This window comes from Tachypleus tridentatus, chromosome 8 (assembly GCF_004210375.1).
Source record: "Tachypleus tridentatus isolate NWPU-2018 chromosome 8, ASM421037v1, whole genome shotgun sequence".
Classification (NCBI taxonomy): Eukaryota; Metazoa; Arthropoda; class Merostomata; order Xiphosura; family Limulidae; genus Tachypleus; species Tachypleus tridentatus.
The window spans coordinates 105244720-105316808 of NC_134832.1; the positions used below are offsets into that span (position 1 = coordinate 105244720).

General features: G+C 33.4%; 1 protein-coding gene across 2 annotated transcripts; it reads right to left on the reverse strand.

Annotated features, from left to right (window-relative positions):
- Positions 1-7756: 7756 nt before the first annotated feature.
- Positions 7757-41959, reverse strand: LOC143223128 (doublesex- and mab-3-related transcription factor A2-like). 2 transcript variants are annotated; one of them, XM_076450634.1, is made up of 3 exons: positions 41825-41959; positions 28979-29429; positions 7757-17463 (listed from the first exon to the last, which is right to left on the reverse strand). In XM_076450634.1, exons 2-3 carry the CDS (start codon positions 29358-29360, stop codon positions 16511-16513), a joined length of 1335 nt encoding a protein of 444 aa, XP_076306749.1. In that variant the 5' UTR covers positions 29361-29429; positions 41825-41959; the 3' UTR covers positions 7757-16510. The 2 variants fall into 2 exon arrangements, with proteins under 2 accessions (XP_076306749.1, XP_076306750.1); XM_076450635.1 differs by lacking the exon at positions 41825-41959 and adding an exon at positions 36011-36119.
- Between the last annotated feature and the right edge of the window lie 30130 nt (positions 41960-72089).

Below are 72089 nucleotides of genomic sequence, written 5' to 3' on the forward strand. Positions count from 1 at the left end.
TTATAGATGCTCATCTGTTTATGATAAATATCTGATAAGTTTGTGTGTTTATACGTAAAAAGATGAAGAATGAGGTAAAAAACAAAGTTACCACGCATGCTCATTTGTGTTCAAGAACAACCGCTCAATTTTATTCGTAATAGCACCATCGAAAACATGAACAAGTATAATAAAACCTTAAACTGATTATGAGAAACCAAAGATTACAAAAGTATAAACAGGAGGTGTCACTAAAATAAAAGCGTCAAACAGATAAAAGTTTATGATAAATTTATTACAAAAGTTTTTTACATAAACAGAAATAACTAATTCACGAGCACAGGACTACTACTCTAATCTTTTATAACGCTTTTGAACAATACGTATAAATATTTATACGTGTTTACAAATACTTGTATGTCTTAAGAAACAGTTTGCATAAAATGTGCCAATAATCGTGTTAATGATAAATAGACTAAAGACAGTTTGAAAATTCTTACATTACCGATTTATAATACAGATAATTTAAGCAGTAACATTCGGATTTCTGCAGCTTAATATATAAGCAATGAAATAAAGATAATGCTAGAATTGTTGGCATTGTGTTTGTATTGTATATAATGTATTATGGATTGTTAACGATATGGAAATATCTAGCTTACTGACAACGTGGAAATATGCAAAGTTTTGGTAACGAAACTGGATCGATAAAACGTACAAGTACTGGAATTACTGACATTATCTGTTTTATCAATAACACATATATCAACATCTGTATTATTAACAATACAGCAGTATTTGGCGTCCTTACATTGTAGCATTAATTGAAGCTCTGGTACTGTATCATTTTGAACATCGTTATGAAAGCACGCCAACGTGACCATCATATCGGTAACTAAAGCACCATTACTAACAAGTTACTGATATAACTATTGTCTAATTACATAATCTAAGGATAGATTATATAGTTAACCCAACCGGTATAATAAGAAGAGAAAAGAGAGACAGAGTGTAATAGATACTGTTGAGCTTCTTGAAGTGTTGCTGATAGGTAGATACCACTGTTTTTGTTTTGGGTTATACAAAACTGGTTCTATCTTCTCACGGGTGTATTTCGCCCTCGTGATCCTCCACTTACAGCTAACAGGTCCTTGTTAGTTCTCGTTTGTACCATTCTGATAACTTCAGAATTTGGGTTTTGACTTCAAATGAAATCTGTGTGGCCTTAATTACGTCACTAAACGAGACATACAACTGTAATAGTACATGTCTCTTTTATTTCACATATTTTTATGTATCAGAATGCTAGGTTTTATTTTGAATAAATCCGTATAAATATAGCATACTATATTTGTGTTACAATGTTGGTGTGAAAGCGATGTGCTACACAACCGTTATAGATATGTTATGGACTTGTAAACCCTGGACATCTGTCAGATATCTGTACTTTTATTTGTGTTGTTGTGGGTGACATAAATTACTTGTTTTACAAACTGTTTAGGCGGAGTTTGTTTAGGTTTATTGCTAGCAAGTTATTGAGGCGTAAACTAAGGCGTGACAGAAATGTTCTGCTCAATTACTTTCAAGGCCGCCCACAACGTAGTGAGTTAAAGGGCGGCAAGGTGCCTGCAGAGAAAGCCACTACCGCCAACCGAGTTCCCGGGCCGTTCGTGTCAGTTGTCACCCCGGTAGCCGTCGCTAAGTAGAGTTCCGTGTAGGCTGCGTAACGTGATAGCTCATACTCTATAAGCGAAGAGGGAATGGAACACATGGGCTGAGTGACCAACCCAGTGTTTGCTTTTATTTTACCACAAGCCATATTAGAGCAACGTACACACGAACAATCCCTGGTTTAGGCCCACAGCGAGATAGCCCCATATATATATATATATATGTATGTATGGTTCCTGTATTGTCTCCTAGTTGTTTGCGTGCGTTGTTTGTTTGGTTGTGCGGTAGCCGGTTCCATATTGGTTTATGCGCGACTCTAGCACAGGCATTGTCAGTTCTTACATTCTATGAAATAGCATAACTTACAGCAAACACTACATGGAAATATCATTGTTTACCAGTTTTGGTTCTTATGACAACCGTTGTTGATTTTTTGTATCCGTAAGATTTCTATGTACTGTATTATAGACATAATTATCATTACCGGTCCAGATCTTGAAAAGATTGGCAACAGAAACAAATAATCTATTATAACAAGTGTGTATTACATAAAGAATGTACATATATATATATGTGTGTGTGTGTGTGTGATTCACAATATTTTTATATCTATTAGCTTCAAACATTTCGGTATCAGAAAAAAATGATACACCAATAATAGTGTTTATATCAATTTATCTTCTACTTCTCGTTTCGTTAAATCCATATATTGAAAATATGTGATTGTTATCTAGTTACTGCAACAGATGGTTGGTGTATATGTAAAAACGGTTGATTTGGGTTGAGAAAATTTTTATGCAGAGGAGCGAACAACGTTTCGAACTTCTTCGGTCATCGTCAGGTTCACAAAACCGATTTTACATATATATTTTTCTCTACAAGTGGGTTTTGTCGTCATCACAGATGGTTGATGTAATACCACTGTATTAATTATCTAAAACTTTCCTGTCAGTTATTATTTTTGTTGGTATAAAGTCTCTGTAACAGATAGTTGTTATAAGCCAACTATATCTTATTGGATAGTACAATGTTCCACCATTCCTTGATTTGACTGGTTTCATTATCACAGTTAGGTTAGTGTAGAACCCATCGTGTAACTTAGCTAGTAATAAGACATAGTTACTGCTACAGTTTAATTAGTAGGGGTCGTTTTTACAATTTATTTAGCACAGAACAATAAACTTTGTCCGCATGAGGTCACTTTTACAGCTTAATAGGAAATTACGATTTGATTAATGCCATAAAGTCATTTTAAACTTTTGTTTGTCGAACAGTTGTTACAGATTGATAGGTAAGTATCATTGTTACAGTTTGGTTGTCATGTCGTTGCTACACCTCGGTAAGAATAATGCCATTGTTACAACTTGGTTGTCATGTCGTTACTACAGCTCGGTAGAAATAATGACATTGTTACAACGTGGTTGTCATTTCGTTAACACGGCTCTATTTGTACAGATTAATACAGGAGAATTAAACAGAGGTGATATATAAAGATGCAATTTAAAACAACTAAATATTAGACGAAAATCAACGTTTAGTGAGTTACAACAATTAACATAAAAACGGAAAATAAATGACATAGTTGCTTTCAAAGTCACTCAAAAAATCATATTTTTAACAAACAACATTTGGTCTCAGGGCTACACGAGATGTCACAAATAGAGATGCTAATACTCAGATTATAGTAAAATAATACAGATATGCTCTTCTAGTCTGGTTGGTACAAAGTAATTATCCCGAGTACTGGTAACACAGTAAAGAAAGTTAAATATGTAGTAATCGAAAGTTTGATGATCTGTGCGACAAGTGAAATTCGTGAAAATAGTATAAAACAAAAAAAAATCTTTAAGTGACCAAAAACGGAATTTTATCGAACTACAGAAAAGACATGAGGTATTGAAACATTAGAAAAATCGAGTACGTTATGGAAAGACACTCGAGTTTCGTTAAACGTAAAAAGAAATGCAACATTTAATTATGGACTAAAAACACCTATAACTGTGTCAATACTCAAGTCAAATTGAGCTGATTACAGAAAGACACTAGATGAACAAATCATATTATTTAGCTGCACCAATCAGAATCCAGTCAAAGGACTGCCCAATAAGGTGTCACCTTTACGATTCAATGCTCCTTGCAAACGAGAAATATCTACACTATATAACTACTAGAAATATGTGATAAAGTAAGGGAATTTGCAGATAGACAGCTAATGATGGACTTGTGAAATTAAAACTCAATTTCGATACATTTTGTAAACACATTTATAAGAAGATAAAAAACAATTGAGTTACTGTGTTGATACAATGAACTCAATGCTACAGTTTGATAAGGATGAAATAACATTTAGATTACAGTGCGTGACACCTTGAACTTACTTCGGTTACTCTTCACTCTGGTCTAAGTTACGTTATTTTAAAAGTTCAAACTAGTATGATACGCTGTTAGAACATGATAATGATATGCAAAATGATTAAAACCAAATTGTCTTTGCGCGTTGATTGACGTAAAATTATTGCCACAGGTTTGTTAGATGATAGCAAAACACTGTTACAACTATATATAATGTCGGAAAGTCACTTTCATACTGTTTTCTTACTGTTAAAGTACACTGCGGATTGGTTGCCTGAGACAACTATTTGGTTAGCATCAAGTTACTCGTACTGGTATGTAAAACAAAACTATAGTATTTGAAATATATCACTCCGCTGTTAGTTCAAAATCAGTGGTTCGATTATTTGGCGTAAGGTTACTGTTTGAGCTTATTTGAAATAAAATCAATATCACGGTTTTGTTGATAGCAAAATAACATTACAGCTTGGTTAATATTAAATTAATCATCAATAACATAGTTTTGTTGATAAGGAATTGGTATTACAGTTCTCTGTCCCCCACTGGTACAGCGGTTAGCCTACGGATTTACAATGCTAAAATCAGGGGTTCGATTCAATTGGGTGGATTCAGCAGACAGCCCGATGTGGCTTTGCTATAAGAAAACACACACACGTTACAGTTCTGCTTATGTAAAGCTTATATTACTTCTAAGCTAGCATTAACATAATAAATCAGCATAGTTGAGAGCTTATAAACAGACTGAACTTGATTGAGAAGTCGCTATTACAGGTTTCTATTATAAAGTTAGTATTGCAGTTTCTTACGTATAGAAAAAATATTGCAAATTGGTTACTATAAAGGCAATACTAAAAGTTGGTTATTATAGAGTTAATATTGCAGGTTGGTTACAATAGAGTCGGTATCGTAGCTTGATTACTATGTATTCAATATTGCACGTTCGTTACTGTACAATCAGTTGGCTACTATGGAGTCAATACTGCAAGTTGGTTATTGTATAGCCAGTATTACAGATTCGTTGTCATAAAATCACAGTAGCAAGTTCCTTACTGTATAGCCAATATTGCAGGTATATTATTATAGAGTTGAAATTGCAGGTTGGTTGTCATATATAGTCAATGTTGCAAGTTGGTTATTGTATAGCCAATATTGCAGAATAGTTACTATATAATCAGTTTTGGAGACTTGTTACTATAAAGTCGGTATTGTACCTTGCTTACTATATAACCAACATTGCAGGTTCGTTACTATATAGTCAGTATTGTAAGTTGGTTATTGTATAGCCAATATTGCAGGTTGGTTATTATAAAGTCAATATTGTAGGTTGATTATTATGCCTGTAGTATTTCATCTTCGTTATTATAATGTTATTTTTAAAAATTGATTATTATGGTGTCAGTACTGTAGTTAGATTATTATAAAATCAATATTTTGTTTGTTTATTTAGAATTAAGCACAAAGCTACACAATGGACTATCTGTGCTATGCCCATTACGGGTATCGAAACCCAGATTTTAGCGGTGTGAATCCGCAGACATGCCGCTGTGCCACTGGAAGGAAAAATCAATATTAGAACCTAAATTGTATAAAATTAATATTGCAGCTTAATTATAATACATTAATTTTGGGTATATATACATATAGCAGCGTTGTTAATATAAAGTCATTATTACACACTTTTCCTGGTTTGGAAGATGTATAGCAACACATGAGTTGTATATATGGAATGTTACTTATACCTCAATTATCAATAACTGTTGCAGTTTAGTCTAAAGCACAGATATTGTTAATTTGAACCATGGCTATACGGAATGGTCCATAAATGAATTTGCCCAAAATAATGTGCAAATTGTTTTAACTTCCACATGTTCCAAATTATTCTACGAGAATATGAATAATATGTACAAATGATACATAGATTGATAAGAAGTTTGAATGTTGTAAGTCAAACGTTACTCAGACAGAAAATACTTAATTATGTGATAATTAACTTTTAGATCACCCTGTATATCGACGTAATGGATCTTTCGTCTTGACATAAATATCTTTTCAGTTTTATTTCATAAATTAGCGCATAGAGCATCAAGAATGAAGAACAATTAGTACCACACCCACCCCATAGTATATCCTAACCTTACATACAGGTGGCCCGTAAGTCCCTACCCATCCATATGTTATTATGTTATATTCAATTACGCATGTACTATAAAGTTGTTTCTTTTTTTCAGAGAAATATGGCCGATGTAAACCCATTTACACTTAAAGAGCGTATTGTGACAAGTACGTGGGTACATGAGCGCAAGAATACTGGTGACACCACACAGATACACTGGATACATAAGATATATGGATGGGTATAGGGACTTACGGGCCACCCTGCAAGTTAATTTGTATTGCATTGTCCCCATTAGTTACGTTGTATTACACTCAACAATAATGTATAGTGACAGTACACCAGTTACGCTGGTATTTTACTATTCGATGTGAACTAATATTTTTTAATAATACTATTACCAATGACAGAAAATTAAAAGCATTGTATACAAGACAAATATTGAAAAATATATAAAACACCCTTGTATGTCTTTGAAAATCGAAAAAGGGAATTTCTGTAAACAATAAACATGTGTATATGATTTTTAATAGTTTCTAAAGTTACAATGGTGACATCATTGTATGAACTTAAAAGTGCTGATTGGCATTTTGTGTCGTCCTTCTGTAACGAGATTAAAATTATTTTATTGTTTTGCAAAATACTGGAAAATTATCTCTTATATTAATAATTCTTTGTTATTATTCAGATATTCTGGTCTTAATCGTTTCTGACAATGTCGTTTCGTTTTAGTGTCATAACGCATTTTTATCCAGAAATTCGTATGATAATATAACACCAGGTTTTTTGTATTTGTTAACTGCTTCATTGTCCAGCTTTAGTTATTTTTGTATGGTACAAAATTATTCTGGTGCCATAATGTCACAATTTCAAATTCTGAATTCTTTATATGTATATATATATGTATTATAATCATATATTTGTTTTCGTTTTCTAGCTGTTAATTTGATCTAGGGACATAATGCCACATTTTCTATCTCTGATTACTTCATGTCATTAACTAATAATATTTTTTAACCAATTATGCAATAGTTTTACACGTGACACTGTTTTTCTTATTTACACGTAAAATCACTTTGACTATGAAATGGCCGAACGATGTTTGGTTTAGAACTATTTATAAAACAAAAACACAGGATAATAAACATATTAAAAAAAAGGCTATTTAATAGAAAAACGGCGATTACGAAAAATCTTTAAAAGTTAAAGATTTTGAGCTAAATCTGTAGTTTCAGCGTATGCACCAAAGTGATTTAGGGCAACATAAGAATATTATTTACATTATACATGTAAGTTAAATCTTGAAACCTGCTCTATGAACTGATATAATTAGAAACGTGAATATAAATTGTATTTTAAACTCATACAATTTTGTCTAAGCCTAATAATTCTTCGTATTCAGCGACTGTTTAATTCAGTCCTTAAGTTATATTTTATTTAAAAACATCAGAAATTAACATAAATGAGACGTTAGCATTTGCAACAGGAAAAACGTGTTAGTATTACAGTTTTTTTATGACGTTGACCTATCAGTGACCAGAAGTAATGGTAAAGGCAGCGACTTTTAGGAAGGTGTTCACGTTCACACAAGTCATTTACACATGTGTATAAAGTCAAACCACTTCAAGCATTGCATGTAAATAACAGGAGACACGAAGTTTTATTATTCAAACGCTACATAGATTAAAGTACATTTCTTTTGAGGTTCCTAGACGAACAACCTTATCTCAACCGCTATCATCTATACGACATGTATTAAAACCTCAGAGAGAAAATATAAATGTTTTAAAAAACTAAAAAATCGATTTTCGATGCCATAACAACAATTCTTGGATTTTCATTGATTTTATATGTCGATGATGGAACACTTGAAAGAATACCATATTCCGAAGGAGAACCAAAATACGTTTATTTTATATGAACAGAAATGAAATTGAAATATGACATTGTTTTTGGCAGGCGAACATGAAGTGCTAATATTCACATCAACAAATACGTTTCCAAAACCTATATCTTAATCTTTTGCTTTTCTACCTTCAAAAGCGTTTCGGTTTCTGCAGATATCGTTTATGGAGAACGTGACAGATTCGCCTTGGTAGCAAGCATACTTCCAAAGTATGCTGATATATTCAAAGTACAAACTGGAGAGTTTCTTGAGAATGTTGTTTTGTGAAATAGTGCACTGCCATTTCACTTTTTAGATACTATAATTAAACTTAAGAACTACAAGATAGCTGAGTACATGTGTCAGTTGACATATAAGAATTATTTGAAAACAAACTCTCACTTTCCTCTCTGTGTTTTAGGTACTTAGTTTAGATATCACAAGAAATTAAGATGAACTTTCACCCCCAAGAGGGCTAGGCATGGCTCGACTCATAATCTGAGGGTCGCGGGTTCGAATCCCCATCACATCAAACATGTTTGTCCTTTCAGCCGTGGAGATGTATAATGTGACGGTTAACTCCACTATTTGTTGGTAAAAGAGTAGCCCAAGAGTTGACGATGAGTGGTGATGACTAGCTGTCTGCCTTCCCTCTAGTCTTGCACTGCTAAATTACGAACAGCTGACGCAGATACCCCTCTTGTAGCTTTGCGCAAAATTCAAAACAAACCAAACTTTTTTACCAATGAATAGTGGGATTAACCATCACATTATAACGTCCTTACAGCCGAAAGGGCGAATATGTTTGATATGGTGGGGATTCGAACCCGCGACCCTCAGATTATGAGTCGAGTGCCTTAACCACCTGGCCATGATGGGCCTGGTGAAAGAGTAGCCGAAGAGTTAGCGGTAGGTGGTGATGGCTAGCTGCCTCCCTCTAGTTTTATACTGCTAAATTAGGTTCAGGTAGCGCAGATAGCTCTCGTGTAACTTTGCACGAACTTAAAAAAGAAAAGATCATACAAACCCCTACGTTAACTATAGTAAATTCTATCAGGTTGCATCGGCATTGTAACGAATACAATCAGTAATGCTTCTCTTGTGACCAACGGATCCAGTTGATCTATATATCCTAAAATATGCTTGGTTGATTAATATTAATTGTTTTCGATTTATGTAACAAAACGTAGTAAACTCGAACAAATGAGTGACTTTGGAAGAAAAGCAGTCTACATAAATCAACAAAAAAAACCAACGAAAATCGCGACTACGCCACCTACAAAAAACAATCAAGCGATCAATCAAGGCGAATTAGGTTTGACGATATTGGATTAACGTACTACACAAACAGCTAAATGGTTAACGATATACTGACATAGAAAAAAAAATCTTTTGTTCTTTCATCCCGCTCAGCGAGACAGAAGAATTAATTTCTCAAAAGAAAAAGACATACAAAGAGAATAACCTATCAAAAACAAAAGTTTCTTAATATTAAGCCTAAGAGTATTGTATTAAATATCAGGTTAAGAAAATATGTAGAATCCTAGTGTTAGAATACAAAGAACTGCGCTTAGGTTTTCTATTAAGAAGCTATCAGGTTTTACTTGTGATATAATTGAAAGGACTATGTTAAGACGCACAATTAAGTTTTGTGGTCTAGTGACGTAATACAGAAGAATGAGATGGAATGCAAAGGACCGTGTTACAACTTGTTGTTAAGTCTTAGTATATTAACAGGATTGATTAGAATGTTGAATATGTCTATTTGTACTATATTTACTTTTTAATTATATTTTATTATAAAGATATAATTGCGTTAGTAGTTTAGTATATATATATATGAATTTAGGGCTAACCTAAGTTTGCTGAACTTCTTGAGATTTTATTGATATTATTGTCCAAAATATTGCTAACTGATGAAACAGCGCATTTTAATCTGAGTAAGAACGTAGTAACAATTTATTTAATTAGATATGGGCTGATCACTAGTTGAGATAGCTTACTTTGATGAGAGTCTGAGTGTTAGAATAAGCTGCTAAGATAACAATTAGAATTTTAATGGTTGAGTACAAAGGACTGTGGTAAGTGACTAAGAGGACTGTATTAAGACTTGTTCTTATGAAGGTAATTATTAACCTTGATCTTCAAATGTTGGTACATCGTCTAACCGAAGTCGCAGAATCCCGTTCTTAATTACCAATTAACAGCGAAATATTAGAAATGAAATAGAAACCCTATAACCCGAGCACTTTCAAAAGGTGGATCTTTCTCCTTCAGGCATAAACTGGGAGTCTGCAATTAATAATAAGCGAAATATTAGAATTACTCCATTCGAGATGTGTTCGTTTATTTAAATAAGCATTTGCAAGAACAGTGGGGTCGTGAGTTCAAATTCTGTTCTACTGTTGAGTTTTTGTTGTTCTTTTGTTTTGCTTTTTCAGAAACATTCCGGACAATTCTGAAAGGTGTAGAAACCTTAAAGTCTCTTCGCTTAAACCACTTAAAATATTTTTAGCAACAAATATAGGTAGCATTCTGAGTTTTATTAGTCGATTAGATTAGCTCAAACATTCTGCTAGATTCCATCCTTAATAACCAATAAAATGAGAGGCGTGGAAATTACGTAAACATTTAGTTACGTCAGTTATCAGCCCAGATACCAATGTTGCGGATTTGAGTCCTATTCACTTGTACATCTTCAGAAAAGTTCTAGCTTTTCTAAATACTTCAGAGGAGTTAAAATCTTACTGCATGACATCCTATTGACTCTATTAAACACGAGAACAGCTGATCATCTCACTAACAGTATTTAGACTACTTCATTTCATAAAGCGTCAGTATTTATTTCACAAACACTAACTGCATAATTATACAATTTCTAATTTCGCTGATGGTATTCAACTGGTTTTGTAAATAGTATTCGATGAAACAGTATAAAAATATGTTGCCTGATTGATAGTATTAAATTGAATCTAAAGGAAATATTAAAACGGTGTTCTGTCTTATTGATAAATTAAGGTTTATTTTACTAAATATTACGACTGCTTAATATATGATCTTTGACAGCATTAACTTGTGATTACATTAATGACAGAAGCTATCTTCTATTTTAATAACAAAAACCAATATACTGTAGGTTAACCTATTGTTTCATTCATACCATTAAGTTAGAGGTAAAAGATGTAAATGCACTTATTCTCTAGTGATCAAACGTGAAGCTAGCTTTATTATAACAATGATACAATGTGATTTTATTTAAAGAAATTCAGTTAGATTTATACAATGCATTGGTGCAACACATATCTCCTTAATGTCATACACTTGGGTTCATATGCTAAATACTCGTAATTACTTACACTTGAATTTACTAAACAGCGCTTAACGTTAATGATAATACGTTGATGAATCTTTAAAGCAGAGGAAATCGTACGCTTAGTTAAATGCATTAAACTGTGGAATAACTTGTTTATCTTTAATAACATTCAATTCGATACAATGATACAACGTACACCTAAAAATATCCAACTGAATTTAGTGAACAGTGGTACAATTGCTTATCCTCGATTATTTTTATTAAACAGCATGTAGTTTTTTTTCATTTTCAATCATATTCGGTTGAATTTACTACAAACACAAGAGTATCTTACTGTTACAATGGTAATATGACATTATTTTACAAGCACATGAGTATAACCTATCGGCTTGTTTACAACGCTCTATCTTCTTTTCCAAACAAATGGCTACTGACCATATGTTTCAGGTTTAGATATAATTCTGCTGTCATGTAATCAGTGATGTCGAGAAAAACCCACTTGTAGAGAATTATATATGTAAAAAACAGCTCGTTTGGGTTGAGAAAATTTTTTACGTAGAGGAGTGAACAACGTTTCGACCTTCTTCGGTCATTGTCAGGTTCACAAAGAAAGAGAGAGGTAACTGACCGGAAGCTGACCACATGTTTGAAAGGGGTTATGTAATGAGTGTCGGAATGTAGAGGGCGGGCTTAGATTTTGAATATACAATATTATTTATTTATTTTTTATTATTATTTATTATATTATATTTTAATATAGATATAAAGGTGTCCCTTTGTATTGGTTTATTTTGGGCTTAAGTTGTTGTATAAGTAAGGCTTCTTTAATTTGCGTTTGATTATGTTTGTTTCTTTATTTATATTTTAGTGTTTTCTATGATTATGTTGTGTTTATTTGACTCACAGTGTTCGAAAACGTGTGAAGGTGACATTTTATGTTCTTTAAATCTGGTTTCGATTTTTCTACTTGCTTCTCCAATATAGAAGTCGTCCTTACGTAAAAAAATTTCTCAACCCAAACGAGCCGTTTTTTACATATATAATTCTGCTGTCATGTATTTACACATATATTTGAGAATTAAATTAGTTTTGTGGAACTGTAGGGATTAGCACCTTTCATGGTCAATCAAAATAAAATAGCACCATTTTTTTCCAATCAAAAAATGTAGATTGTTAAAGTTAGATAGATGAAGTTAGAGTACTGTAGTTATTTAGAATGTGTGAAATACTGATTTTACAGTCGGTCGTTAAAGAAACGTGCATTTCTTTACAATTCTCAAGACTATGTGTACAGAACGAAGAATCTAATTAACCAAATAAAATCTAATGACTTTAAGTTTAGTCTAATTAAATTAGCAAAAGTTAAAAACAAGTTAAAAGTAAATGCAAGTAAATATGGATGGACTTAATTACGATAATTAAAATATTTTATACAAAGGATTAGAAAAAAGGTATTTGTTTGTTTTATTCAGAATTTTGCGCAACTGTCTGAGAGAGTTGTTTAACAGTATGGGCACGCAAAATTCCTGTTAACGCCCGGTCCCGGATAAAAAAATATAACAATGTTCGAACAAGATTGTCAACAGTGAAAACAAATAACCATTAAAGAAGAACAGTTCGGTATTTCTTAATAACATACGTTTTATTTCATGGATTCCCCACCCTCATAACTGATAGTTTGACGAATATTTTACTTCTTATTTTCTTCTCTAAATACAATATGATTACCAGCTCTTTCAATTGTTTGTTTTTTCGTTTTTGCCTGAAAAACTCAAGTGAATCATTATTTGCATAACAATGGTCTTCTGTTCCCATCAGAGAATTCTCTAATCAAGTAACGCCGCTGATTTGTGCACGATTGTTAAATAACTACTTTTTGTTCCGCGTTGCTCTTGTCGTTTGTGAGTAGGCAGAAAGAACTGAGATTCGAAAAAAGAAGTTTGGGAAAATGATTTGAAAAAGAAAAGTGTATCCATATCTAAGCGTGTAAACTGATAGAGTATTACTTTAAGTAAGGGACATAAGTTTAGTTACGACGTATTGATGTTCTTTATGAACAACGATGACTTTGTTGATAATGGTTCTACGTAATGAATCCTTTACACTAGCGTACATGAACCAGCTGTAGGATTTAAGTAGATATCATTATTATTAACATTATGGGATTTCGCAACTAAATCCTATGACGGACCGCTTCTCTCTGTTATTTTATTTTTTAGGTTGCATTTCCTTCTCCAATAAAGATTTTTTTTTCAAAGTTCTATAGTCTCGATCAACTTTCGAGTACATGTTGCTTAATTAAATAATTTTAAAAGTTCTTTGCGTGAGAAATGTTTAATTTTTTATTGACACCGATCTCAGCTTAAAATAAAAAAGTATATTATACAGTTAGACTGGCACAGGTCACGAATAGCAACACAGCATAAAACATGTTATACGGTTAGGTTTAGAAAGATCACGAGTAATAATATAAAAAATATGTATGCAGTTAGGTTTAGTGAGGTCACAAAGATTAAAATAAAGGAAAATTGTTATGCAGTTAGGCTTAAAGATGCAACGAATAATTGCACAATACTTGTGTCAAAAAATATAAAACTAAAAATGATTGAAACATATTTGACTATCAGTTCATGACAAAGATCTCGATTTAAAAACAAGCTGTGTTAAGTTGTTTTTACTGTAATACGATGATAGATAAAGGATATTTTTCTCTATACATTTACTTGATAATGCAAAAAATGACAGGGTCGAAGCATGGCGTTAATATTTTGGTTTGTTAAAGGACGTTAAAGTCTGAAGTCACAAGCAAGTTAAACTTTATATACTAGTTTTATTCGTGTCGGTAATTCTACTAAGGAAAGTTTAAACACCGTTGATTTCAAGCTAAATTATTCTTAATACAATAGTTACGTCACATATTTAAAAAAAAAAGAGACTAGGACTTAAAACCACGTTTATTTATTTATAAGTTCAGAGTTCGACTGTGTACAGAGTTGGTTGTCACATCTCACATCAGAAGTTCGTGTTTGATAGTCCTAAACAAATAGTGCCAGCAATAATGACTTTTAAAATTGAAGCGTCAGCCCTGATTTTAACGACTTTCGTATGTTTATGCTTGTATTTGACTATAATGTTTTTCCATGAAAAACGTCTTGCCATATCTTGAAGATGAAAATTAAAACTTATGTCAAGGTAACTTGTCAAAGTGGTGTTAATCTTAGTACGTGTGCTCAAGCCACACACCGAGCTTATTGTTCAATCTATTTACAATCATGTTCATGATTACATATAATTTTATTGGTTCTACACTATTAGTCAGTTTGCAGGTTTGGTTTAAAAGGCCAAAAAGATATGATGCTCTAGTTTAATAAATACTGTCCAGCAAGAGTTTCGATAATTGATAGAAAGATCATACGAACCTGAACGATTTTATATACAGTAGCGCGTGTTTGTCAGAATGGTAAGCAGGACATGCTGACCGTAAACGTAAATATTGACCAATCACTTGGAAAATATATAACCACAACATCACCACGTTATGGACATGTTACTTCAAAGTACGTTGAAAGATATACAAATACACAAAGTGTATGTTCCTGATATATGGATATTTTTGTACAATTTATCAACTAGCAAATACCTGAAGACGTAACAATAAGTCAACCATACATACAACTAAACTATACTAACTACAAATTCTTAACGCTGGTTTAATAGGAGTTCTCCAGTTCACTATAGTTTGAACAACGGGGCATAATGTCACTTTGTCTACTAAAAGCTCCAAACTTTATCCACACAAGAAATAATAACTGTACTCTAGGTGAGAAGTTCTATTTATCCACTGCGACAATATTAAAGATCATTTTAAAGAGTTTCATAATATGATGTAGCGTCTTTCAGGCTGTAATATGTCCAGATCGCATGAACTTCTAACGATATTTTTGTTGGAGTTGCCACATAGAATATACTGATAACTGTGTGAAAGTTCACACCAAGAAAAGATTATGCGATTGTACTAAGGTTTTCACTGAAATTTCTTCAACAATATAAATGACAACTTTCACTTCTATTTAAAGTCTTTAGCACTATGTCGTTTAGTTTTCAGTACCATTAAAGATCTTCAAAGACATAACGATTAACCTTCACTAATAATTAACGTTCTTACTGATGTAACTGTTAAACTTCATTTGTATTAAACGTTCTGTCAAGGTAATTTTTAGCCACTTTCAAAAAAACCTTTTTCATCGGTGTAACTGTTAAACTTAACTTTTAAAAAACATTTTCAGCGGCGTAACTGTCACCATCCGCTTCCATTAAGCATTCTCAGCAAGATGTTACTGATAACTTTCACTTCCATTAAACATCCTCAGCGAGATGTTACTGATAACTTTCATTTCCATTAAACATCCTCAGCGAGATGTTACTGTTAACTTTCACTTCCATTAAACATCCTCAACGAGATGTTACTGATAACTTTCATTTTCATTAAACATCCTCAGCGAGATGTTACTGTTAACTTTCATTTCCATTAAACATCCTCAGCGAGATGTTACTGTTAACTTTCACTTCCATTAAACATCCTCAACGAGATGTTACTGATAACTTTCATTTTCATTAAACATCCTCAGCGAGATGTTACTGTTAACTTTCACTTCCATTAAACATTTTCAGCAATGTAACTGTTAACCTTCAATTAACCTTCACTTTTATTAAACCATGTAATTTTTAATCTTCACTTCAATTAAATGTCTTTAGTGAGTTCACTGTTGTTTTTTTTAATAATAACGATATATTCAGCATTACATTTCTTAATTGTAAGGGTTACTCGGTAGTGGCTGAAATCCTACCATTTTAACAACTCTTCGTGCTTTTCCTATATGATAAAGTACTGGTATTTATCTCGCATAAATATATTTTCTGTCTGTTAGCTGGGTACTTTGATTTATGGTGAGTCGAACTTTGTATTATTTCACTTCGTATAGAATCTAATTAATCTTGAAAAATCAAACATAATTTGACTTCTCAACGAATATAATAGAGAAAACACGCCAAGAAAATTATGGTAATATTACATGTTTGGCGCATGTAGACTCACGAACGTTAAGTGTGTCATCTGTATAGTGCGATTCCTGGATTCTTTATGGAATTTCAAAATGATTTACAGATGTTACAAGTTATTTCCTCTAACGTGTTCTAACTATTTATCTTGCTTCCCCGTTGGACTTCCTTGCCATGATCCACTGTCCGACAGGTCAACAGCTTCTTGAAGTCTGCTATCCCTCTGAACTGCGTGACCCTCAGGACTAGCAGGATCAGAATATTCGTCGGGAGGGGTACTCATTGCACGAGGAGGGCATTGTGGGCATCCGGGGGGACACGGCTGGTAGGGATGAAATAGAAGTGGATAAGTAGAAGGTAACGGATAAGTGGTGAGGGGCGGAAAGGGACAAGTTGTGTTCGGAAATCGTTGCAATGACGACATTAACATCGAGGGCCGAGACATAGTTGCCGCAACACCATCCGTTAACACCGGAGCAGAAATCACTGGTGTACGCTGAGGTAGAGTGGAAGCAAAAGGCGTATTTTGGTGGGCTGCAGGAGGAGAAAGCGGTGTGAAAGCCGATTTGATGGAACCCAGCGAGACTCGCAGAGGCGGCTCAGGTGGGGATTTTAAAATCTGATCAGGCATAGCCATCGTCATTGTTGCCAAGGTTCGAGGCGTATACGGTGTACACGTGGGGAAGGACATAGCAGCGCTACTGACCCGCTGATGCAGAAGCAAAGCGTCATTTGCTGACAGAAAATGTTCTATGGCTTTAACCAAATCTCCGTTACATCCTTCCAACACCAACTCCAAAACAGCCTTCTTCTGGGTGGGGAAAATCCGGGTGAGCATCTCCAACGGACTCAGTCGACCTGGTCGGAAATCAGCCGGTAGTGATTCCCTACTCGTCACCAGGTGACTCTCGTGTTTGTCTTGTCGCGGACCAGAACAAAGGGAAAGCGAGCGTGGTTTGGACTTTTGACTACTGGACGTGCCGCAGGACACTGTTGGACTTGTGAGGGCATCAGGTGTAGAAATCTCACCCTGAGAATGAGGAGGGGCCGTCTCGGGACTACTGGAGATGCTTGGAGATGATTTGTTGCAATCTAAATCAAATAAACGTGTACAAGTAAATAGTCAAATCTATAAAAATCGAGGAAAAAATGAATTAGCATACGATTTAAATAACTGATATTCCAGTGCTTAACATTCATTCACTCCTTATTGTACATATGACGGATTAATTATTGTGTCAAACGTGATAATATCTATTTGAAAGTTTTTAAATCATTACTAAGCGTTTGAGTAAAAAATGACAACATGCGTAAGCGTCAATAATCCTGAACGCTGAGCTACCTTCACTGCAGATGTCTGAAAGTACAGCATATGATGACTATTTAATGTAACATTCATGTTTAAAAATATTGTTTAAGTTCATTAAAACGTTTGTCATATAGATTGATGTTTAGAAAATTGTGATAATGATATTTGCCATCATGAAAGGATTTGAAATGTTCTGAACAAAGCTGTTCTGTTGATCACAAACGAAAACATCAATTATATGGAAATAGCTTCTCAAAACGTAAAGCCACCTTCAAAGAGTAGAATGAGATAGTTTATTTGTAGTGGAATTAATGCAATAAAACTTTAAATCTTTTTAATGCGGTTAAAAATATTGTCTTGTAAACCGATCATAGAAGAGTTTTTAAAAGACACCTTACGCTTTTTTTTGAAATCTTGTTTGACAAGAACATTTCTTGTTGTTACTATACATTGTTTGAAGTTCTGATGAACAGAAAGTACTATTAAAATTTAAAAGGCTAGCACTGGCTAGAGAATGCACTGTCTCCACTCATCCACTCATCCACCTTGTTTGATAATATACTTAAAATACAATAGATTTTAAAAAGAAAGATGCGATACGACTCCCCTCAGCCACCTTGTATGATAAGATCTTCAAAATACAATAGATTTCAAGAAATGTTTTTTTAAGGTAGAGGAAGAGGTATACTATACAATATGTATATACTTCAGAAAGTAAGAAAGACACTAAATACAATTATAACTTGATGCTTCTTTGTGATGCGTTGAAACGTAATAAGTTTTGACCTTACAACACATAGAGCACCAGTTTCTGCGTGAATACGTTTATGAACCGTAACAGAAACTTTGCAGGTAGTTTTTGACAAATAAGATAAATTATTCGACGATGTACATGAATTTTATGCATTGTGATAATTGAGAAACTATTAATAATAATAACCTTTTGTAATGTTTACATATGTAGACAATATCTCAAGGTTGAGACTTATTTAGTTTATGCGTATTACTTTCTCCTTTTTTACCTTTAAGTCTTATAAAGACAGGTCAAAAGGAACACATCTCAACTGTGTTTTCTTTGATCTGTTAAGTTCGTTCTAAGACATATATCTTTGTACATTTTCCTGTAGATTAGTTAACACATAGAGGAACAGCAAGATAAAAAACCTAATATGTACAAAAGTTTTTACCCCTGTCCTCCTGTAAGTCAAAAGAAAAACATAAATCACAGATATATCTTTTTTCAATCTGTGAGGACTGTCGCGAGGTGTCGTTGAGTAGTATCATCCAGTGTGACCGAAATATAGAGCAATTCTAGGCCTAAATCCCTAACGTTATAATGCTTTCTTGAAACTTTAACCCCTGTAAAATTCAAAGAAAGGAACTTGTTTGTTTTTTTGAATTTCGCACAAAGCTACACGAGGGCTATCTGTGCTAGCTGTCCCTAATTTAGCAGTGCAAGACTAGAGGGAAGGCAGCTAGTCATTACCACCCACCGCCAACTCTTGGGCTACTCTTTTACCAACGAATAGTGGGATTGACCGTAACATTATAACGCCCCCACGGTTGAAAGGGCGAGCATGTTTGGCGCGACGGGGATGCGAACCCGCGACCCTCGGATTACGAGTCGCACGTCTTAACACGCTTGGCCATGCCGGGCTCTAAGAAAGGAACATATTTCACAACTGTTTGCTTCAATCGAAATATAGGGGAATGCAGTTTAAAAAAAAACAATCTTAATTTTTCAAAATTGCTTAATATTTGACCTCCGTAAAATCAAGAAAAAGGCACAAGTTTCAAATGTGGCTGTTTCAATCTGTATAAGCTATGCAAAGTCCCATTTAGAGTGGTTGACATAGAACAAACTATCAAATCCTATTTTTTGATTTTTAAAAAAAATCTTTGATCTTACTTTTGGAGTTGTTGCAAGACGTTTTTGTTCCAAGTCTTATTTGCATTGATGAAAGTATAAAGGTACTGCAGGTCAAAATATGTATTTTCATAATGTTTGACCTTTGACCCTCTAAAATTGGAGAAGCTACCTAAATTAAAAAGAAAAGAAAAAGTGATCATGGCGTACTGGCCAAGATACATATACACTCCAGTTTTTAAGTCGATTAACTTGGAAATAAAGGAGTGTCGCTCTATTGTTGAAAAGAATAAGAAAGAAACAATTTCGTCCAGAGTTACAAAATGATTAACTGCGCTAACCGTACCTAATTTCGAAGTGATAAGACTAAAGAGCAGACAGCCAGTCATATCACCCAGCCCCAATTCCTGGGCTACTCTCGTCAAAGCGAATAGTGGGATTTAACTGTCATTCACATAAGCAATCACGGCCCCAAAAGGCTGAGTACGATTTATTTTTTTGGCAGTAACGGAACGCAAACTATGGAACTTTAAATTCACAGTCGGCAAGTTAACCACTAAGGATGCGCTACGAAAGAAGAAAGAAATTTAAGAAATACAATGAAGAAAGCATGAATAAAACGCTGGAATAGAAGGAAACTCTTATATATGCACACATACATTCACATTATTCAAACAAAAAATTAAAAACACGAAGTGTAGAAAAACATTTAAAGATAGAATAACATTTGTACGTATGAAACGTCCGTTCCAGTCTAATAAATAACAAAAAATATTTACACCCCGATTGTTTGTTTAATTGTGAATACTGATTACACGTGCTGAAGTTCCGGTTGCTTCAGATCCACAGTAAATTATAGTTTAGGAGAAATTTCAAGCCATATGAAGCGTTTAGTACATTTAAATATAAAGAATCCCAGTCTCATCTGAGCCTGGATGTACTACGACATAATACACCACTGACGTGCAATATCATAACTTTGAAATTTGGTATATTATAGCATTATGCGTAAATCGTTTTATTAGTGTTTAAATGCTGTTGTAATAGGAATTTGAAAGATAGCTTTGACGCTGTAATTTGTACCATAAAGTAAAAGCTTGATTGGATAACTCAGAAGCATTCTTATGTTGTTCTTTTTTTAAGTATTTATTTAATGGTAGAAACAATGTTTTCTATCAAGATTAGATATAAAATTGATGTTCTGTTCTTTTTAAATAGGCCAGGTGGTTAAGGTGCTTGACTCGCAGTCTGAGGGTCACGGATTCGAATTCCTGTCCCAGCATACATTCTCCCCCTTTCAGCCGTGAAGGGTGTTAAATGTGACGGACAATCCCGTTGTTCGTTGGTAAAAGAGTAGCTCAACAGTTGGCGGTGAGTGGTGATGACCAGTTGTCTTCCCTCTAGTCTTACACTGCTGAATAAGAGACGGCTAGCGCAGATAATCCTCGTGAAGCTTTGCGCGAAATTCAAACTTATATTTTATAAATTAATAATTTTGAAAGAAATATTTTTGTTTCTTCAGGTTTGTTTGAAATTAAGAACCAAGCTATATAATGGACTGTCTGTCCTCTGCTCACCAAGACTACCGAAACTCAGTTTCTAGGTGGTAAGTCCGCAAACATAACGCTGTAAAATTATTGGGGGGGGGACTTGTTTATTTAGACTGAAACTTGGTTGGTTCTATGGTAAAGCTGGCGATTTTAGAGCTGCTGCTTTGGTTCGAATTCGTGCGATACCCCTGTGGGTACGTTATAAGAGTAACAGTTAATTCCTTAGCTTGGATGGTTGGGAGTAAGATGTTGCTCTACGAGTAGATGTCTTTTCTCTGATTATATATTTAGTAGTTAAAGTTTGAGAATGGAAGCAAATACCCTCATTAGTTTTAAAATAAATACAATATTAAAATGCTTTCTTAAGCGTAAACTGTATAATGAGCTATCTGAGCTGTTTCTACCAAACAATAGCATTCTCTGGTTATATGTGTGTTATATTCATCATGGCACTTCTGGTTACGAATGTATCAATTCACTGACACTGTTTTATCATGGTTTTGTTGTTTGTGTCGTATTTCGACCAACTGGTTAATTACGTAGGGGAAGAGTGAGTAATTTTACCAGAAATGTCCACACGATTAGAAGGTCTCCTCATATCCTTCAAGGCTCAACGAAAAATATGTATATCAAAATCTATCTGGCATCATGCTATTCCACACAAACACATATCACCCATGAGGATATACACACTTTTGATGAAGAAACATTAGATGTGGTATCTTACATACAAATATGATTAGAGAAGTTACACGAATCATAAGGTTACACTTCTGATAAAAGGAACGTTAGATGTGCGGTAGAATATAGAGAAAGTACACTAGTCATAAGTATTAACTTCTGATGGAAAGAACGTTAAGTGTGTATTACTACATATAAATATACTTGGAGAAATATAACAACCATGCGGACAGAGTTTTAATGAAGGAAGACTAGATATGAGGTGTTACATAAAAACACATTTTAAAAACATTAATCCTAAGAATACACTTTTTTATGACAAAACCTTAGATTTATCTTACTACATACATATGAGGAACATTAGATAAGTTATTACATACAAATACGCCTATAGAAACACATCAGGTGTAAGCGCAGTCTTAAGTTACTATAAATTCTAGTAAAGTAACTTAAAAAACAACTAAGTTTTAACACGAAGTACAATTAACACAATATGAAATTTAACAAATCAAAAACATCATTTGATATTATATGAAAATATAATTTATTTTGTGTTGGTTTAGGATCTGCTCTATATGAGATTAAAGGTTACTACATAAAGTACATTAGGAATATACGCGGTGTGATTCTGTTACTATAGCAACACTTAGTTAAGTGACGTGTTAAAAGCGTGAACGAACGTGTTAATCCAATAAGGAAACTGGTCTACCTAATCCCGAATCCATTGTGGCCCAAGTTCAATGGAGAAACCAGTAATCTAATACCAATGTAGCATTAACGAGGGCTATAAACACGTTTATAGATTTCTTGAGTCACATGAATGAACATGTGAAGAAGATTGACAGGACAACTCAATCAACACTTTAAACGAGCTTTAACTCCATTGAATATATACATATATCAGCAGCGAAAGACATTAACGCAAAACAGACATTCTCAACAAACATGCATTATAATAAAAACCAATGTATCTGCTAGAGAGATGCCTACCGGAAAAGTGTATTTGTATTTCGTGTTAATAGTAAAGCCGACCATTCCTAACCTTGAATTACTGCACAGATGTGGAAAGCAGCCGCATAACATTTATCGTCCATACTAAGAAATTGGCTGTCACTTTTATAACGCATCTATACTTATAACTTAAAGTGCTGTTAATATTTTGTAGTATCGCAGAAATTCGAATCCGCTCGCCAGTATAGAAATCCAGAGATTTACTTCAGGGCCAACCCACGCCCCACCTACCAGGAAAAACTTAAAAGTGATATGGCAACTCAAGAGGTATAATTGTATCATTTAACAAACAAAATCAGCTTTCAAAGAAAAACTATTAGAGTGTGGGGCACACTATAGTGTCTGTGGTTCGTAAAGTGGTCATTAGGATCAGCTTCAATAAAAAGCTTTATCCGAATATGGGGCCCACGAGATAGTTTGTGGTTTGTGAAAGGGTCATTAGATTAGCTTTCACAAATATCCCTATCTGAATGCGAATCCCACAAAATTTTCTGTGGCTCTTGAAGGTGATCATAAGAACAAATAAGACTGGGAACCATGATATGATTATATGATAACTGTTACTAGAAGTAAGAAATCTACTCTCAAAACCGGTGTTACAGAAAAGCTTTCTATTAGTGTTTCATGCGTTTGATGTAAGGTTTTACGCTTTTTTCTACTTTCAGCTGTTTGTTAAGAGACATAAGCAAAACTAAGATACGAAGCATTTCAGTACAAAATAAGGTAATAATACAAAAAAATTCTCCTAAGTGGTTTGTTATTGTATATAAATAACCAATTTCACTTTTTCTCTATTCACCTTATAAAATAAAATAATAAATATTTTACTTTATCAGAAATCATTTGACTTTATTTAGAGGATTAAAAATAAGAACAATAGAGAATAAAATCATAAGCTAAGTCAATTGAATAGAAAATAAAATGCAAATAAATGGCAAACATTAACAATATAAACTTTGATACTAACTAGCAGATAAGTCATACGAATTCGAATCCAAAAGAAAGAAAGATGTTTTTGAATTTCGCGCAAAGCTACTCGAGGACTATCTGCGGTAGCCGTCCCTAATTTAGCAGTGTAAGACTAGAGGGAAGGCAGCTAGTCATCACCACCTACCGCCAACTTTTGGGCTACTCTTTAACCAATGAATAGTGGGATTGACCGTCACATTATAACGCCTCCACTGCTGAAAGGGCTAGCATGTTTCGTTCGACGGGATTCGAACCCGCGACCCTCAGAGTACGAATCGAATGCCTTAACCCACCTGGCCATGCCAGGCCTAGAAAAAAAAAGTACAAGCCCCTGTATATGTTGTTATTTTAATTATATGATGATTCTATTATACATTATTCATTTTAAATGGGCTTTACATGGCCAGGTGTTTAATGCACTGGAGTCGCAGGTTTGAATCCCCGTCACACTAAACATGGTCGCCCTTTCAGCAGTGGAGGTGTTATAATGTGACGGTCAATCACACTATTCGTTGGTAAAAGAGTAGCCCAAAAGTTGGCAGTGAGTGATGATGATTAGCTGTCTTCCCTCTAGTCTTACATTGCTAAATTAGGGACGGCTAGCGCTGATAGCCCTCGAGTAGCTTTGCGCAAATTCAAAAGAAACAAACAATCTGTATCTATTGCCGGGTTTCGAACATCATAAAGAAAAAAAAATCAAAATAAGATAAACCCTTGTCGTGTTACAAAGTTGACTTTCACTAAAACCTTTACTTTTTCTGGCAAACACCTAAATTTGGTCGGTTGATTCTTAGGGGCCGCTCAACCTTTGTATCAAATTTTATCAAATAAAATAAAACTATTTCTGTCATGTGGTTGATATTTGACTTGCATAAATGTAAGATCAATAGGTATTTGAGGTCCACCAAACCTTTGAACCAAATTTAAGCAAATTACGATGAAAACCTTTCGAGTATATATATATATGTAAAAACGACTGGTTTGGTTGAGAAAAGTTTTATGTTGAGGAGCGAACAATGTTTCGACCTTCTACATTAAAATTTTCTCAACCGAAATCAGTCGTTTTTACATATATATTTTTCACTACAAGTGGGTTTTCTCGTCATCACTGACTTTCGAGTTATACTGTTTGCATACAGATAGAGAATAAAAATAATACTTAGATGTCAGTGGGGATAATAACCTATAACCTTGGTAACTCTTGTTAAATACAATGGTGTCACAACGTTTCTATAACCCCATTGGTTATAATGTTGTTAAAATTTCTGTGACCCTTGCAAAATAGAACGGTGTTAGGACTTTTCAGTTCATTCAAACACATATATAAAATACGACGTTACAACCTATTCTCAGTGAAAAAAGTATTTGTTTTTCAACGTTTCACTTTCATACCGAAGCCTTATAAAAAGCTGCAAACTTGAAACCTTACACACTAAATATATTACTTGAAAATACTGATCGTTTACGGTGTAAATGTGACGTTAATTCTTGTCATTTGCAATATAACTGTCAGCAGTGGTAAACCAACAAGTTATATTTAAACTATTTTAAAAGTATATTGATTAAAAGAAAAGCTAGTTAACATGTGTATACTTGCTACATGACGACCTCAAACATAGTTATTATTGAAAATAGTTCCGTCATGAGGCTATTGTGTTCAAAGCAACCTACCCCTCTCAGCTTGTTTTCCATAATACATCTGGTATACAAAAACAAGGGCTTCCCAGCGTCTGTTTAAACTGTGCAATCACCCAATAGATGCTGCGTCTAGTTAGTTGACGGGTATGTTTTTGTACGGAATAATAGGATCACCGTATTCACTTAACAACTTCTTGAGGTATGTGAAGATTGAATGGATATGTCGTGAAAGTAAATTTTGTATACGTTTTGTATCGCTTTTTCAGATAGAATTCTTTTTTTATGTTGTTACTATTTCCTGAGACGCTTTACGGTTTCTGCCAATGATATTTGTATTTGAGAAATTCTACCTATTGCAAGATGTCGCACTTTGCTTACCGATAGTGATACGACTTTTTGCAGGTCTCTTTCTGGATGGTCCTGTTATCCAAGGTTGACTAATATTCCTTTATTTTCCAATACCGTTAAGTAAAATGAATTTTCATGTTTTATAAATTCTAAATTCCTTAAACTAAGAACATCTCTACGACCAGAGTGTACGAATATTTTGTGTCGAAAATGGTTGTTGCATATCCTTTTCAAACGCGATCAATGTTCGGTTTCATCACCAACTCCAACGTCAAAATGAGGTTCTTATATATTCTGTTCTACCGCAAATTAGATTGACTGTGCTTGCCACTTGACCTCTGATTTGCATATATGAAAGCGTTACAATATAGTATAATCAACCGTCTGTGAACTGGAAAATGGAAAAGAAATGCCACCTTGTTGTGTACTTTTATTTTCTGGAAATCTACGCATCTCTTGCCTTTAAAAACCTGATACACAATAACTTGAATTAAGTAATTAATAATCCACGTACCGTTAGTTAGGAGCGTTATAGTGAAAATGTTCATTACGGTACTATTCTAGGTAGTTTTAATTAGTGATAATGTAGTAAAATCTGATTTAATTATTGAATTAAGATACGTATATCCACCTAGTAGCATTACAGTGAAAATAAAACTTTTGAAACATGTAAAACAAGAAGATTCATGTCTTATTTTTTTCTAATAGTTGTGTTATTTGTGAAACATAGTACTTTATTTTTTAGGACTAGCACAGGCGTTATGTACGATCACTGGTACTGATATCTTAAGAATATTTTCAGTTTTCACATGGTAGTAAAGTATTAACAGAATTGAAATATTGATATCTTAACAACACTTTCAGTTTTCACATGCTGTTAAAGTACCAGCAATTGTTTTCCATCCATAAAAAAACCCTTTTATTTTTCATTTAATGATATTTGTCACTTTCATACTTTTAGTATTCAGTATTTTCAAATGAAAAGATATTTTCTCAAAACTTATACACTAAAAAAAAATTAAATCGTCCCTGTTCATTGTAGCAAAAAAGCACCTCCTTAGCTCAGAGATTTGTCTCTTTAGTGTACAAGTGTTCACATTAAAGAAAGACCCTATAGATATTATCAGGGATTATACGCTACTTCAAGGTTATCAGGCTTCTGAAAATAGACTTACAGAATACCTGTACGTTAATTTCAAATCATTTTAATTTGTTATAACTACACATTGTATCTGTAAAGGTGTACTATATCCGCTTTTACAGTTATGATGTTTTACTTCGACGAATAGTATCAAAATATCTATTTTGTAATAATAATAGAATAAAAAACATTTCTGACGGTAAATGTTCTACAAAATGAAGTCTGTATTAACCTGAGAACCTAATTTGGAAGACCTTAATTCTATGCAACCTTTAATTCAACTTTTCTTTTAAATATTTCATTAAATATGCCTTCACGTAGTTATATTTAGTCAAACTTGTAACACACACTTCCAGTCTTAAAGTATTCAAAAATAGCCTCTTGGTTTTTGGAAAGTTTTAAATCACAAATTAAGGCTTTTCGAACGGAACTAACAATTACAAAAGTTTTGTTTTTGTTTATCTATTTGTTTCAACAAAATTCCTTCTGCTGTCATAACTGAAGCTACCACTTTAATAGACGTGTCTCATCTGCGAGGAATTTGTGTTAAATACACAATTACAATTTCAAATCGGATAATGAGTTGTGTCAGAACACGAGTTTTTTTTTTTTTCTACACATCACATTCGCGTAGCAACGACATTTTCTTCTGGTTGATTTGGCAGGTTTTAAGTAAACGAAGCAAGAAACTGACACCGACAAGAAAGAAGCGCGTGAACAGCGTAGTTTCGTGTTACTAAAAGTGCTGCAAGTTGACTAAAAATCCGAGTTGGAATGATAGTAAGTTTTGTATGCACGTGAATTATCTGTTTTGGAAACATTCTTAAGATTTCCATCACTTAGACTGTAAACGATGAAAGAACAATTTCATTCAGAAATATACTTTATACTCCAGCTTTGTTTGAAATATACTCTATACTACAGCTTTGTTTGAAATATACTCTATACTCCAGCTTTATTTGAAATATACTTTATACTCCAGCTTTGCTTGAAATATACTCTATACTCCAGCTTTGTTTGAAATATACTCTATACTCCAGCTTTATTTGAAATATACTCTATACTCCAGCTTTATTTGAAATATACTCTATACTTCAGCTTTGTTTGAAATATACTCTATACTCCAGCTTTGTTTGAAATATACTCTATACTCCAGCTTTATTTGAAATATACTCTATACTTCAGCTTTGTTTGAAATATACTCTATCCTCCAGCTTTGTTTGAAATATACTCTATGCCCCAGCTTTGTTTGAAATATACTCTATACTCCAGCTTTATTTGAAATATACTCTATACTCCAGCTTTATTTGAAATATACTCTATACTCTAGCTTTGTTTGAAATATACTCTATTCTCCAGCTTTGTTTGAAATATACTCTATCCTCCAGGTTTGTTTGAAATATACTCTATACTCCAGCTTTATTTGAAATATACTCTATACTTCAGCTTTGTTTGAAATATACACTATTCTCCAGCTTTGTTTGAAATATACTCTATGCCCCAGCTTTGTTTGAAATATACTCTATACTCCAGCTTTATTTGAAATATACTCTATACTCCAGCTTTATTTGAAATATACTCTATACTTCAGCTTTGTTTGAAATATACTCTATGCCCCAGCTTTGTTTGAAATATACTCTATACTCCAGCTTTATTTGAAATATACTCTATACTCCAGCTTTATTTGAAATATACTCTATCCTCCAGCTTTGTTTGAAATATACTCTATCCTCCAGTTTTGTTTGAAATATACTCTATACTCTAGCTTTGTTTGAAATATACTCTATTCTCCAGCTTTGTTTGAAATATACTCTATACTCTAGCTTTGTTTGAAATATACTCTATTCTCCAGCTTTGTTTGAAATATACTCTATCCTGTTTCTGTACGTGTTTTTAAGCCAAGCTTTGTAACTTAATTTTTACAACTAGATACAATACTTTATAGTTTGGAACTAGGTAAGAGACGTCTCAACGTGTGCTCTTTCAACACCTATATACTCGTGAGCCTCATTTGGTAAACAAGTGTTTATTAACGGACTATAAAGGAAGGGAGTTTTTTTTTAAGTAATAGCAAATAAGCAGTAATAACTCACCCGTTCCACTGTTGCCGCTGTCTCCGTCTGGGTCTTTGCTGTCACCTTTAGGTTCGGTTACCGATATTCCGAAGATGGGGCCGGGGGGAAGATAATGCATAGAGTTTCCTGTAGCTACGGCTCGCAGCCCTAGAGCGATGGCGTCCTCAGCAGCTTGCTGACGTTTTAGAGCCACCTGGGCCGCCATGATCCGCTGGCGTTCAGCAATCAGGTTGCACTTGGCACACACGCAATCCCGGAATCGGCAGTGTCGCTTGTGGCCTTTCAGCCAGGAAATCATACCGTGGTTACGGCAGCGGGCGCACTTGGGCCGACGGTTTCCCCCCTCGCTGGAAGAATGCGCCGTGGAGGTTGGAAGGAGCATGGACGATGTCGGGTTCATCAGGTTCAACGTCCTGATGTGATTGGTCGATAAAAATAGCTTTCTGTTGGATTAAACTGTCCGCTTAACCTGTAAGAATTATGAATTTTACACTATTTATCATGCACGAGTAAGAATCACAAAATTAAAAAATGGGTTCATATAATACACTGATTTTTCGCTTATTTCTTTATAAATATTTTCTTTGTTGCAATTGTTCAGTTACAAGTGTATTCATTATCTTATCAAATATGTGCGTCACATCAAACCAAAAACCAATTATCAAAAAGGTTAAAAAACTCAAGGGATTTTATATTATAGTATATGCATTAAAAACATGTATAACGCTTGACCACGTTTACCAGACTATATTTATATATATATATAAAAGCAAATGTATTACTGGGATGTTTGGAATACATGTGGGTCACGTTATGTAATACGTACCATTAAGAATTGGAAATTTCGGATGAGATGTCCTTATTTGAATAATCTTCACTTGTTTTGCACATGTTTTGTTCATTAATTAGGTTTATATTTTAGGCAACTGATAATAGAATAACTATATAGAATTTAGTCAGAGTTTAGACAGAACTTTCTGAATAACTGAGATTATCATTCTGGATCTCTCCTAATTTCCATGACCCATGGCATTAAATTGTTTTGTGACACATCAGAATCTGAAATCTAATATTGACCAATTACGGTTTACAATCACACGACTCATCTTTCAAATCTTCATGTGTAGTACGGTATGGATGAAACTCATACAGTTAAAAAAATATTCGTATTATTATATTCACTTACTATTGGATTGAATTGTTTATTTGAATCTGTAGCAACTGGAAAAAGTAAATACGAAGAACACGATTTCCAACACAGCTCAGTAGCAACAGGAAAATCGCTGTAAACTTTGTTTATTATTTTGAGTGTGAATAAACATAAAAGTCGTACCACCAAGGAAGTCTGTTGTGAATGCTCGCGACTTTCAACTCAGCTTGATTATGGCAGAAAAAAAAAAAAAACTGTATATATATCCTGCACATGAAGAAACACTAAAGTCGTAGCAACAGGAAAGCTTGTTGTCGCAGAACCTGAGACTTTCAATACAGTTTGATTGTGACAGAAATAACTGTAAATCTTGTATGCTACCCTGAAGAAATAATTTAAAAAAAACAACAGCTCAATAATAGTGAAAAGTCACGAACTTTGCATATCGTCTGAACTATAAGTGAACCATAATTAATGGAAGCCCTTACAACTAGAATTAGATTTTTTTAAATCTGAACGGCATCTTACCTATGCATGGACTAAATGATTAGAATAGAAACCCCTATGGTTCAGGCATATCCATCCCTAATTTTTAACTAGCGACCAGAGATAAAGCAGCCAGCTTGTCGTCACAAGGGCTATTTCCGGCTTTCGGAATAAAATAGCAGGACTGATTCCTTCTTTTATAACACATTTACAGTTGAAACTGCAGAACGCGGTCAGTGGCAACACTTCTCATAACCGTAGGCCTCTCGCTACCCAGCCTAAAACACTAACCACTAGGCCACGCAAAGCCCTCTTGCAACTGCAATTCAGTACAATAATACCAGAGCTTCCAACGAGCGTGACATTAGAGATATCACTGCAAACTTTGTAGATTGTTTGGTATTGGAAGAAATTCCACCAGTTGGAAGCTTGTTGTATCATCATCTGAAGTTTCTAACACAGTTTGATATTTAGAGAGAGTACAGCAGCCCTTGAATGTACCTGACTGTGAAGAAAATACTAGAAAAATCTGGAACTACTAACGCTTTGCAGTAAGAAATAAAATCTTGCTGAAGTAATGTTTAACATTTCGGTTATTAAGAAAAACTTTAAATATATATATATATACCACCTGTTAATTCTTATATCTTAAACTTTTATACAATCAATCATCTTAAAATTTCAATTTTTGCTATTATAATTTAAAGTCACATTTATATTAATTAAATCTGTGTGCTCTTGATCTAAACTTTTTTTATGAATTTAAATCTGTGAGCTCTTGATTTGAACTTTTATATTCATTTTAATCTTTGGGTTGTTGGTCTAAACTTTTATATTAATTTAAATATGTGTGATCTTGATCTAAACTTTTACATTAATTTAAATTTGTGAGCTTTTGATCTAAACTTTTATATTAATTTTAATCTTTGGGTTGTTGATCTAAACTTTTATATTAATTTAAATATGTAAGATCTTGATCTAAACTTTTATATTAATTTAGATTTCTGGTCTCTTGATCTAAACTTCTATACTAATTTAAATTTGTGGGCTCTTGATCTAAACTTTTTGACTAAAATGTACCTGACTGTGAAGAAAAAAGTAGAAAAATCTGGAACTACTAACTTTGCAGTAAGAAATAAAATCTTGCTGAAGTAATGTTTAACATTTCGGTTATTAAGAAAAACTGTTAAAAAAATTAAAAACAAAAACACTGTTTTAATATAAAATGTACGAATTCTAGAAAAGAAAAAGTTTATGAGTTAATTTATATTAATGAGGTATATAGAAACTGTATTTATACAAATGTGTCAGATATCAAATATTAATATAATGTCACGAAGATATATTAGCAGACTACTCGTAAGTGTACACACAAATATATAATCATCCCTCCGTTAAATCTTGAAACGTTTCAGCAATTAAAACAAATTGGTGATGCTTGTTTGTTTTGAATTTCGCACACAGCTACTCGAGGGCTATCTGTGCTAGCCATCCCGAATTTAGTAGTGTAAGACCTGAGGGAAGACAGCTAGTCATCACCACCCACCGCCAACTCTTGGGCTACTCTTTTACTAACGAATAGTGGGATTGACTGTCACATTATAACGCCCCCACGGCATGTTTGATGCGACCGGGATTCGAACCCACGATGCTCGAATTACGAATCGAACGCCTTAACACACTTGGCCATGCCGGGCCAAGTGATGATGCAAATATTTTGATGTTCAGATTTTTTAATGTCTCCAGATACATAAACGACTAAATGAGTCGTATTTCGTTGTTTTGAAATGTTAAAACCTGAGATGCAAATAAAGTTAGTGGTAACAATGGAGTGTACTTCCGCAGTTTAATTAACTGCCTTCAATATTTTTGCAGATTGCAATCAAGCAAGGTCTGAGTAATGAACTACCCATAGCTTGTCCCTCTATAGAACCATCAAAAACTTTTCCAGTAGGCAATGATTGTGATTACTATCCATAATTTCCATTATCTGATTTTTTCATGAACAGATTAGTTTCAAGTTATTATTTAGAAATAAACAAATCAAATTGTTCTTTTAAATACGCACTTTAAATTTTAAAGTTTATAAAGACTTTAGTTGCAGAATATAGGCATATATTTAAAAAAAATAAAATTGCATGCTGTTCTAGAATGTATCCATATGGAGAAACAAGATATAAAAACATAATGTTAAGAATATATGCATATAGAAAAATGAGATATTAAATACAACATACAACGCACTATACAGGTGTAATGATTTCGTTCAATAAGATATGAGTTTATTAAAACTTGTTGTTGGAGATAACTTGCAAGTGTAGGTGATAATTATCAGAATCCCATAAACGTTCGGAAGTATAATACCTATACAAGTGCTGACCTTTGTAAGCATACAGGTTGGCAACTGTTTATATAAATGACCTACAAATGAACAGGTATAACCTACTCCTGTACACAATTTCAAGTATTATAATATGTTCTTAAAACTGGAAATGATTATTTTCATTTTTGTGAACACATGGGCTACATTGTGTTAAAAGTAGTTCCAATAACAAAGGTATCTTATTTTTCTGTTTGCTTAAAGTAAAATTTTAAACCCTGCATTTCTATATGAAAGTTATATGGAAAGAAAAGTAAATAATCGTAACCGTGCTGTGTTATTGAACATAAGTATCTATTGTTAGTTTGTAATTTATCAAAACCCACCAAAACAATCCAAAACAGATTACAGAAATCGTGTAAAAAGGGAATAGGAACATGTAATATTACTATTGTGAGAAGGCAAAAAATATGTAAATCACTTATCTGATGATGGAGTCACGTGATCTGAAGTGCATATGATTGGTCATTAAGCCTTTACAATGTATAGCAATCTTCAAAGTCTTGTCTCATTTGTTACTTTGAAAACTGATCCTGAAACACGGATAAACCTCAGAGATGAAACTTGGATGTTTCAGTCGTGTGAAAAGTAATTAGATGAATACGATCCAGCCAATCATAACTGGTCGTTGCAAGTCGGCTGCATGTGTGTTTAACATGTGGAACCACTTCTAAACCAATGGTACAGTTGCTTGAGAAAACAGGCCACGATTCATTACACAAGTTAATAACCATTATTTGAAAATTATGAGTCACTAAAATCGCAAAGTACCCTCTCTTTGACTAAATCAGATGCTCACATCTGCCGTATCAGATAGAAACACACTTTACAGGGTCTACTCACAGCGAGGCGCAAAATAATATGTTTGGTGTGACTGGGATTCGAATTCGCTACCCTCAGACTACAAGTCAAGCGCCCTAACCACCTGGCCATGCCGGGTCCTGAACTTGTGAAAAAGGCGTTAGGTTACGTTTGACGTATTTGGTGAACATAATATTGAAAAAAATACCAGAAAGTATAACGATTTTAAAGTTATCAAAAGTTCATTTGTGAACGAAGGCTAGATGACTGTTTGGATAATGCAGTGGGCGATTTACATAAAAAGTAATTATGAGGGCGTAAGTGTATAATTTTATTTATTTTTTGTCTTTTTATGCCTAAATATTATACAGTTTACAGTTTAACTGTCTTGTGCAAATGTAACCTACAACAATACACAGTGCATACACACACACAAATATATATATATATATACAGTAAGAATTTTGTTTTTTAAATAAAAGTTTCGTTATCAATCTAATGTTTATAACTAATGAGCGGCTGTAAAGATTTAACTTGAAGTGTGCTTTTATAAATGTTTACAATTTATACTACTAAGACTACTCATGGTATTTAACTGACACATGCTTGATTGTTTAACAGTTACTCATTTAACTCAGCCCCCTCTTTAACAACACGCAGAAGTACAACTCTACACATATGCTGTTAAAAGAATTATGTCATAAACTACTAATGATATTGTCATTACTCATCCGTTAGCGCCGCGCTATAGAGATTGCTCGTGCCATACTATACCATACTCCTAGTGACTACGTGATATTGTGAAATTGATTCTCGGGTGACACACTAACGTTTACAATGTGATATAAAACGAAATAAAAAACACAAAATTAAAATAAGAATATTTGTGTATTCATTGTAGAAAAAGAAGAATAATATGCAAGTAATTTCAATAAAAAACATAAACGATAGTTTACACTTTACTTGTACGAACTTATAATTTAAGAAAACTTCGACATAAAGTTGTTAAACAAAGATATCATTTTCAATACTGTTTTTTGTGAACTTATTCTAAACCAGAAATTTCTATTTGGTAGGTTACAAGTTTTATTCTTTATAACAAATTAGCGTTCCTACGCAAGTGGTCTAAACACTAGTCACCTAAAATTATAAATCCGTTAAACATGTGAAACGTCACTGGTTTTATAACGTAAATGCAAGAGCGAAAATGTCGTAAACAGTGAGAGTTTCAAAATGATGAAACAATGCATTCGTAATAGTCGATACGGTACAGGTGTACATACAGAAGTTTCACCAACGTTTTGTTATAAAGTTTGACAGTCTTGTCTGTAATTTGTTATCTCTATCACTAACATTGTCTTATCTAAGTACTTCACACTTCATAATGATTTTTAGGTTCTCATGTTTGATCAACTAAATGGCAGCTGGCGAGAGAACTAAAATAACTTGTTAATAACTGTCTATTATGTTATTGTTAATTTATTATGTTACTGTGCTTGTAATAACTTGTTAATAACTGTCTATTATGTTATTGTTAATTTATTATGTTACTGTCCTTGTAATAACTTGTTAATAACTGTCTATTATGTTATTGTTAATTTGTTATGTTACTGTGCTTGTAATAACTTGTTAATAACTGTCTATTATGTTATTGTCCTTGTAATAACTTGTTAATAACTGTCTCATATGTTATTGTTAAATTATTATGTTACTGTCCTTGTAATAACTTGTTAATAACTGTCTATTATGTTATTGTTAATTTTTTATGTCACTGTTCTTGTAAAAACGTGTTAATAACTGTCTATTATGTTATTGTTAATTTATTATGTCACTGTCCTTGTAATAACTTGTTAATAACTGTCTATTTTGTTATTGTTAATTTGTTATGTTACTGTGCTTGTAATGTTTTTAATAAAAGAAATTGTTTGTTTGCTTTTTAATTTCGCGCAAAGCTACACGAGAGCTGTCTGTGCCAGCCATCCCTAATTTAGCAGTGTAAGACTAGAGAGGAGGCAGCTAGTCATCACCATCCACATCCAACTATTGGGCTACTCTTTTACCAACGAATAGTGGGATTGACCGTCACATATAACTCCTCCACGGCTGAAAGGGCGAGCATGTTTTGGTATGACGGGGACTAGAACCCGCTACCCTCAGAGTACGAGTCGAGTGCCTTAACCACCTGGCCATGCCAGGCCTGACTAGAAGGAGAGTAGTAGTCATCACTACTCACAGCCAACTGTTGGGATACACTTTTACCAACCAATAGTGACAAGGCGAGCATGTTTTGGTGTGACGGCGATTGAAATCTGCGACCCTCAGATTACGATTCCAGCGACCTAACCATCTGGCCGATAACAGAAATAAAGAAAACATGTAGTACTCAGTCCTCATCTTCCTTTATCAAATCATTAATTTTTAGCAAAAATAATTAATTAGAATTTTTTCTTTAAAAAAAAGACATAATGTTTACTGAAAGTTTGCCAAAAGTTGTAAAGATACGTGAATCGTATCGTAGCTTAAAGATATTCATATCACTGTTTCTCCACATCTTTAGTAAAAACAGTGTAATAAATTAACTACATGATAATTAAACAGCCTGAGTGTAATAAGAACCTCGTAATTTATCATTCTATATTGTATTTTAAGACACCGTATCTTCAAGTACCAGACGTGACATAGTGATTATTTGGTAGACTGTGTTATCTTAGGGTTCCTAGTTCATGCTATGTTCCCACAAAAATCAAGCACTTTACTTAGGGGCTGTGGATACGTTATAATTCCACTATCCAATTAGAGAAGTCCAAGAGCTGGCGATGGGTGCTGTTGACAAGATGTAACTTCTCTAGTCTAATATCTTAAAATTTAGAGACGTCTAGCTCAGGTAGTTTCTGTGTGGCTTTCACGAATATCAAACTACCCATTAAAGTTACTAAATCATCCGTTTGTTTGCTTACTTCTAAACGGAATATTTATAGAACACAATAATCTTCAGTGAACGGTATATATAAAATTAACTTATATATTCCATAGACTTAATGTTGAAAATCAGCATTACTATATAGATCACATTACTTGCGTAACGTATTAGAAAAATTAAGTGTCGTTATTACTTTATAAAATGATAAAGAACTGTAATTCTTTTATACAACTGAGAATACGACAAGAGGAAATCCGCAATAGCTGCGGTTGTAATTAGATCTCAAATAGGTCTAAAGATGGAGCTATGAGCTAAAAACCTGTACTTGAAAAAAAAAAAAAAAGGTCAGAGCCATTCTATGAGCCGCTTTGCCGCAGCAAAAAAAAAAAGAAGATTAATGGTTATTTGGTTATTTACTTTTTGTTCTCTATTCGTATCGAATGTATCCAGAGCTCTGACAGAAAAAATGGGAAACCTTGTATATGTTTTTACGAGCAAGTATTCTTTGCAAATACTACATTACACTTTTGCTAACCAAGTCTAACAGCATTGTTAAACAAGGTTTTAAAAGAAAAGAAGTGCATTGGCTGTTAAAATCGAAATAAAATCAATCAAACTCGTAGGTGTTAATAAACTTAGGGAGGGAAGCTGAATTGTATATTTATTTTTGTACTGAGTAGAAAATATATTTATTGTACAGGTGTCTTCGTATTTGACGTGTATTTTTAATGAATAAAACATTTGTATATGAATAAAATGCAGTTTCATGTGTACCGAACGTCAAAATTTGTAAACACACTGTCGTACTGCGTGACCTGGATGAACTTTTACAGAAAGAAAAAAGAAAAGAAAAAATTATCAAAGCTAACTCCTACTATAGAAGCTTAGTGACCTGTTACACCTAGAATATAACAATATGCATTTTTTACTTCTGTTATATACTAATATTATCCGTTGAACAACATTCTCGCCAAGTTGTAAAGTCCTTTTGGTCTCTCAGAATGATTCCGATATCTTAGTTGCTGTCTGAAGGATGTATGTTAAATGTGGTTAATGATAAGACATTATACTGAAAACAACAACAGCTTAAAGTTGAAAATGTCAAGATATTAAATGTTCTATAGAGAATTAGTAATTATATATTTTTTATTTTTACACTTATCATCATCTTAACTACACAATAGGCTATCAGTGCTCTGCCCACCACGGGTATCGAAACCCGATTTCTTACTCGGGTGGTAGCTATTAAGTAGTATAGTCTGCTTGTATGGAAGAAGTTTATAATTTCTAATAAAAACTAGTATTGTATGTATTTTATCAAATGGTCAGGTAAGGAAAGTCATATAACACAAAGATCGGGAAGTATGAAACCAGATCTATAAAACTATTGTCTTCTATAACGGAACTTTTTGACACGTCCTTCAAATATGAAAAATAGTGACCATGCTCGTAATGTTTGAAAATCCGTAAGGGAAATTATTAATATCAGGCCTTTAACACCCGAATAACAATAAAGAAACTAATGGCCACACCCTAGGCAATCGGATGTCCAATAAGAAAAATAGTGACCCCACCCTTGATAATTCGATATCAAAAAAGGAAACAGTGACTCTGCCCTTAACACTTGGAAATCAATATGGTGAGTAATGATACACACTTTAAGCAGTCAGATGTTGAATAAGGAAAATAGTGGCTACATCATTTACACTGGGATATCGAATGAATGAGATATTCATGCATGAGAGACATGTACATTCTATTTCATACCCACCATTGTACTTTCATATTTTGCCACGACTGTATCGAATTGAACAAGCTACGTAATGCTAATCGGACAACTAGAAATAGTTTATATACAGCTAAATTCCAGTCAGAGTTCAATCATTGAAACACATATAAAAACAACATTATTACAACTTACACGTTTCAGAATTACTTTACTGTCGTCGCCACTAATGATAGTAGTGAAATACAGCCGAAACATGTGGAGCTGTAATTTAACTTTAATTGTGCGCGAAAGAATCGTTGTTTTATGTACTTATGTTTAATATCTATTTACATTTCTGCTACAAGATAATTTCATATTTTCAAAAACAAACTACTTGACTAACTTGAAATGATGTAGAAAAATATAATTAATTATAAATAAAATCTGATCACTTCCCTAACTAGAAAAGGCACACACACACATATATATATATAGATGACAAAATTCTAAAGAAAGTCTAATTACACGATCAACTTTAAATGTTTTATATATATATATATACAACTTCTAAACAAAATCTAATAATTTGATCAATGTGATATATCTTAGATTCATGTACATCTATATAAATATAAACATGTGTAGCTTCTATACAATATTTAATTATTTGACCAATTTGAAATATCTTAGATTTATGTACATATATATATATATCTTTTAAACTAAATCTACTCGCTTGACCTAAAATAAATAAATAAAATGACTTGGACAGTTTGGGAAAATTATATATTCTACTTGACTCATAGGCAGACGCAGATATAGTAAATGCGAAGAGAAACATATGTTTAGACCTGTATCTCTTATTTCTTTTAACTATCGGCTCCGAGTTCATTACATGTTCACAGAGAGAAACACATCACTTTTACAGAGGTGTTTTATTTGCTCATGTATAATATTAACAGACGTGTCATGAAGAGTTATTCTCCATAAAATCATACTTTGATATAAATTGTTTATACAGTGGACTAGCTGTCTCGATCCACTTTGATAATTGTTTGTTAACACCAAAGGTTGAAATGTCTTGATCATCAGGTACTCTCAGTATAAACATAGTGAACAAAATTATTGTTAATACCGTGCTGAACCATGTGTGAGGTTCGCATAGATATATGAAAAAATTACAAATAAAAAAGTGGTAAACTGGGAGGAAACAGAAATTTAACATTCTCATTACACTTTAATTGTTTGTTTTTGAATTTCGCACAAAGCTACTCGAGGGCTATATGCACTAGCCGTCCTTAATTTAGCAACTCTTGGGCTATTCTTTTACCAATGAATCGTGGGATTGATCATAACATTATAACGCCCCCCGTACTGAAATGGAGAGCATGTTTGGTGCGAAGGGAATACGAACCCGCGATCCTCAGATTACGAGTCGAACGCCTTAACCCATCTGGCCGTGCAAGGCTTGTAATAACACTAATATTTAAAAAGAAATTATACTAAGTATTGACTTGAAAATCCTACAAAACAGCCACACTGCGATGCAATAATAGTCAATGCTACAATGTATATATATATATATATATATATATAATGTTCGAAGTGTTTGAAAGGAAGACATTACAGTTTAGAGGCTAGCTGAAGGTTTCTAATCAACATACACGTGAACATCAAACACGGTATGAGATGAAAGTTTAACCATTTATGCTCCTAGCAACATACATTAAATAAAATAACATGGAATATTCCTATGTCCTAAACACGTATATTTCTGAGCATTCTATAAAATTGGTTTCTGTACACATACCTCGTTAAGAGTTCGTATTCACATAAATTCACATAAATTTATAGCTTTAATTGTACACGTTGTCTTTCTAGTTATGTTACAGTTGACCGCTATTAAATAGATATTGGAATAACACAAACGTAGGATTGCGTTACAGTTGTTTTTGTAAAACTGTATACCATTTTAATTATTTTAAATTATGGACCGGCACAGCCAGATGATTAGGACGCTTGACTTGCAGATTTTGGGTTCAAATTCCCGTCCCATCAAACATGTTTGCTATAATGTGACGGTCAATCACTTTATTCGTTAATAAATGAGTAGCCCAAGAGTTGGCAGTGGATGGTGATAACAAGCTGTTGTCCCTCTAGTCTTTCATTGCTAAATGAAGGGTAGCTAGTCTAGATAGTTCTCATGTAGTTTTGCATGAAATTCAAACAAGCTGAACTTCCATCGTAAGTTTCTATTTTAAAATTGTCCATATTTTGTGTCCAAGGCTGGACTGTGTGCTTGTTCTTGCTGAAATGAAATTATTAGAAGACTAATATTAAGACACCAATTGTGGTCTTGAAGGTGCAACATCCATGATAGTATTTACTATACACTTCCCGAAAAATATGAACTCGAGGTTTGGTCACACGATATGATGACCACTTCGTCGTCAGAAGTCTCGAAAACCATGTAAGTACTATACAAGATTTCACAATGACTTCCTTACAGCAGAGACTCAGATACAAATATTAATCAGAGAGTTTTTAAATATTTGCCAAGATGGACTTAAAAGTTAAGCTATATTATAAGAGTGATACTCTGCTCACTGAATCACAAAACAAAAGAAAATAAAGAAATTCACAAGAAACGTCGGTTTTGGTTATGTCTTTCTGAAAATCTTGAACAACGTACCAATAACATCAGTCATGTCTTCAAAACTGAAAATAATCCGCTTATAACATCTGTCATACCCAGATAATTTGGCAATTTGAAAGAGTTAAACTTCCTTTTGTGACCCAGTTTGACCTAACAACCAGAAGACCTGAAACATGAACGGTTGAAGTCCTCAAGAGGTGAAACGTCATTTAACCTATGTTTGATTCCTGGTTTTGTCTTCCTAAAAACTCAAGACAACACTCGAATACCGTTGGTCATGTCCTCCTAAAGCTAATTTGTTTGTTTATTTGAAGTTATTCACAAAGCTACAGAGTGGACTATCTGTACTTTGTCCACCACGAGTATCGAAACTTGGTTTCTAGCGTTGTAAGTCCACAGACATACCGTTGTGCCATTGGGGTGCCCTGAAACTCAGATTGATTCAACGCATCAGTACCATTCGGTCATGTCTTACTAAACATTCAGGTCAACACACCAATACCATTTTTTATGCCTTCCTGAAACTTAGAACAACGCAACAGAAACGTCGGCCGCGTGTATAAAATAAACTGAAGGAGTGTAATAAGATATACTTCACTGAATATAAAATAATAAATTATTTTTGATACAACTGTGCACAAATCGAATTTTCAATATAGATACTTATCTTGAAAAGAGTTATTGACAGAATTGATCACAATTTTAATATATGTACATAACATATATAGATTCTTAGCAGCTTAAAACAACAAATTACCTTTACCTTTTCTATTCTCAGAGCGGGAATGTCTTCCTCTGTCCTCGAAGTAACAGCTTCTACTATAAATTGAGCCTGACTCAACGTTTTCCACTTTCCTCTTCGCCACTTGACCTGTTCGTGCAGTAAAGCTTCAGCCAGGGCGTGGTTTTTGGTCAAGTCGCTCGTGAATGGAACGTTTTGCTCCGCCTGGCTTGAACTTTTACTCATCATATTGCATAAGACGATTACTGATTGGTTGCTTGAATGGCAACATCGCATCACTCTGTATCAGAAACTTGGAGGCGAGGCCTAACGATACAGCAGCCTTTCTTTGCCATGTCGTCAATTTATTTTCAAAAAGAATCACAAATTCAACAAAAGAAATGTTCTTCTATCTGTAACTTTAATCTCAATGAAAACAGTGAGACCTGAGCAATAATAAATTTCAGGTTTTATATAAGTTTGCCATACTTAGCCTATTATTTACGTTCTATTCAGGTAGAAATAATCGTGAATTCGTCAGGCTGTGTAATAATATCTGCAAGGCTAAAATAGCAGGTGAAAGGAAATAAAGTTTATATGAATATTATTTTTCCTAGTGATAAAATAGACGAAGCTTCATTTCTTAACAGTAAAATAAACACTGTGAGTGTTATAACAGTTTGGTGTGTATTTCCACCACACAACTAACAGCGTATACACGTTTTATTTTTATTTTAATTATTTAACAAAACGCTCTAGTAAAATAATTTTATTTACACTGCTCTGAACAAACCATAGATCGTAAAGAAAATGTTTCATACATTGTTCTAAACAAATCATAGATCGTAATGACGTTATTACGTTGTACTTTACGTACTATAGATCACGAAGACAATATTACATACATTGTTCTACATATACAATAGATCACAAAGAGAATATTACATACATTGTTCTGTATATACTATAGATCACGAAGACCATATTACACACATTGTTCCACATATACAATAGGTCACGAAGACAAGATTACATACATTGTTCTACATATACATAATAGATCACAAAGACAATATTACTTACATTGTTCCACATATACAATAGATCACGAAGACAATATTGCATTAATTTTTCTACATATACTACAGTATTTGTATTTTACATTTATAGCAAAGCTGAGGCTGTCAGTCGTCAACTTAATTTCGAACTAATGACCAGGAAAAAGGCCACTCAACAGCAAGCTTTCACTCACCATGTACACTAAAGGATTGACTGTCACTCTTATAACGCCCTCACAATTCAATATGCAGGAAATTACTTCTGTTATCGCACGGATTCGAACCGTGTTCGCTACTTCAAAAATTCAAAGTTATAGTATGGAGCCAACCCGTGCCCCATAAGATATAAATAGCGAAGACAGCACTATTTACATTTCTAAATCATAGCTATAGATCACAGGATGGTGTCATAAGTATATTTTTTATATTTATGTTACATGAAAGCATCATTATTTATACATTGTTTTTTCTTTGTTTTAGAAGTCACAGTTTCGTTGTATAGACTATAATACTTTTGTATGACTACCATTTGAAATGACTACAAAACAACAAATTGTAAACATAAGAACGAATCATCTGTGAATTAATAAGTTACAACCGTTGTGAAAAAGAAAGAAATCAGATATATTAGAAGTTTCAAAATATCCCTCACGTAAGATTAAAACAAATTTCGACAAAAACTGAAGACCAAGAATAAGGTGGGTATTATACAATAAACATCCCAAACAAAACGATTATCTAAGAAAAGCGATCATAGATTTTAATAATATATACCTAAAACATGAAATTTATAAGGTAAAATTAAACATTACAATGAGGTAATTATCCAAGGAACACTGGACTTAATGGACTCTAGGATGTATTTAAGAAGTTAAAAAATAAATTACACGAAATTAAACTCTCAAAATGTAAAGTCAGACACTTTACAAAAACTGGAAAAACTGTGTGTATTCTTTGTCCATATCTACTAGACTAGCTATTTATTCCACGTTTCAAGTTCAAATTGAATAATTTTTCCGTTCTTTCAAGAAAGTTACCAAAACTCAAGGGACCAATGAAAAAATAGTAGCAGTCTGGATTGCCAGCAGCTAGACAGGTATGACAATCCGAAAGTCACACTTACAGGTGTGTAGTGATGGACTATAAAATTAGATTACAATGGAGTAAAATAGCTTTAAGAAAGGTTGATTTCATTAATATGATATTACAAATTATCAATTTTCATTTATCTTGAAGAAACAGAAGTAATTACTGTCACTGTCAAGGCTTCACAATTTACATTTATCTTGAAGAAACAGAAGTAATTACTGTCACTGTCAAGGCTTCACAATTTACATTTATCTTGAAGAGACAGTAGTAATTACTGTCGCTGTCAAGGCTTCACAATTTTTATTTATCTTGAAGAGACAGTAGTAATTATTGTAATTGTCAAGGCTTCACAATTTTCATTTATCTTGAAGAGACAGAAGTAATTACTGTCACTGTCAAGGCTTCACAATTTTCATTTATTCTGAAAGGACAATAGTAATTACTGTCACTGTCAAGGCTTCACAATTTACATTTATCTTGAAGAGACAGTAGTAATTACTGTCGCTGTCAAGACTTCACAATTTTTATTTATCTTGAAGAGACAGTAGTAATTATTGTAATTGTCAAGGCTTCACAATTTTCATTTATCTTGAAGAGACAGAAGTAATTACTGTCACTTTCAAGGCTTCACAATTTTCATTTATTCTGAAAGGACAATAGTAATTACTGTCATTGTCAAGGCTTCACAATTTACATTTATCTTGAAGAGACAGTAGTAATTACTGTCGCTGTCAAGACTTCACAATTTTTTCTTGAAGAGACAGTAGTAATTATTGTAATTGTCAAGGCTTCACAATTTTCATTTATCTTGAAGAGACAGAAGTAATTACTGTCACTGTCAAGGCTTCACAATTTTCATTTATTTTGAAGGGACAATAGTAATTACTGTCACTGTCAAGGCTTCACAATTTTTATTTATCTTGAAGAGACAGTAGTAATTATTGTAATTGTCAAGGCTTCACAATTTTCATTTATCTTGAAGAGACAGAAGTAATTACTGTCACTGTCAAGGCTTCACAATTTTCATTTATTTTGAAGGGACAATAGTAATTACTGTCACTGTCAAGGCTTCACAATTTTTATTTATCTTGAAGAGACAGTAGTAATTACTGTCACTGTCAAGGCTTCACAATTTTCATTTATCTTGAAGAGACAGTAATAATTACTGTCACTGTCAACGCTTCACATTGCTGTATCTCTTCGGCCATTTTAAACGTTTTTAAATCATCCAAATCAATTTTCAATTTCATCGTTAATAAGCTCACATTAGTTTGTGTAAAAATTTGAGTGAAGTAGACTAAACCCATTCTTAGTCGCCCGCAGAAATTCTTCCTAGGGCGGGGAGGCAAAGTAGTAGTGTGAACTTGTGGACTGAATATATATATATATATACATATGCTGAATATATAAATAAAGAATTATGTTTATCAGTTTTCAGGTTGGGGCAAGTGACCCTCTTCTTCCCCCATCTCGGACGCCCACTGGAATTTTTTAACTTCAATGGTCAAGTGTTGGTACATACACAGTAATAGTATATGATTATAAATAGCTTTCTTACCTTAATGCTATTATTCTTTACTAGTTATGGAACTATCTGCCTATATATAAATATGTGTGTATTTATGTTCGTATGTGCGTGATTTACTGGTGTGGTAGCATTACAGTATCGTGTTAATGCAGTTTAATGTGTTAATAGTTTTTTAAAGCCTGTATTTCCTTATGCGATGTTATAACTGGATTTATTAGATCATTAGATTAACTTAAATTCAGTTCACTAAATATCATTTGCAGAACGCAACAATAACTAGTTCAAAAACAAATCACAGTGACACAAATTACTTATATTTGATTTATTTTAATAAGAATTATCTATGTGTCTATAAAGGATATTGGAATAGAATAGAGAATGTTACGTGTATTTTGGTAGGAAGGCTGGGGACACTCACCTGTATTTTTCGCATCTTTGTCAATTATGACTCTCCAAAAAAGTAAGTGTATGTGTAACTCTGCGTTTTTTTATCACTGGTGAAAAATAATGCAGGAAGAAATGCATTGTTATGGGATAGCATTATCATATGTGAAATATTCAATTGTAATAAAGACACACAATGTACATGATATGGTTATACAAACACTAATCTGTAATCAATCCATTTTTACTTTAAAATAAAGTACTTTCAAAATAAAGTTTTCAGACAAAAGTATTATTAGCAAAACCCACAAAATCAATGCTCTTCCAATAAAGTATTTTCGATATATTGATATATAATACTGGATAAGTTCTCGCAAGATTAAATGCTTTTTCTTATTAAATAATACATGTAGGAAACGTAAACTTGTTTAATAATTTTACTTAGCTCTTTGTCTTTATGTGCCCTCTGGTGGTTCAGCGATGAGTCTAGTAGCATATACCGCTAAAGTTCGAGTTACGATACCTTTATGGGCTCAGCACAGATAGCCCATTGTGCACCTGTGTGCTTAACAACAAAAGAGGACAGATCAAAATCTGTCTTAGTGATTTATATGTGTGCTTAAAATTTACTACTCTTAGTTTATTTAATATTGCACACTGTTGTGATTCCATACAAGGAAAACTGTGTGTATTTACAAGCAGTTCGTGAAGGCGACGTGCGATGGGTGAAACATGTCAGATATGTCACTGACGCTATCCATTTAGCTGTATTTAAATTGAAGTAAAGAATTTTTTCAGCAGCAAACCTCACGTGAATTTGTTGTGTGCACGTGGTCAATAACACATTGAACGTGCTTACTCGCGGCCACTGTGTAAATAAACGGTTTGTGTTTCCGTGTATTACTTAAACTCGAGTACAAATAGATAGTTTGTAGACACATAAACAAATATGTCGAGATATTTTAAGACAGTAAACAAAGGGAAATAACAGAAATGTAATTACCATGGAGATAACTGAAAAAAAGAAAGAAAACACTTTAATTTCCTTCAAAACACGAATTAAAGTACTATCCAGTATTGCCAACTTACCAAAATAATTCAATCGAAGTAAACGTCAAAAGCCACGTATAAGTCTATTGAGAATTAAGTGGTATCTATTTTTCTCTGATAACAAACAACGCCAGTTCTAATTATCAATAGGAATAAAGACAATGGTTTCGTTTTTTGCTCTCCATAGTTATCAATTTACGGTTACAAATTAAAAGATTGCTGATTGAACTTTAAGTATGCAATTATTTATATATCTATCATTATCCAGTAATAACATGCTCTTATTCTCGATGAATATATTTGAATATGTGCGTGTGTGTTAATAAAACGTTACATTCTGCGGTTTACTGTATACATTAACATGATATTATATCCTGATACGATAAGGTCTATTAAGCAACGGAGATTCTGTTGGTTTGGTAAACACCCACTGATTTAGTGAACAAACACATATCCCTCTATCTGCTCGTGATAATGCCCTCGCTTCTCACGTGACCATACTTGTAGCTGCATAAGTTTTGCACTGGATCTCAGTGCGAGAGCTGACTCCCAGAAGACTGGGGAAATTTAATTCTCCACACTGCACACAGATTTGTATCAGGAAAAATCGAGGACCATTTCCTTCTGAGCAGCCGGATAGCTTCTATTTCCCCTTCCACGTTTGTGTTTCTACAGAAACAATAAAGCCACTGGATTTGGAAAGACAGATAATATATATATCGACCTATAAAGAGAGACAGAAAAAGTTATTTTCGCTTGGGCCGTCGTTTATACGCACTGGTGAGATGACTTAAGCTGATAGAAATAATTTAAGAAATTGTTAAAAAGTTACACCAACTGCCAGAACCATGACAAAGATGACCGCTTTGCAAAATGCTATACTTATGATTTCGGTTTTTATGTTACCTGACAAAAAAAAAGTTGAGTTGAAAAAATTCAGTGCTTCTGCGCTGAAGTGTTTTGCAGCGTGAGGTACGTTAACTTTGTGAACGTTTTTATTTTATGTAACTCTGTATTTGAAAATGCTCAGTTGAATAAGAGAATTGTAATTATAATTCTGTCCTTTGGAGCCAGATTCTAAGAAAAGTTATGTTACTGAAATGAAAATGCGCTGAGCTTCATTGAAACAACTAAAGAAGAAATATCTTTTGCAATTTGAATAGGAAGCAGTTCATTATGGATTGAAGAGAACTGATAATAGGAGTCACTGAAGTTCTACAGATTTCAGGTTTACTTGTTCTCTCAAAGCCTAATACTGACACTAACTCGTACCAGCGGATGAAGGTCTTTAGCTATTGAGATAAGTTATAGCTTCTATAAATAGCATCGTTTAGATATTTTATGAGACAAAGTAGATGGGATCTTGTTATAAACTTAATGACCGATAGGAGTGATGGAGCATGGGGGTGTGCGCCAACTTAAGGTTTAGCAGATATCTAAAATCATACCCTGTTAACAAACACTTGTGGTATTTGGACATCATTCGCGAAGTCCTACTTTTCTATTTATGCTATTTTTTCACACTGGAAATGAATATGAATATTATAATCTCGTGACGCGGCACTCTGTTTCATTAGAAATGGAAGCTGGAAACTTTTCTGTTGAAGTTATATTATTTTTATGAGTTATATAATCTCACCAGATGATAGATACTATTATTTAGCAGGGAAGTAAAAGAACAGTGCTGAGGAACTCTTGTTACATTTCTGTTGGCCAAGTCCGTAATGTATACGTTAGGGAAGTTTTTGCTACGTTCGCTTGTGCAGATTCGGTTATACACATAATAACCACTACATCATGATAGGCTGACGTCCACTGTTTGGCTTCTTTCTCAGTGGTTACGGATTAGTCCTACAGATGTTAGCTGTATTCTGCATTTGTTGATATAGATTAAGTTATTTAACTAAAACAGTAGGTTAGTTGGTTTATTTCTCTATGTCCATATTGACTGGGATTACACAAATGTTAGTATTCGAGTCTTTTAAAAGCTTCATTAATATCTCATCTTTAAAGACATAATAAGATAGTTAACACATATAACTTGTTAGTATGTAAAACTTACAGTGATTGTTTATTTGTTAACGGCTTCTCCTTGGATATGAATGTTCTCTTTATATTTGTACATTTTTACTGTGGCGTAACTAGACCATTCCACATCGTCTTTGAAAATAAACATGTTCTTCACTTGTGGTTTTCTTTAGGCTACCTTTCCATGTTTGGCTTCATTCTCAGTGGTTATGGATTAGTCCTACAGATGTTAGTTTTGATACAGACATCCTGTTCATAAAAAAGTTTCTGTCAGTGTCTCGGGAGAACCTTTTCACTTGAAAATAATAGAAGTATTGGGAAATAGTAATAAAAATCATTGTTCAAAATAAAGAGACACATTTTATAGTATTTTAATTTAAATTACTATTCAATGATTTGGGTTAAAATTTTAATTACAAAATGAAAACTGCTTAAGGCTTAAAAATGTATACATATGTACGTTAGTTTTTATATTATCACCGCATATATTTTATACATGTCATATGCAGTAGTGGTTTCGTGAAAACATCCAATGAAAGGACAGTTTTGTTAAATTTAAAAATTTAAGGAAACAATTGTTTTGTTTTACTGTAGTTCTAAACTTGGTGACTTAATATTTCTCTACATCTGTCGTTTTTACCCGATTATATATGACTCAGGGGTTTGATAAAAATGCAGATTAAATCTCTATTAGACCGTGCTGTTGAATCTTGATCACTTGGGCTGTTTTAAGTACCAAAATATTAAATAAGCCTTTATCCTTGCACATCGACATACAGATTTTACTTTGGTTAACAGTTTAAGCGACCTGAAAATCTTTAACGGAAAAGTGTTAAACATCACGTTATTTGTACACGTGTTCAGACAAACTATTATATATTATCTGGTCCTCGCCTGTTTCAACACCGTTGTATCCACAGGAATGCTTGCTGCAGGAAATGAAAACAAACCAACACTTATAGATAGCGACTACTTGAACCAAATGAACTAAATTTTTCTTGTCTCTTTAAGCATGCTATTTGTGACTCCTGCCAGTAGATGTCCACAAAAAGACACTACACGTTTCTTTTCGTATGTGATGCTGGAACTGATACCACCTTCTTCTTATCGGTTTTCCAGACAGTTCGATTAATTAACCATATTTCTGGGAATATAGCAACGTGGGTTTTATTTATTTATATTATAAAAAGTTTAGGAACTTGCATACACGAATCATGTGTAAGTGAAAGGTTTATTAAAGTTGTTTCTTCGACATTAGTTGTGAAAAAACCTGTTTTTATCCCTTCTTTTCCTTAATATCGAGGTCAGTATAACAGCGACATCTTTGTCAACGGTTTCTTTCCAATTTAATAAAATCATCTGAAAATAACTAGATTTTTTTAACTATGAAGACACTGCATAATCGTAAAAAAACACAACAGATTCCGATATCGTGATCGAATTACAAAGTTCTGTTGTATTCCAAAATTGTTAGAATAACGTTAACTAGGGGAACTCTTGAAATATGCTGTGTGTTCTCACAATCAGGTATTTGACCATTTTGATAGAGCTTCGTTCTTTTTTTATTTCTTTCATCAAAGAAACGATTTATTTTCTTTATGTTAACAAGAGCAACGGCGTTCTCTTCAAACCCCATCACTGTATGTACCCATCTGTAATGTAAGTCTGCCATAGCCACATTATCTAAGGATATTCTAAAAATATAGAATTTAAATATTTGTAATGTAATATTATCGTGAAAAAAAAACACATACACGTTATATTAAGATCAGCATTTGTTTTGTAATACTTTACTCTTAACTAACCCGATATAGCTTCCAGTAAAGAGAAAATATAATGGTTTTAAAATACCATTTGTTTGCTGACGAAGCTTTTGGCTAAGCCACAACCCCTCAGACAGCTGTGTTACTAAACCAAAAGCTTCAGTTGAAACGTGGTGTTGCTACAAAATATACCTTGTTAGTTCGCCATTAGATATTTATAAATAACATTACTTAAATACTGTATTAACAAAAATGGTTACCATAGTTTCTGGTTTGAACTTATATGTCGTCTGTATCACTAATCGATCTATATCAGACCTCATGTAATGTATAATATATATATACATGTAACGTATAATATATATATATACATGACAAAGACTTTGCAATAACGTTTCATTTGGGAAATTTTGACTAGAAGTTGGAGCTCATTTTATGATCAGTGGATGCAAAGGGGACTCTTTCTCCCCCGTTCTTTTCCTGTGTATACATAAGGATCCTGTAACAAATTACAAATGAAATGCTATTTTGTACTCTTTTGACGATGAACATAAACTGAGCTCAAAAAAGAAAGTTATAAACACTAGAAACACACATTAATTGAGCAAATAAATTTATAAACACTTTACGTTCTAGAAACACACACTAGCTTATTGAAGAAAGTCATAAGTAGTCTTTTGACCATAAACACGTACTAGTCTTGCAAAGAAATAAAATTATAAACGCTAATCTGATATTACTAATAACTATCTTAGTAAAAAATGGAAGTTATAAACATTCTTCTGACTATAAACATGTACAATATTAGCAAAGAAGGGAAGTTATAAACATTCTTTTGACTATAAACATGTACAATATTAGCAAAGAAAGAATAAACCTTCTTCTGACTATAAACGTGTACTATATTAGCAAAGAAAGTCTTTGTTAAGATACTGTAAACACTCTTCTGACTAAGTTAGCAAAGAAAGGAAGTTATAAACATTCTTCTGACTATAAACATGTACAATATTAGCAAAGAAAGGAAGTTATAAACCTTCTTCTGACTATAAATATGTACTATATTAGCAAAGAAGGTCTTTGTTAAGATAATGTAAACACTCTTCTGACTAAGTTAGCAAAGAAAGGAAGTTATAATCACTCTTCTGAATAGAAACGTGGTCTATCTCAGAAAGTAAAGTTATTTAACATCTTCTTACTAGGAACGTGGTTTAATTTAGAAAATAAAGTTATTTATTAACATTTTCTGAATGGAAACGTGGTCTAACTTAAAAAAGAAAGTTATTTATTAACATCTTCTGACTAGGAATGTAGTTTAACTCATAAAAGAAAATTATTTATTAACACTTTCTGAACGAAAACGGGGTCTAACCTAAAAAAGAAAGTTATTTATTAACATATTCTCACTAGAACGTGATTTAACTTATAAAATAACATTATTTATTAACATCTTCTGACTAGAAACATGTGTTAAGCTAACAGAGAAATAAAGTGATGAACACTGTTGACTTAAGCAGAGGTAGTTATAACTAACCTGGTGACTAGAAACACGCAACAAACTGTCAATAGTTAGATAAACATTTCTGACTAGAAAAACTTACTGAGCAAGCAAAGTAATCAAGCTAAAACAATTTTCTTACTATAGGAAGTGTGAGCCTTGAAAAGAAACAGTTAAAACTATTCTTTTGATTATATATAAATATATCGTATCGTAAGTGGGGGGAACTTTAAAAAACACCTGACAATATTGAGGAGAAATAAGATTACAAACATTGTTCTATAAACACTAGCAGTGAATGAAAGTATACATATAGACTATTCTCATAAACAACCCGTATACTAAAATAGCAAAGAAGGAAATTGTAAGCGGTCTTTTAACTGGAAATATGCATTGGACTAGCAAGGAGGGGAATTAGTTTTGACTATAACACACAAAGATATACAGTTATAAACAGCCTTGAGAAGATAGTTACAATTAGAAAAACACTGAATTAGCAATGAAATAGTTTCATAAACACTCATCCAGCTATAAACACATACTAGCCTTGTAATTAAAATATTTAATCACTCTTTTGACTGTATGTAAATACGCACTATAAGAGTACCTGATAAAAGTATCTGACTACAGATACTTACTGAGATAGCAAATAAATAAAGTTATAAATATTTTCTGAATAAAAATAAGCACTGTGCTAGCAAAGAAAGAAAGCTATAAAGGCTTCTGACTACAAACGTGTATTAAGTTAGCAAAGTAGAAAGTTATAAATATTATATTGATTACAACTACGTACAAACGTAGTCAAGAACAAGAAACTTTCTGGCTATACAAATTTACATGCACTCTTCTCACTATGGAAACGTATAAAAGAAGCAGAAAAAGAAAGTAACTTTATTGCGATAGCATACGCACACTACCATAGAAAGTTAAGAAAGATATAGCCCGTCTTTATACCAATCTTACCCATTAGCATATATAGCCCGTCTTTATACCAAAATTACCCATTAGCATAGCAAAGAAAGAAAGTTTTAGACACTTGCAGAAAGGAAATAATTTTATAAACACTTTTCTGACTACAAACGCACACTACCTTAGCAAAATAAATACAAAAGTTTTAAATACCTTTTTGTCTCTTTATTAATACGTATACTTTTAAATATCTCTCTGTGTCTTTATAAATACGTATACTTTTAAACACCTTTCTGTCTCTTTATAAATACGCATACTTTTAAACACCTTTCTGTCTCTTTATAAACATGTGTACTTTTAAACACCTTTCTGTCTCTTTATAAATACGCATACTTTTAAACACCTTCTGTCTCTCTTTATAAATACGCATACTTTAAACACCTTTCTGTCTCTTTATAAACACGTATACTTTTAAACACCTTTCTGTCTCTTTATAAATACGTATACTTTTAAACACCTTTCTGTCTCTTTATAAATACGCATACTTTTAAACACCTTTCTGTCTCTTTATAAACATGTGTACTTTTAAACACCTTTTTGTCTCTTTATAAATACGCATACTTTTAAACACCTTTCTGTTTCTTTATAAACATGTGTACTTTTAAATATTTTTCTGTCTTTTTATAAATACGCATACTTTTAAACACCTTTCTGTCTCTTTATTAATACGCATACTTTTAAACACCTTTCTGTCTCTTTATAAATACGTATACTTTTAAACACCTTTCTGTCTCTTTATAAATACGCATACTTTTAAACACCTTTCTGTCTCTTTATAAATACGCATACTTTTAAACACCTTTCTGTCTCTTTATAAACACGTATACTTTTAAACACCTTTCTGTCTCTTTATAAATACGTATACTTTTAAACCCCTTTCTGTCTCTTTATAAATACGCATACTTTTAAACACCTTTCTGTCTCTTTATAAACATGTGTACTTTTAAACACCTTTTTGTCTCTTTATAAATACTCATACTTTTAAACACCTTTCTGTTTCTTTATAAACATGTGTACTTTTAAATATTTTTCTGTCTTTTTATAAATACGCATACTTTTAAACACCTTTCTGTCTCTTTTTAATACGCATACTTTTAAACACCTTTCTGTCTCTTTATAAACATGTGTACTTTTAAATATCTTTCTGTCTTTTTATAAATACGCATACTTTTAAACACCTTTCTGTCTCTTTATAAACATGTGTACTTTTAAATATCTTTCTGTCTTTTTATAAATACGCATACTTTTAAACACCTTTCTGTCTCTTTATAAACATGTGTACTTTTAAATATCTTTCTGTCTTTTTATAAATACGTATGCTTTTAAACACCTTTCTGTCTCTTTATAAACACGTATACTTTTAAACACCTTTCTGTCTCTTTATTAACACGTATACTTTTAAACACCTTTCTGTGTCTTTATAAATTATAAATATTATTCGAAGTAGAAATATGTACTAGCTTAACAAAAAAGAAGGTTATATATAAACTTTCCCTCAACTAGCACTTGTAGTGTTATCAGTTTACAAGTCAAACCAAAGACTAAATAAAGCTACTGCATTTATTAGCTGTTTTAGAAAGTCCTTACTGCTTATAAGATGTACTTTGACATGCATTGTTCAAATATTCAGTCTGGTACTGTTAAAGAGAGAGGGAAAGAAAAATCAAACGAAATCAATGACAGTTTGCGAGAAAAGTAGTTTAGGCCTGCAGTTACGTTGATAAGATTCTGAAACATCTGAATAAAACGTACGATTCACAATGTTCTTTTGATACAGTTTTAATTCATTTTTCTTTAGGATAAATAATTATTTTCAATAAAATATGTTTTGGTAATCACTCTGTGAAACACTATACTCTGTTTGGAAAGTGAACATGCAGTACAACAGTGGACACATCGTGATCAGCTAGATAAAAGAGAAAAAGGACGTATATTGTCTTCCAGCATTTTTGTGGTAACACGAAAAATCTGCTCTTAAAACTTATGTCAACGAGTTTTTATACCTTCCTATAAATTTAACATGACCGTCAAAAATACTTCGTGGTAAATATCACATCAGTATGTTACTTTAATAATATGTATCCAGTAAACCGTTTACTATTTTTGTGGTGATGGGTTAAGCCTTCGTTAACACAATATGAGACAGTTTCTCCTGAGTTTTCATGAGCTTAATAGTCTAACCGCTGGATTGAATCGGCGACCAGTTTTTTTTGGTTTTTTTTTTACCAAGATACAGGACTAACAAAGTGTTTGTTCTCGCGTGACCGACAACGAGCTCGCGCTATGGTGCTCTGATGTACCGCTCCAACTGTCATCGTATGCATAAGCAGATTCAAAGTCACTGCCGAAACACTGCACGAGGTGAAGTGTTTCTTTTTAATCCTTCAAGAGGAACCTTTCTTCGTGTTTGCTTTTCTCAGTCACATTTTAACTCTAACCTGAGAATTACTGGTGAGTTGGAATGTGGGGGTTATGAACTACTTGTAAAAGAACATAAATTTGTGTCTTTCCTATAGTCACAAGAGAAGCCTGAACAAAAAAAGAAAAGGAAAACCAGCACGCCTCATGGTTTAGTAAGAACAAACTGTGTAAATATCTATACATTAAAGTATATCATATATGTCAGAGAAATAAACAAGAAGTCTTGAACGCGTTACTATAAAATGTTTAAAGTCGTTATTTATTAAGTAAATACAAATAAGTAAATAAATCACTATTAGAATTGGTAAACTAGACAAATACAAGTTAGTAAAGAATACTGTGAGTGTGATTGGTGTAATTATTTTGATGTTTTAAACGATTTAAACAAATGACGTTTTTTGAAAGTTTTATGAACTAACAAAACAACCTGAAGAGTAGATGACCAACATGTGTACCTCATTTTCTTTCTTATCTAGCGTTTTTAAAACCGTTTTCAGATTTTAGTAGCACGTGGCTTACTCGGCACAGAGATAAAAGCTAACCGCAAAGGAACTTTTAACACGTCTTCACTACTTCGGTCTTCCACCAGCGATGAGTGTACTGTAAGGTTTGTCGAGAGGTTTGGACAACTAGAAACTGCCGGCGGCACAGTTAGAGATTCACAAGCTTGTGATGCAAGTAAAAATAAGTTAAATATTTGCTAAATACACAACATATCGAGAAAAGTCTCACAAGACAAGCCAGAATGGGGCCTAGATAAAGCAGCCGTGTCGTCATGGTTAGTGAAGACCGGTATGACGGAAAGGCGGGGAGAACTTGGCTGGCCACCTGTGGTGGTTAGAAAACTATCAATACACCACGGTGTATCTACTGCTTAAACTGTAAGATCGTCTCTATACTTCATACCTGTTTGTACCGTACACACCAATGACGTCAAAATTGTAATTCTTCGAAAGTTATCTCATTGATTATTTGTTCCTCACTATTATAATACAAAAATAACAAACAGGAAATTCTGTTTCTTCTCTAATATTGTTTAAATGTAAACTATTTCAATTTAAGATTTCTGAAGCCTTATTCCGTAACTTTGCTAGAAATAATCAGTGAAATGGCAAACAAGAATTCCCAGTTCTTTCTAAAAAACATTTTCTACGTCAAATGTTACCTTATTATTTAAGATGACGATGGAACCACATTTTAAAAATAAACGTTTAGAAATGGCTTGGATGGGTAGTGAGAGAAACGTTTTCACAAACACATAACGTTTCGACAAGCTTATAATGGTTGACTAAGATTTTGTCGAAACGTTGGGTGTTTGTAATAAAGTTATTTTCACTGTCCATCCATACCATGTCCAATTTTTTTCTCGTTACTTTGTTTTTACTATAGGGTGAGGCCCCTACGCACTCGAAGGAAAGAAATTCAGTTTTGAAATTTTACGTAAATGTGTTTCACATGATACTGGCCGCTTCTTGGCTATAGGTTTCATACATTCGCGAAAAATTACATAAAGACTACTTGCGCAAACTTCGCTAATATCACAGCGACAGGTTAAAGAGTAAACAGCACCCATCGCTGTCTTGGGGTACTTTAAACAAACAGTGAGGTTTCACTGTCATTCTTATGACATACCTATGGCTCCAAAGTGCGGCGCCTGCTTTTGTGGCAACAGGAAAGATTCATAGCCCGTACACTAACCACTAAGCCACGCCTACTCTCCTGTACTTGTAGTAGTATACATATGAAATTTTGACATCTCTTGAGATAATAAAATATCCCTTAGTATTCATACGTATAAAATTATACAATATACGTAACTTATCCTGAACATTGTTACACGGAATTCTAACGTTTTCATAAGTAAACTGTGTTTTGTGACATTCTAGCTTCAGAATTAATTAACACACGTAATTTGTTTGGAAAAAATGTTACTTTTTTTCGCATTAATCATCACAACTAAGATACGTTGTAATGGCAATAATAACATAAATATATGTTTTAATTTATAGGTTTTGGAGTATTTTACGCGCAGGTTATAATTTGTTAGTGGAAAATCTAACGTTTTCTGAAAGTTAAAATTTATACTTAAAAATAATCTGTTATGTTTGTTTGTATTTGAATTTCGCACAAAGCTACTCGAGGGTTATCTGTGCTAGCCGTCCCTAACTTAGCAGTGTAAGACTAGAGGGAAGGCAGCTAGTCACCACCGCCCACCGCCAACTCTTGGGCTACTCTTTTACCAACGAATAGTGGGATTGACCGTCACATTATAACGCCCCCACGGCTGAAAGGGCGAGCATGTTTGGCGCGACGGGGATGCAAACCCGCGACCGTCAGATTACGAGTGGCACACCTTAACACGCTTGGCCATGCCGGGCCAATAATCTGTTACATGAAATTGTAAGATATTACAGTAACCCTCATACATGATTTGTTACTTTTCACTCAACACCAGGGATGAATCGGGAATTTAAAATGTCCAGGAAAATTACTTTTATTTCAACCTTCCAATGATGTCGGTGAATATGGAATCCTAAAAAAAAATTAAAAAACTGAACGAGGTGCTAGGCTTCGTCGCTCTATTGCTATCTGAGTTATCTGTTCCTGATTTTGGAGCGATAAATCTGAAGGAAGGCAGCTACTTAGTATCACCCACCGCCAACTCATGGGCTATTATTTATCGGTGAATAGTTGCATTGTCTATATTGTATTTAATATTACGATTCATACAGATCGCAAATGAAAAGACAATAATATATATACTGTGTCAAAATTTTCATTTGTCCAACGTTTATTGCACGCATTTTCTATAGGTCTAGGTGACAAAAAAAGTATATGAGCTGAAAATAATTCACATAAAAAGAATGAAGCTTGAAATAGCAATACAGTCGTTACTTGTGTCGCGTCATAAGCCGTTAAAAGTAAAATTTGGACGCCAGATGAAGCTCGATTCAAACCGTATTTTAAACAGACCAGCGACCCCTCAGGAATTTTCCCAAGTTTTCATGCTGCTCGTGCTAGGGATGAGTATAAATTTTGATGTAGAATTGTAACGTTTACATCAATGTAGTCAACATACGTAACTTGTTAGTTACATACTTGTAAGTATCTTAATATCTTATGGCAATCGTTCTATAATTCACTTGTTTCTCATAGATCTGAAGACTAGACCCATTGGTTAAAGTCCCAGGCTGTGGATCCGAGGGTCTGTAGCTCGTGCCATGTAAAATATAAAATAATAATAACAAAACGCGTGCGAAACTCTGGGGTCGATGGGTGTTATAAGAGTGACAGCCAACGTCCACTATTCGATTAGAGTATTCACGAGCTAGTGGTGGATGGTATAGGTTCGCTGCCTTCCATTTTATTTTTGATTTCAAAATTGGAGACGGATGACACAGATGTTACTCGTGTGACTGCGCAAAATTCAACCAAAGCAATCATAAATCTAAGGTCATGCTGGTGACATGTTTTTACCTACAAGAAGTTAGAATTTTGGTACGCCAATAAAATGCATGTGTGATCAAAACGACAATGCTGAGATGTGATTTTTACCATCGCTTCCCAAGTGATAAACACATATCTTCAGGTGTGTCAATCTGAACAAAAGACGTCTACATTTGTACTTGATATCTTGTCTTCTTGGTACGCAGATAACCCTTGAATAGCTTTGCGCGAAATTCAAAAACAAACAAACAAACAAAAAATGTCTTCTCGATTGTTGTTGTTTTCTACCTGAGAAACTTCATCCAGAATAAACTTCGAGCAGAAAAATATTTTAAATCCACAGAATAGTAATCAAATTGTCCATGTATATTAAGAAATGTATTAAGAAACCGTAATTTCATAATAATTCGGTAGAAATAGTGTAAATAAATACCTAAGAAAAAGATCAAAAAGAATTTAAGGCAAATTAATAGAGAAGAAAATAAGAAAACATTTAAAACAAACTTACAGAAAGGCAGAGGATTGGAAACGATTTAAAGCAGATACATTAAAACCTGTTTGTTGGATGTAACTTTAGAGTTACTTTAATGGTTAAAGAAACGAACATTACTGTCACAAGGTGTAAAATATATTAAGACAGAAAGACGATTTCCCAGAAATATTTTTGAACGAAGTGTAAAATTACCATTAGTTCAAGTAAAGAGCATCGACACTAGTGCCAAAAGCACTGAAATACAGATTCTTAGATATATATATATAGGTGACATTTCTTCTTTTCGACCACCCTCATAGCAGCGCCCCCTGTGGTTACTAAATATAACAATGTCATCTGTTAAAGTTGAGAAAATCTTCCTGATTTGTCATTAGAGCTTTCCATTTAGTTGATATTTATACTCCAAAGTTTTGAAGACGATGTACCTTAAGGTTTAGTGAATACATCTAATTCTTACAGGATTTTTCTTTCTTTTTGACGCCTTGCTGTCGGAAGCTGTCGCCTAAGCTGACACATGTTTGTTTCTCTTTCTCCACAAGCGGTTAGATCTCGCGTTTAGTCCCGCGCTTAAGATTGCTGATGGCGGGAAAAACGACTCCGGTTCTCGCATGTTGCACTTGTGATCGGCAGGAAACGGATAATTACAACGATGGTTTTGCTCGTCAACACGTGTTCTTGAAGAGCTCTAAATTTCATGGTGCTACTTATCTGACGACTTAAGTCGAGAATCTCTCTCAATGTCAAAAGCGCCACCTGTAGGGAGTAAGTATTTTTGGGAATGTCAAAATGCCTGCCCCATGTAGGGTTGGAAGGACTTCAGACTGTTAACTAAGTGTTTAGTTAGAGTCTGGTTAGTCACCATAGTGATTAGTAGATTGTTACCTTTTGAATTACATCCCCTTGAAGTACAGACAAGTAAAGAAAATTCTGACGTATGTAGAAGAAAAACAAACCTATCAAGTTACTGTGGATTAATTCAGTACAATCTTAAGTCATGACTTCGAGAGACAAGTATTTTGAAAGGCACCTAATTACTTCCGTGTCAATGTCAAATCTTTCATTATTTCGATAATATCGGTTCTGTGGTATACACGTTAAATTCTATGTCTTTCAACCTTTATGTTGTCTTGTACGCAAACAGATTTGAATCTCACTCAATTTAAGGGAGGAGATTTTCTTATATAGTTTATGAAGGAAAAAACACACACTATACGAACACGTTCTACATATGTCAGCGAACAACTTTATTCTTCTAACTGCTGGATCCTTCAGTAGCTAAGCGAAATTTTTGAAGGCTTATAACATATAAGTCGTGTTTCGATACAAGCAGTTGGCAGAGTACAGATAGCCAATTGTATAGCTTTGTGCCTCACAAAACCCAAGTGCGAGATTGAACATTTATCTGTACTGTGTACTTTTTTTTTATTAAGATTCATTTGTTTGTCTGTTTATTATTTAAACGCAGATCTACATAATGGGCCTATAGAGGGAATAAAACCTATAATTTTAACATTATAAACCTTCTAGAATGTCACTGAGCCAACAGAGGAGACTTATCTTTTAATAATTAAACATAAAGATAATATTTTAGAATAATAGAAGATAAGAGAATAAACTAAATGTTTTAACTATAGCATTATAATTAAGATCTGGACTTTACCACACTTATTGCCCTAATTGACGCTCAGTTGACGTGGTAGCCATTCGCAGGTATTTAAAAAGGAGAATATTCTACAGTGATAAGATGCCAATGCCATCTAGTGTGAATCAATAACAAGACACCAGAACATTTTACCATGACGTATAAAGCATTATTATAATCTGATTTCATATGTCATAAAGTGTATTAGCTATGTTATTGTTGTTTTATATGTAACTTAAAGGCATATTTAATTGAGAAGGTATACAAGAGCTATCGGTAAATGGTTTAGTTTTTAAACAAATTGTACTTTTGGTATTTTCTCGGTAAACTTTGTTTTGGAAACAGTCATGGATGTAGGATAGACTAGTCTCTTGATACTGAATATTTTATTTTATGTGTGGAATCTGGAGTTAGCCTGTTGACTTCTAGATGTCAGGCAACATTCAATAAGAAAATTCTGGTAAATCCGCGCTATTTCCGTATTCACTTTGTTGGTGTTCTACAATATACAAACAAAATATATTACACTTTGGACAGTTGTTTTGTTTTGTTGCATATATCGTTCCTGTGTTGGTAATTAACGTAAGATTCCTAGCTGTCTATTATTATGTAAAACGAAGAAATTCTAAACGTGAAAAACCAAATGTATTATTTTAAACAGTACTAGGTTGAGCGTGGTCTCATGGTTAGCGTGCCTGGACTGTGAATCCGAAGATTTATTATTCACGTCCCGTTGTCGAAACAAAACAAAACAAGCTTGTTCCAATTTCCGGATTGTAAGTGCAATATAAGAGTAGCAGTCGGATGCAGCTATTTGGTCAGATAAGAATAATCCACGAGATCATTTATTTTCACATAAACCATCATTTCAAATTAAGAACGGTTATGTATGAAAATTGTGAGAAACAAATTAAACAAGATATGTTTATAAAATAATTTCACTATTTCCCCTTTCAAACCGTTTAAAACTATAAAATAAATACATTTCGTCCACTGTCTAAAGGATAGTATACCCTTTAGATTGAAATTAAGCAAAATCACACTTTTTCCCCTAGAACAATACATACGTCAAAGTATTGTATAAAACAAGGAAAAACGTTGAAATAGTTTGCTACCTGTAACAGTTAATTTATTTTGCTACAAAGATATACTCAGAGCAATATTAAGGCTATGGCCGGTTGGGCCATGGCCCAGGGCTCGGCACATTAAGTATGTTTGTTTTTTCCTTTTTCTCACGTATATTCTTGACCTCTCTCTCTCGGTCTCTCTTAAAATATTTAAGATGGCCTGGGACCTCGCAAGTTCTTGATCTGGACCTGGTTATATTGTATTCTCAAATTACTTTTAACCTCACTGAGATCATTTTAATACAACATGATAGAATAAACGATCTTTAATCCTCAAATTACTGACTTGTATCTATACAGTTTACTAGCGTGCATTGTATTGAATAATTTTGTATTGTGTTTTACGGCTCTCAGTGTAAAAAAAAAAAGACAGAAATATTGGGTAAAAGCGTTCGTTTTTATGTATGAATTAAATATTTCTATGGACTCTTTAACCAATAAAGTTATGGATCCTCAAGATCTTTTGTCCATGAATAGTTTCAGGTTTGGAATTTCGCACAAAGCTACTCGAGGGTTATCTGTGCTAGCCGTCCCTAATTTAGCAGTGTAAGACAGCTAGTCATCACCAACCATTCTTGGGCTACTCTTTTACCAACGAATAGTGGGATTGACCGTCACATTATATGCCCCAACGGCTGGGAGGGCGAGTGTGTTTAGCGCGAAGCGGGCGCGAACCCGCGACCGTCTGATCACGAGTCGCACGCCTTACGCGCTTGGCCATGCCAGGCCTTGAAAAGTTTCAGAAAAACATGTTTTAAAAAAAAATAGGTCAAGGATGTCATTGGTTTTGGTTTGTTTTGAGATAATTTTTTAAAATTGTACCTTAAGTACCCATGGTGTATTACAAGAGTCTTTCTTTTTCAGCGTTTCATTTTGGTCTTGTGATAATCAACAAAAATGATTATTATAAGTAATAAACTCGAAAGTGTTACGCATTATAATTTATCTCAGGTGAGTCTCCGATTTATTATATTATGTATGCTAGGTATTAAGGTTTCAAATGGCCGGAAACTTTCATTTTAATTTAAAAGTTAATTAAATGTTAATAGGTATCAAGGTTATGATATTTACCAACGAAATTGATACATACAATTTTATTTTTAACATAAATGTATTTTAATATACAAACAAAAACAATACAGTTTATAATAACAGTTATTACTAATAGTTATTACAAATGACGGTTTAAATACAAGAGTTTTAGAAACTTAAAAACGATACTGAGTCTTATTTCTGATCTGGAACTCAATCTTTTATCCACGTTTACAGAGAGCAAAGTATTTTTTTTTGACACACCTGTACACTTCTTTTGACGACTGGCTAAGCTTGAAGCACCTGTAAGTTTCATCGGCGACAATATATAATGTTCTCGTAGAAACACTAATAATCAAAGTTAATTCACTGAAGTTAAACGGCTCGTAATGTTCGAAATCTAGAAACTTTCCTTGTCGAATTCTGTAGTGTTCCGATTAAGAAGTGTTAATCACAATTATAGCTCCCGAGACCTATATCACAGTGATTGTAGTTGACTAATGATATTCTTCTATTACTATTTCTTGGCAAGTTGCTTTTATTCAACTCACGCAAGTTTCTCGAAGTTTTAACAATGTCCGAAAACGAGCTAGCATTTCGTGAAACAAATATTGTTATTCTTACTCTCAAGAATCTTCTACGGATTTAGAGAACAGGATAGACTTCGGCAATACATATTCAACTATATACATCACATGCATTAAAAAAAAACACTATACTGTAACAATCGTACGTATTAAAATAAACGTATAACAGTTACAAAAGTACCCTAAACTTTACGTAAATAACCTGTGAATTTCTTACGAATTTGGTTATGTTTTAATTACATTATGAATATTAAATAATACATAATAATAAATTTATTCAAGTTATAAGATTATGCTATTTATGAGTTTGAAATAACATAAAATTCATTTATATTTTTAGTAGGATTTATTTATTGCACAAGTATTTTGATTTTATTAGAAGTATTTGGTATTGTATTTAATAAATTTGTTGAAGAGCTGTATAAACTGCAAAAGCGCTTTCAACGAACTAAAGCTATTAAAAAGTATAGTATTTCAAACTTGGTGATCCTTCTAATATTTTTGATAAGTATATATATATAATATGCTTAGAACTTGGTATAACGTTCTTTTTGTTTTGTGTGAATAATAAAAATATTTTTACTTCTCATGATAAAAGGTTTAACGGTTTGCTTAATTTAACCTAAACTAAATATTTACTGGTCTAGAATTTCTCTTATGATGTTAATAACATTCTATTGCAACACTTTTAAAGTTTACTTAAATGTCGTTTATCTAGTAAAATAGTCATTTACCAAATATAGGTTAAAAATTGTAGCATAACAGCTGGTTCTGTGAAATAGCCTTTACGTGTACAGAAACATATTGTTTAAAGAAGGAACTGAGTACCTAGAGCGTTGACGGGAAAAAGTAAAGTGGATCGTTTGGTAAAACGTAAGAAATATAGGTATACTGGGATATTTGCATGCACAGACTAGTGAACGTAATAAAAGAACTTAGTGTGTAGAGTTATTGATATATAATATAACGGGTATATATCGAGACAATTGTGTGTACTTGATAACTGAATAAATAAAAGGCATGTAATATATACGATCACAATGGAATCTTCGTAACTTCAAATGAAATAGATACAATAAAATGTGGGCTGATTTATTAAACAAGTGTACCTCAGCTTTTGAGCTAGTGAAGATAAAACGTGTATTAAGAGATCCGTGTGTGTATATATATATATCAATCAGTGAAATAGTACAGGGAATATTCTAGGAAAACTGAATATTCTTATATCGTTGCTCTCCTCCCTCTAGTGAGAAAATTGATAAGTATAATTTTATCGAAAATTTCGCATCATTTAGTTTGTCATTTTACAGTGATGCCTTTAATAAGGAACTATGCGCGCAATAAATTCTGAACGAAATCACTCTAGTTATAAAAACAAAAGCTGTTTTTCAATAGTTAATCATAGCTATGTACTGGGTCGAAATTTTGTATACATTTATAAATGTTTAAGGGAATATTCTCTAAAACATGATTGAATATTTTGCTTCTGATGATAAGAACTTTCTAAGACACTTTTAGTTTATTATTATAAAATTGAAGGTAATATTACCAGTAACAGTCACTTACTAGACAAAGTTGAACGTCACCATATTAGTTACATTTAATAACCAAATAAAAATGAACGTTAAGTTAATAGTTACATTTGCAAACTAAATAAAACTGAATGTAACATTTACGAACCAGATAGAAAGGAAGATTAACCGACCAGACAAAACTGGACGTTTGTTTGTTTTGTTTCTTTTTGAATTTCGCGCAAAGCTACACGAGGGCTATTTGTGCTAGCCGTCCCTAATTTTGCAGTGTAAGACTAGAGGGAAGGCAGCTAGTCATCACCGCCCACCGCCAACTCTTGGGCTACTCTTTTACCAACGAATATTGGGATTGACCGTCACATTTTAACGCCCTCACGGCGAAGATGTTTGGTGCGATAGTGATTCGAACCTGCGATCCTCAGATTACGAGTCAAAAACTGGACGTCACGTCAATATTTAGTAACTAGGCAAAATTGGATGCCACATTACTTGTAACATTTACAAACTATATAGAATTGAACATTTACCGACCAGAAAAAAACTTAATGTCACATTACTAGTAAAACTTACTACCCAGTGAAAATTGAGCGTCATATTACTCGTAGCATTTACTAACTAGAAAAAAATGGCCAATGACAAGTAGTTCAGTACTGACAATTGTATACTGACACTTATTTCCAATTGTAATACCCTTAAGTAATATAACAGTAAAGTATCTCTCTTAGTTGAAATTACAGCAGCTTTTACATTTTTAAATATTTTATATTTATTAATTATTAAACTTTAACAGATTTCCTAATTTAATTAAACGTGTACATCTAGAATTTTAAAAAAATATTTCCTTTCAAACACTTCTCAGGTAACTCGACTTGAAATATTGTGGCTTTAGAATTTAGGCTAGATCCTCTGAAGAGATGGGTTAAATAAATAACCCATTACCTAGCTTTTTAAACAAAATCACTCTAATTTATAGTTTGTTTTATATAAAATAGTAATATTATTATAAAAAAAACTATAAAATGATTAAATTTAATTGTAATTTGATGAAATAAACTAACTGTAACAACATACAGTCGAGTAAGTTATAAAATAAACAGTCAAGAAGTTGTTCATACATATCGCTTATTACGGCTTTGAGTGAACCTCAATATTGATTGTTCAGTCATATATTTAGTAGTATACAATTGGTGGTGATGAAAATGCACGAAAAAGAATTAAATATTTGCAGTAAAGTCACTCTTATCTATCGCCATTTTCATTGTAATCGTATTAAAAGAATTATCTGACAGCCAAGAGATATTTACGATTAAAATTTGCAATTAATCTTTGTTAGCACATATTCTTTGCTTGTAGTTCATTCTGATAGTGTTCTAAAACGACGATAAGATATTTTTAAAACGTCCGAGAGATGGCAGGACATGCAACAAAGCCACTTGTTCTTTTAATTCTTATAACTCTATGGTTCATCTAAACTACATAACAAAATCGTCCATATAATATATTTAATTTCTTGGGAAATGTAATGGGAATGTAATTCAGTGTTTTTATAATAACTTAAATAATGGAAAAGAACAAGTAAATATTAATAATTATTTCATATGTTAAGTAGCTCCAAAAGAGGGAGTGCCAATATTTTCAGACTTCTATTTCTTTGAGACAAATCCTCTGTCAGCTCAGTCAACCATAAAACATTTCATAAACATTAAATGCTATACGCTAGTATGAATGGTTGAAACAATATAAACGAAGAACACTTAATTATTTACGAAAGACGACAACAACAACAATTATGAACAGCAGTGAACAAGGTATAGCTTATAGCAACGTTTTGTTCATTTTTCTTCAAACATAAAACATTTAGCAGCTTTGATGGCAAACTTCAGTTACACAAACAATAAAAAAACATGATAACCTAGCAATATCGAAAAGAGTTAGACGAAATGACCAAATAACTGGCACTTTCAAATGATTAGATGAATTCGGAGTTAGGATAACATTGAGTTTCCTTGACGTTTATTCCTACGAAGAATGGGAATGTCCGTGACATTATAACACCCCCATAGCTGATAGGGTAAGCATGATTGGTGTGACAGGGATTCGAACTCACGACCCTCAAACTGAAAGAATAAAGCTTAAATTAGGATGTTGAATAATTATTAAGATAAACATTAAGTATATTCCGTCAAAATAAACTAAAATAAATAAATAAATAAACCTGTTATAACGATCAATAATATTAAATGAATATAGTTTAGACAAAACGATTTACATTTTTTTTTTTGTTTTTCGAATGAATAACAAATTTACTGATTACGTTGTGTGATAGTTACACTTATGTTTATTAATTGTACCGTATTTGTAGTCATAATCTTTTTTATGGTAATAAATACCATCTGTATACACTTACTTAAAATAAACGTGTGTTATGCTCGGAGATACTGAAATATGAAAACATTTTTCTTTTCTTTATTACTAGTTAACAATTGCAATTGTTACCAGATGGCAGTAGCTCCATAATAATTTAACTTTGACATCCAAGAACGGGAGATGGCATGGCCTAGTGGTTAAAGCTACGCTTCACTCACAAAACATTTTTCTGCTTCCCCACAACCCTATTTTGGGAACTCTGATGAGCAAGACGAATGTTAAAAGTGCACGAGATGTGATAAAAGTAACAATTATAATTAATGACGCTTACTCAAACCATAACAAATAGTAGATTTGTTTAGTGTCCCCCCAGTGACACTGCGGTACGTCAGCGCACTTAAAGATTTACAAACCGGATTTCGATACTCGTGGTTGGCGCAGCATAGACAGTCCATGGTGTTACTTTGTGCTTAACTGCAAACAGATTTGTTTGGTTTCTTTATTATCAATAGTTAATTATATGTAACATTTTTAATACGAAACACATACAACCATACACCTGAAAACAAAAAGAAAGAATCATTAGTTAAAAATAAACATGGCTGATAACACGAAATCTGAAGGTTCAAAATAGTGGACTGTAGATCTTATACTAGTTCTTATTTTGTTATACATAAATGCCCCGTACTGGCACAGCGGTATGTCTGCGGAAATACAACGCTAGAAACTTGGCTTCGATACCCAAGTGTGGCTTTGTGCTTAACTACAAAAATTAACTACATCTACATCAACTATTATGCTTGAGGGCCGGGTGAGTTAAGGCGTTCGACTCGTAATCTGAGGATCGCGGATTCGAATCCCCGTCGCACTAACCATGCTCGCCCTTTCAAGCGTGGGGGCGTTATAATGTAGCTGTAAATTCTACTATTCGTTAGTAAAAGTGTAGCCCAAGAGTTGGCAGTGGGTGGTAATGATTAGGGTAAAAGAATAGCCCAAGAGTTGGCGGTAAGTGTGATGACTAGCTACCTTCCCTCTAGTCTTACACTTCTAAATTAGGGACGGCTAGCGCAGATAGCCCTCGAGTAGATTTGCGCGAAATTAAAAAATTATGCTGCAAAATATACAGGGTGTTTGGAAAGTCACTGTGCAGTTTAGTCTGTTAATAAATATATAAGTGCACAGTGACTTTCCGAACACCCTGTATATGCACACGGGTAAATATTTAATAAAAATAATTTATGGCAGGGGTGGAGAAAACAATTTTTGTTGGTCAGACCACTGATAACAGTGTGAAGTGTAGATTGTACAGCCTTAACCACTTGGTTATGTCGGGCTTCCACCGAACTACGTAGCTGATCATTTGAACTGTATGATGACGAAAACGTTTTAGTGCAATGCTCAAATGTTTGAAGATTTTGTGAAAAGCATTTTGAGTGAAAATCAATGTTATTTTTCTACTTTATTTGTATAAACTATGTTTCATTCGAACCTGTTTCTATGAGTAAACATTTTATTCTGACATATAATTCTTTCCAATATTCATGTAAAATGATCTTTTCCAAACTTCTATAAGGTTTAGACGCAAAGTAAAACTATTTTAATTAAATACCATAGATGAAGTGGAACCAATCAACATTGAAACATGATAATCCTTATACAGTACCGAGTTAAGCGAAGAGATCGTACAAAGAGACGACTCCAAGAAGAGTCGTATTTAATATTTTTTCAAGGATGCACTTTAAATGCACACGTGCTGTCTTAGTTTACAATATTTCAAGCTGGCGACTTTACATATTATTAATTAAAGGCAGAGCAACGTGCTTGGTAGTAAATTAAGTAGGTGTTTACTAAATTCAACTTGATAGTGTACGCCATATTTCATTATCTAAAACATGGTCGAAGTTTGACACGTTAAAAAAAATGGAGATAATCAATCTATCCATCCATCTATCGGAAGATTAAATTCTGAATTAAATCTCAGTAATAACGTGACGGGCTTGGCATGGCCAAGCGCGTAAGGCGTGCGACTCGTAATCCGAGGGTCGCGGGTTCGCACCCGCGTCGCGCTAAACATGCTCGCCCTCCCAGCCGTGGGGGCGTTATAATGTGACGGTCAATCCCACTATTCGTTGGTAAAAGAGTAGCCCAAGAGTTGGCGGTGGGTGGTGATGACTAGCTGCCTTCCCTCTAGTCTTACACTACTAAATTAGGGACGGCTCGGTGCAGTGGGCTAACAACCTACTCACTTAAATACTTGTGGAAGAATCCGAGAGCGATTGCGGCCCTATGTTCCTAGATGGAATCTAATGGTGATAGCTAACTAACTAATAACGTGACGACGTGATGCAGTTACTGCGCATGCGCATAATCAATCCCAGTCTGTTTTCGATAAAATATTATAAATTAAATTCGTTTTGTCTTTATTCCTGAACTAACAACGTAATATAATAAAACCTATTTTACCTTAGTTTTATTTGCTACTTCCGTTTCTACCGTAAAGCGGTATCTAACCATATTAATCATAAGTGTATAATCTAGCGCCCTGCATGGCCAAGTGTCTTAAGGCTCTACACTCGTAATCTGAAAGTTGCGGGTTCGAATCTCCGTTACACCAACACCTGCTCGCCATTTCAGCTGTGGGGGCATTATAATGTTACGGTCAATCCCTCTATGCGTTGGTAAAAGAGTAGCCCAAGAGTTGGCAGTGAGTGGTGAAGACTAGCTGCCTTCCCTCTAGTCTTACATTGCTAAATTAAAGACGACTAGTGCAGATAGTCCTCGTGTAACTTTGCACAAAATTCAGAAACAGACAAACAGGTCGGTGAGGTTTTTTTATGGATCCAGCCTCTATAAAGGTTATGGTTTTCTTGTTAAAACATTTTGTTTTTGAAGAAATTAAAATTTTCGTCTAACTGGCACGTTGTGCACACATGAAATAAGCTGCCCTAGAATTTAAATATAGCTGTCTTTAAATTTTAAGCTACAGACCAGAAAAAATGCTGCCAACCAATAGTATTTACCATCACAAGAGCTTCGTAAGGTCTTTGAAATGAACATCGAGATTGACTGTCACTTTTAAAACGCGTTCACAGCCTTAAAGTGCAAAGTTTGGGGTGTTTACAATAGGTTATGCTAACCGTTTGATCAAAACAACCCCGAAAAATAATAAGAGTGAGAAATATAAGCCATTTCTCGGCCATAAATCTGCATATGTAGTGAACCAAGAGAAAAGATAGCAAAATAAGTGTCTTGAATATGCTATTAAAATAGATTAGTACTAATATTGTGCCATTTCCAACTATCGGCCATGTTATAACCACTTCCATCTGTAGTGTGCTAAATGAAATGTTCGCGCAAACCCACGGATGATACGCATATAATAGCGACACACTAGGAGCAGTTGCAACTAAATGGTTAATTTATAATTAGTACAATACGCTGTTACGCACAATATAAAACGAAAGTGAATAAGCTGTACAATCCGCTAGCATTTTCTATTTACTTTAAATAGAGCAGTAAACCTGTTTACATGCTACCACAAGTTTATCAATGTGTGACTACGAAAAATTATTCCAAATGTCTTGTATTACTCCCTACAATTCAACCAAGTTGTTTGTTTGCCGTTGGATCTTCCCAGTTTCATTAAGTCTCAATAATATTCACATCAGGACTTTGTGCAAATCAAGCTATGTGAGTGATTCTTTCAGATATCGTTTCACCACACTTGGTTTTGTGTCTGAGAGCATGGATTTGAATCTACTTGTATCAACCAGCAATCAGGGTGCCATAAATTTTGTGTACGTCTCCAACACCATCGGCGTATGTGGACAAGTTACAAACTGTTTAAGATGATTTACAGAGATTCAATTATATACTGAGTTCTAACAAGATGTACAGGTTATGGTAAGTATTCATTCTGATCAGCTAAAAAAGCAGTGACATAGATACTGGGTGTGCAATGTGTACCTGAAAAGTGTTTAAATGTTAGTTGTTCTTAAACACTCGAAAAACATTATTATATTCAAATATGGTGATATTTATAATGTAACATATTATCAAGCGTGTATCTAAGGCCACACTAGAAATCCCTCAGATAATGAACTATTGCACTTCACCACTAGAGTCGACATAAAAATAAGAGCAGTTGATCATGCCATATTACATTACAAAACTTCCACATCACACAAGAAGTGATTTCCAGTAAAATGTACTCATTTAACTGCAAATTGACTGTTGAAACACAAGATAGGAACGACTAGCTTTTCTTCTCACTCAATCTTTCTTTCAGTAACCAT

What these genes read in the sequence shown, in the direction of transcription:
- LOC143223128 (XM_076450634.1), bottom strand. Translation starts at nt 29,360, where the DNA reads ATGAACCCGACATCGTCCATGCTCCTTCCAACCTCCACGGCGCATTCT. An exon ending in CAGCGGCAACAGTGGAACGG is followed by an intron (nt 17,464 to 28,978) that starts GTGAGTTATTAC and finishes TATTTGATTTAG; the next exon opens with ATTGCAACAAATCATCTCCA.